Raw genomic sequence first — 72089 nt, forward strand, 5'->3', positions numbered from 1 at the left:
ATTAATATTGAATATTTTCTAGATCATGTGAGCCAGAAATTCATTCTGGCCAATTTTATATTTGAGTATACAAGTGCTTAATTTCCTTTAAGCCAACTGAAGACAGCTCTTTTACAAATTAATATTGGCAAAGCCACACATCTATAACACACACACAGAGGGATCTCAAAGTTTCCACCCCAAAATTTTACAAATCAGGTAGAACAATGTAAAACCTACCAGTTATAAACAAGGTTGGATTCAAATTGAGTTTCTAGCAGAAGGGACAAATTGAGGTCACCTGTCTAGACGGCTAAACCCCTTTTACTAATATTTATGGGAGAGACGCCTTCATTTCTATTTGTAGCATTTGGTGATTTTTGGCAATAAAGTTGAACCTTCCTCTTCTTCCTAGGGTTGTCCCACTCTTGGACAAGAACACACAGGTTTTGGGTTTTTTTTTTTTTTTTCCTGTCCTTTTCCTCCATTTGCTACCAGTAAAAGTTTTAAATATCACAAAACTGATTTGGCTGTAAATGGGGAAACACTACCAAATAAAACAAAATGAAAAACCCAAAGGACAAACAGAAAATCCTAAGAAACTCTCAAGTTTGGTCTTGGGGCTTTACATACACCAGCAACACAGGGCTGTAACAACAAGGTGTAAGGAACACAGCAAGGGTGCCCTACATGGGGCTCAGGGGCCCAGGTAACCCCGCCTACACCCCTTGTGCAGCTCTAATCAGGTACTGTGGCCACATGCTGTTAATCGAGCATCTTCCTCTCCCCACGGGCTCAGAGCTGAATCAGGTCACGTACCCAAAATGTGCCTCAGAGGACTTTAGGGACTGTTGAAACATCCCCCATTTGTAAAGACAGAAATTCAAGACAAACAAAACACAAACTTCACACACCAATGCTACCATCCAAAGAAACAAACGAACTGGTTCACAAATCCGGGAAAAGTCCAACAACTCTTTGCTCCCTCCAACAGGGAATCCCCATCAAGTTAGCTTATTACAGAGAAAAAGCCCCAAACCGCGAGGAAATAAACTTCCCGGCTGTACACACTCGGGGCTTACCCTGCTGTGTGCTGTCCCTCAGCTCCCAAATTTCACTCCTTGCTTGACTGCCAAGCACTGGGGCAGCCGGCTCCGCCTTGGGGGTTTGGAGGGAAAACCCTCAGGACAAGTGGTGCCTGCAGCTGCCAGGGCCTTACCTGAAAACGCCCCCACCGGGGCCTCCAGCGGCGCGTGGCAAGGCTCCTGGTTGGCTGGACCGCCGCAATTTGTTCCCAAGTCCAAACCGGCACTGCTCGCCCCCGACAGGCCAATAAATGGAGAGGCAGTTGCTGGGGAAGGAACGGCGACGTTATTAGGGAAGATGGGGGACCGAGAAGAACCATCTTGTCCGAGTTAGAACTCCAGCTCCTTTCACACTGAGAGGGAAAGGAGAAAAGTCAAACATTCCCTGGTTCCTCTCAGCCTCCGGAGGGGATGCGCTGACTCTGACCTCCCTACAGTCTTTCCCGGATGGGCCTGGTCAGGATGTTTTCCGTGAGCTAAACAAGGGTACTTAGCTTAATGCTCCCTACCTGGGAGGCAGGGCTCCCAGAGACAGGCCGTGATGTCTAAGGCAAGCTTCTAGGCAACACCCCTCTAGTGATTCACTCACATAGAACATAAAGGTTTTCCCTATTGCACGGGATGAGGATGTGGACCCTGCAACAACTGTGGATGAGGAAAGACAGTGTTAAAATGTGTGCCAAGGGACAGACAGACTTGTCAAGTTAGAGATTCTCATCCTTCACTCCTAAGGATTCCTAGCATCACCGGGACTCAGTATTTCCCAGATTTTCCAGGCAAAAGATTCAGATGCAGGGGTGTCTATGTGAAAAACTGGGGGAAACACTTCTTTAGAAACCCTAACGGGCTTGCTGCCCAGAGTGACAGGGTCAGATGAGAGATGGGAGTGGGGTGGAGAGCACAAGGGGATTTGATTGAAGGTCTGAGTAGTATATACATCACCTGGGGTACAAAACACCCTACCTCAAATCAACAACACTTATGTGGCGCAGGATCCCACTGGGCGATTCTTCAATCCTCCCTAGGCTCAGCCCACCTGTGGGGGATTTACCCCCGTGTTGGGGGTCGGGTGGCAGGTGGGCTGGATGATTCAAGACGCCTCTCTCTCAGCTGGGACTTTGGGGGCCCTAGTCAGGGTTTGCGCACATGGGAGCAGGTTCTGGCAGTAACCAGCGTTTTTCAAGTTTCCTCTTCTATCACTTTGCTTTTGTCTTGTTGGCCAAAACAAGTCACCTGTCCAAGGCCACCCTCAGAATGGGAAGGTCCCCAAGAGTGTGGATACAGGAAGGTATGAGCGAACAGAGGCCAAAGTCTACACTGTGGAGGAATGAGAAGAGACAAAAGGCAACTAATATAAAAAATAAATTAAACTAAAAATAAGTAGGAGGTTCCTGAGATTGGTCAGGAGATCCCAGCTCTGACTTCATGAGCAAGGAGTACTGACCAAGGAATCTGGGCTCCGCCTGCCCTGGGGTGAGTGTTTGGGCAAAGAGTTTTGGGAGCCTAAAGTCAGGGCAGTGCCATGCCCCAGTCCTCCACCACAGCTACAACTGGGGCCTGAGCTCGAACAGGTCTGGAAAGAGCCACAGAAAGACAGGGAACTGGGTCCAGGATCCTGTGTGGCTCCCAGGGGTGCAAGGCTGAGACTGCAAGGGTCTTCCAGCTCTCAGTATGCCGCAGGCTAGGACCTGGTGACCACCTGGGGCCGATTCTCCCCGGACAATCCAGGGGGCTTGACCTCCCCCCCCAGCACCAAACCTGCCGCTCACTGCAGGGAAGCCCTCACCCCGCTGACCCCAGCCAGCCAGGAAAATGGCCAAGGATGCCCTGGTTCTCCCTCATCCCGGGTCCTCAGCCCACCCCTCTGGGGCTGTGGGGCAGCCTCCTGGTTGGATTTCCCCTCAGTCCACACTGTAGCTGTGGGGAGACGGTGTCCTCAGGGCACCTACTCCTCCACATTCTCCTCCTGTTTACCTCTGTCTCCATGACCCACCATGGACACAGGTGAACTTCTTTAGCAACTATCTGAGGCCCCAACCTTCCAGGTCAATCCTCAAGGGCTCCAGCCAATAGCCAGTGGCTCCAGCCAATGCCCATGGGTTCCACCCAACCTGCAATGGCTCCAGCCAATTCTAAAATGGCCAGCCATCCCAAAGGCTTCAGCCAATCTCCAGTGGGTCCAGGCAATTCCTAGCACCTCCAGAGGTTCTAGCCAATCTCCAGCGGCTCCAGCAAATCTGTAAAGCCTCACGCCAATCACCATCAGCTCCAGCTATACTGAAAAGCTTCAGCCAATCCCCAGTGGCTCCAGCCAATCCCCACAGGCTCCAGCACATCCCCAGTGGCTCAAGTCTGTCCTCACAGGCTACAGCCCATTCTAAAAGGCTTTAGCCAATCCCCTGCAGCTCCGACCAATCTCCAGTGGCTCTAGCCAAACCTAAAAATCTCTGGCCAAATTCCCAGTGAATCTCCATGAGCTTCAGCCAATCCCCAAGGACTCCAGCCAATACCCTCTACCCTAGCTAATCCCTAAGGGCTCCCATCTGCCCCAGCCAATTCCCAAAAGTTCTAGCCAATGACAGTAGCTCAGCCAGTCCCCAATGGTCCTCAATGACCCTGAATTTGGTCCTTAACCTCCTCTCCTGATGGGGCGGTCACTGTGGCTGGGTCAGCTCCTTTGAGGAGGTAGTGTTTAGTAGGGCTAGAAGTTCACAAGTGAAGAGGGTCTTCAGGTTGTTGTGAGATGAAGAGAAGGAAGGCATGACATTTTGTAGAGGTCCCCAGAGAAATCTGTGTTTGGGAACCTTTCTTGTCATTTACTGTGCAGCTGGACCTTAGAAGCAGAGGAGAGAGTGGAAAGAGACACTGCTGGATGGGAAAGCAGAGGTGGGATCATGAGACCTCATGCCTGGAAGAAGAGTATTAAAGGGTGCCATCAGATATGTGATATTGAAGGAAGCTTTGGGGACAGTGGGAGCAATGGGCAAAGTTCCCAGGCAAGTCTGGGACAGGAAATTGGCCAGGAGATTGTGTGGGGGACCTAGGTATGAGGGAGCAGCCTAGGGATGGCCCTTCAGGTGGAGAATGGCAGACTTTTTTTTAAAGCTATAAACAAGAAATATTTGTCACAGCCTAGTCATGATGGAGGCGAGTCTGTGAAGACATCTCCCCAAGGGTGAAGATGGCTGAGTTTAGTACCTGGCCGACCCCCTGCCCTCAACTGAGATGAGGAAGCAGGGGAAAGGAAGTCAGGGGTATGGTGGGCAGAGGGGAGCACCTAGTTCAATCTGAGAGATGCTTTGTGTGTGAGTAGTGATATCCTGGGCCCCATTCAAGATCCACAGGGAGGGGTCTAGTGTGTGGACAGGGCATCAGAGATGGGCTGGATTCATCAACATACATGTGGAACCACAGAACTGGATGAGATCAGAGAGAGGTGAGCTCAGAAATTGGTGAACAGTCCCATTCCAGAGCCAGGTAGAGGGAGAGAAATTTTGTAGGAGTCCGAGGAGGTCAGGGGAGAGAAAATTAAGAAAATCAAAAGTAAAATTGTCAGGAGTTCCCATTGGGGTACAGCAGAAATGAATCTGAGTAGTATCCATGAGGATGCGGATTCCATCCCAGGCCTCACTCAGTGGGTTGGGGATCCTGTGCTGCTGAGGCTCTGGTGTAGCCTGGCAGTTGTAGCTCTGGTTCAGCCCCTAACATGGGAACTTCCATATGCCTCAGGTGTGGCCATAAAAAGAAAAAAAAAAAAAGTAGAATTGTCTTAAAGGTTGATTAAAAAAAAAAACAAGTTTGGAACAAACATTTGGCAATACTCATAGAAACAGAATGTGATTTCATTTTCTGGTATCTACCAGGAAGTAACAGCAGAGGAGGAGGGAAGGGGAGCAGAATCCTGCTGGCAATAGGAGTGCATGGTGCAGACTTTAAAAAGTCATCTCAGGAGTTCCCATTGTGGCCCAGCAGGTTAAGAACATGATGTTGTCTCCATGAGGATGCAGGTTCATCCCTGGCCTTGCTCAGTAGGTTAAGGATCCAGTGTTGCTGCAAGCTGCAGTATAGGTGACAGATGTGACTTAGATCCAGTGTTGCTATTGCTGTGGCTTAGGCCTGAAGATGCAGCTCCAATTGGACACCTAATCTGGGAACTTCTGTATGCTGCAGGTGCAGCCATAAAAAGAAAAAAACAGTCATCTCACTTAAAGCCTGTCAGCTAATTATCACTATGAGAAAGAAATTCTAAAAATCTTTTTTTTTTTTTTGTCTTTTTGCCTTTTCTAGGGCCACTCCCGTGGCACATGGAAATTCCCAGGTTAGGGGTCTAATCGGAGCTGTAGCTGATGGCCTACACCAGAGCCACAGCAAAGTGAGATCTGAGCCGCATCTGCAACCTACACCACAGCTCAAGGCAACACCACTGGATCCTCAACCCAATGAGCAAGGCCAGGGATTGGACCTGCAACCTCATGGCTCCTAGTCGGATTCGTTAACCACTGCGCCACGACGGGAACTCCCTAAAAATCTTGATAAACTACTTTTCCCACTGTGTAGCAGACTGCTGCCTACACCCCTCCAGCTTGGCCTGGCATTGGGTACCAGCATTACTGCAGCATTGTGTATAACAGAGGAAACTTGGGGAAAACCTTTATGTCCATCCATAGGGGAGAGATTTGATCCCTGGCCTTGGAATTTCCATGTGCCACAAGTGTGGCCAAAAAATAAAAAGGAATTCACATACCTGTATACTTGAATAGATCCTAAAAACGACTGCTGAAAAAGCCAAAAGTGCATGAATATATTCATGCTGACATCTCTTAAAAGGCAATACCTCACATGTATTAAGGAATAAATACACAAATCTAAAACTGGAGTGAAAATATCAGAGATAAGCCCCAGTAATAGTTACTGCTGAGGACTTGAGGGTCCTGCAGTTGGCAGTGGTATTAAAAAGGACTTGAACTTGGAGTTTAAAAAAAGAAAAATGGTGAATGAAAAGTTACTTGTACAATTAAAATGATACAAATGAAAGTAAACAAAAATTTTAAAAGTACTTACGATGAATAAATGCTGAATATTTTTTACTCCTTGTTTGGAAAGTACACTATTCGGTCCTCTCTTGTTTTTTCCTTTGCCTTTAACTTGACAAATCCATACCAATCAGCTTGTGAATAGCAAGCAGAAATGCTAAGTTCTGAAATATTTGAAAGCTGGGAGTCATTGCATCAAAAAAAATTCATGAAAGTATTTTTTTATGCCTATTAAATGTGGGTGGATGTATTTTAGATAGTCCATGAATTTCTGGACTTTAGATTTTGTAATTATCCATTTTGATTAAAATAATAAAGACTTTGGGGAGTTCCCTGGTGGCTCAGCAGGTTGGGCACCCAGCATCGTCACTGCTCTGGCTTGGGTACCTGCTTTTGCAGGGGTCCAATCCCTGGCCTGAAAACTTCCAAATGCTGCGGGTATGGCCAAAAATATAAATGAGTAAAATAAAGAGTCTGATTTGGGCATTACCAAAAGCGCTAGTTAGGATTTTGCTCTGATTTTGCATGCTGGAACCTGGATTGTATAATCAAAGACAGGTTTTTCATCTGAAAGCACATTGAAATGCATTGGCTAATAAAGATATCCCTCAATAGGATGGGTTCCGTTTTCTTTATCCTTTAACTCAGTATTTTTTACAAGCTTCTCAAGCAAAGTAGCCCCTCCCCTTGGGTGGGGGAGGAAAAGGTGAGCCTGAACTCAAATCTAACAGGGTCTCAGAAAGCAGCCCAAATGAAGAATGGCATTTCTTTGAAAGCTCTTGTTTTTGTTTAAAAATATGAGCTTTAACTTCATAATATGTTTCTTTCTTTCTTCTTTTTTTCTTCTTTTAGCCATCCTGTGGCATAAGGAGTTCCCAGGCTAGGGATCAGATCCAAGCTGCAGTTGTGACCTGTGCTACAGCGGCAGCAACACCAGATCCTTAACCCACAGCACTTCAGCGAGGAACCTACATTCCAGCACACCCAAGGCACCACCAATTCCGTTGTGCCACAGTGGGAACTCCATAATACATCTGAGTAAAACTGACACTGCATGAAACTGGATTATATTATTCCTGAAGCCTCATATATGGCTGGGATCCTCTTAAGCTCCACTTCAATAAACAAAGCATGAACATTCCGGAAACTGTGTACAGAATTTTAATATTGTTTGGGAATTTACAAAACAGAGCATAAACATTTAATTTTAAAATAAGGGGTAGTAGAAACTTTCTTTATGTACCTTCACTTTAAACAGTTCTAAATAGAGGAGCAGTTCTGTTTTTTCCCACATTAACTGAATTCGCAGAAAAGCTTAGCAGGTGAATTTGAAATGGAAGCAAAATCCTGTGATAATTTGTATTTTTGAAATAATAAACTCCCAGTTGAGTTCTTTTCTACACTGCCAATTTGAACTATTGAATATCAACAACAATCACTAATGAATTATGTTAGCTATGGAATTATTGATAAATTGTTAGGCATGATAATAGCATTGTGGCTAATTTAAAAAGTTAGAATTTGTTAGCATTATATACAGTACAGAGTGCAATTTGAGGGTGAAGTAATGTGGTTGAGATTTGATGTTAAAACTTCTGACCCACCCCCAGCAAAAAAAATTGTATGTGAGTGGGGGAGAGGGTAAGTGAGGATTAGGTATAAATGAAACAAGAAAAGGAAAATGTTGATAGTTACTGAAACTAGGTTAAATAAAAGAGAGAACTTTCCCTTCTAATTTTGTGTATATTTAAAATTCTTCATAATAAAGATAACAGTCGCAATGTAATTCACTAAAATTTACTACCAAAAACCCCCAGAATTAACTCATATCAAGTATTTAACTAAAACACTGACCATAAAATGCAGCCTCCACAGTGGGTTTCCTGAAATATTCTGTTTTCAATGAAAGTATTTGTTGGATCTTGGCTTTCACCCTTGGGTGTTTTTTTAAAAAATCAACCATGTCAATTAAACAATATTCAAAATGTTAATAATTGGTGAAGAGATTAGAATCCCATGTCATAAAATGACTACGATTGTGGCTGCCTCGGCTCACATCCGTGCAAAGACTGATGGCATTTGTAATTAGAATGCAAAAGCACACTTTGTGTGATTAACAAAGACACTGCAGATGCAGAGAGATGCAACGAGTTCCTTATTCACAAGCCTGGATGCTTTGCCTTTCAGTGTTCAATTCTTTCAATCACAGGTTCCATGAGCCCGAGTCTACAACCTCAGTGTGAGGACTTAACTGCTTTACTTGTCCTTGTATCACTGGAATTGGATGTGCACTGATTGATAATCTCCAAATGGTCACACATAAAGTTGTTTTCCTTTAACAATGGAAGAGAACGTGGAGAGCCTGTGGTGGGGCCATGGGTTAACGATCTGGCCTATCTCTGTGGCAATGAGAGAACTTCCATATGCTGTGGGTGCGGCCAAAAAAGAAAAAAAAAAAAATCAAAGGCAATGTTATGCATTTACACAATGTAGTATATACCATATGTATATAACCGGTTCATATTATTTTTAAAAAGAATATTTCTTGAAGCTAACAATAAACTAAAACTGTGTGGCCAGGAGATACTTGGAAATGTGCTGAACTTCAGCAACTGTTAAAGGACTTGCTGGAGCGGAAGTTGCTGGTAGGAACAAGGTGCACTGTGCGGGCATCTGATTTAGCAGCAAACAAGCAAACACTTAGCTGAAGTTCCAGATGTGGAACTTGACTTCCCATAAAAAGTAGATGCAGACCCCAAATTCGATGAGCCTCCCTTCCACCATATGAAGGAAAAAAGGCCAAGGCTCATAGGAAGACTGTCCTGTGGTCTAGTCTTAGATTGGGCTCCCCCAGGAGCCAACCCAGGGACCAGGGCTCTAGTATAAGGAAGCCCCCACATGTAGGGAAGCAGGGAAGGGAGATGGGGTTGGGAGCCTCACTGACCAGACCACTGGGGCTGCATCTGCTGGGGACTCTGGGAAGCCACGCATAACACAGAGCATCTCAATGGAAGGGGGATGTGGCAAGGTGGGGGTGGGTATTGATTAACAAGTTTCTGGAGTTTAATGATAATTGTGACTTGCTGAAACTTCAAAAACTGAAGTTTTTCATGCTCCATTCTTTGAATTCCACCCCCCGCCACCCACCCCAACCAGGCCCGTAGCATGTAGAAATTCCCAGGCCAGGGATCAAACTTGTGCCACAGCCATGACCCAAACTACAGCAGTGAAAATGCATGATCATTTAACCACTAGGCCACCAGGGAACACCTGAATATTTTAAAGAGTTTAATGCATTTTTTGTTTTCTTTTTTTTTGTTTTTGTTTTTTTGCTTTTAAGGTTGCACCCATGGCATATGGAGATTCCCAGGCTAGGGGTCGAATAGGAGCTACAGCTGCCAGCCTATGCCACAGCCACAGCAGTGTGGGATCCAAGCTGAGTCTACAACCTACACCACAGCTCATGGCAACACCAGATCCGTAACCCACTGAGCAAGGCCAGGGATCGAACCTGTGTCCTCATGGTTACTAGTCAAATTCATTTCTGCTGGCCTCAACAGGAACCCCTTAGCAGATTTCTTTCTTTGTTGGGGAAGGGAGTGGGAGGACCACTGACATCACCTCAGAGCTACAGTGGAATGTAAATGCTTATACACATTTTGTGCAAATTACACACTCATCACCAACTTTCTGGAGAAACTAAGATTCAACACTTACATTTCTATTAAATCTTGGCTTTCATTTATTTGAGCTCTTTGTCATCAAAAACCTCATTGTGAAATGCAAAAACCATTGCCAAATACATAAATAGTTGTAGATTTATATGGTACAAAGAAACTTAAAAAAACCACTGTAGCAAAAGCCATCAGACTACTCTTTGTCACTGTGCATCTGGCTGGTACTCAAGTCTCCAGCAGAGGCAGCAGCTTGGAGCACTTCTCTAACCATCTGAGACAAGGAGGAATTGACTGCCTCTGGGTCCTCGTGTCCTAGCTCACTATAATTTTAGCAAGTGCCCTGAATGCTGTTCTTGAAAGGGAGGCATTAGTTAAGCTGCTGCTTCTAGAAAGAATAGAGAAAAGAGAGATGGTTCCTGGGGTCATCTTTCAGATATAAGCCCATCCAAGTGAGAGTGCCTTTCACCACACCCATGTTTACAAACCAGCAGAAGAGATCATGACAGAAGCAGATGTACACCATGGAGGCCTACCCAACTTGGCCTGGCTTAGTCCCATGTAGCCACTAAAAATAATATTTTGGGAGTTCCCATCGTGGCTCAGTGGCTAACGAATCTGACTAGGAACCATGAGGTTGCAGGTTCGATCCCTGGCCTTGCTCAGTGGGTTAAGGATCCGGCGTTGCCGTGAGCTGTGGTATAGGTTGCAGATGCGGCTCGGATCCCATGTTGCTGTGACTGTGGTGTAGACCGGCAGCTACAGCTCTGATTGGACCACTAGCCTGGGAACCTCCATATGCTGGGAGAGTGGCCCAAGAAATGGCAAAAAGACAAAAAAAAAATATATATATATATATTTTGGTGGCTCAGCAAGTTAAGGATCTGGCATTATCACTGCAGGAGCTTGAGTTACTGCTGTGGTATGGGTTCCATCCTGACCTGGGAACTTCTGGAGCCTGTGGGTGTGGCCAAAATATATTAAGTTACAAAATAAAAATCTTGGGAGTTCCTGTTGTGGGCCAGATATTAGAAGCCGACTAATATCTGTGTGGATGGGGGTTCAATCCCTGGGCTTGCTCGGGGGGGGGGGGGGGGGTCAAGGATCTGGTGTTGCCATGAGCTGTGGTGTAGGTCGCAGATGTGGCTCAGGTTTGGTGTTGCGTTGCTTTGGCTTAGGCCAGTGTCTACAGCAGCTCCGACTGGACCCCTAGCCTGGAAACGTCCATATGCTGCAGGTGCAGCCCTAAAAAGACCCCCCCAAAAAAAACCTCAGGCAAATGATAAACCAGAAAGGATAGAGGGAAAAGTGACATAAACTAGGCCACTCTAGGCCTGAGGGATGTTTGCTTATCTGTCAGGGATGTCACCCAGTCACAGCTACGTGTGAGCCTCGGTGTAACGAGGAAGCTGCTTTGGTAACATCTCACCACTTCAGCGAGGCTGAAATCTAGGAAAGTCCCATTCTCCAGCTGGTGATAATAATTACCTCTTATTGCATACATTATGTCACCATGCTCCTAGCAGTGACGGCTTTCTGCTGTTTCTGCTGACTTGGCCTGGCCATATCTGGTGTACACGGCCGGGCAAATAAAACCTAATACAGATACATCCCCACAATAAATGATAACTGTCCTCAAGTAAGAGAGTTTGACGACACCTTATTATTTATTTAATTTTTTTTGGTTACACCGTTGGCATGTGGAAGTTCTTGGGTCTGGGGTTGAACCCACACTACGGCAGCAACCCGAGCCACTGCACTGACAATGCCAGATCCTAAACCCGCTGAGCCATGAGGGAACTCCTTGATAGCACCTGTTAAGACAGACATTTGATAAAAAGGACATTTGATTCTTTTCAGGGGTGAAATCTTTTAGAAGAAAGAAAATGACGCTGTCCCACAACTTTCAAATCTATCACAAATGCATTTGGTTTTTGGACTTTGTCACACACAGTTCATCCTAAATTCAACTGGTATTGGAGGGACCATCTGAATTAGCTAATTGGATTTATCCAAAGGAAAAATAAAATCTCCTGTATCTTTATGAGAAAGATAAAGATAAAGATCTTTATGAGAAAAATAAAACCTCCTGTATCTTTTGCTGCTTGGAGTTAGGCTCCTACCCTCCCATGGGAGCTGGAAGATGGGGCATCTTCCTTGGGGATGATATTTCAGAGCTGACTCCTGGATCCCTGAGGAAGACATTCCTGGGATGGAAAGCTGGCAGGAGGCTTAGTGAGTTTTTAAAAGGATTTATATACATTTTCAAGAGACAGAGAGAAAACATATAATTACAGGTTTTCTAAAGTAAATGGTCCAAGAAGGAGTAGGGACTCTTATTCTCAACAGGTGGAATTGTCTTTAAAAGGCTTCCTTGTTTTTTCATTTGTATTTATCCTTTCAGCTGTCTTATGCTGCACCGTAATTGCCACCTTACCTGAGCCACAGCAGCAATCAATGCCAGATCCTTAACCCACTGTGCCACCAGGAACTCCATAGGTGAGATACATTTGATTTAAGAATTGATGTTGGGAGATCCCGTCGTAGCTCAGTGGCTAACGAACCTGACTAGGAACCATGAGGTTGCGGGTTTGATCCCTGGCCTTGCTCAGCCGGTTGAGGATCCAGCGTTGCCATGAGCTGTGGTATAGGTTGCAGACGCGGCTCGGATCTCTTGTTGCTGTGGCTCTGGCATAGGCTGGCGGCTACAGCTCCGATTCGACCCCTAGCCTGGGAACCTCCATATGCCGTGGGAGTGGCCTTAGAAAAGACAAAAAAAAAAAAAAGAAAAAAGAATTGATATACTGAGGTTACATGATGTGAAAAAAATTTTTAAGTTTTATAACATGAATATTTATTATACATAGGGGTCATTTCCAACCATGTTTGCCTCTCTTCCATTCCTTAAGGAGACCAGTTGTATCACCTAGAAAGTGTTTGGCTGCTGGTTACGAGGCCTAAAAGAACAGTGCCTTAATTATGATGGGGACATAATTTTCACTTTTTTTTTCTTTTCCTTTTTTTTTTTTGCTTTGTAGTGCCACACTTGTGGCATATGGAGGTTCCCATGCTAGGGGTCAAATCACAGCTACAGCTGCCAGCCTATGCCACAGCCACAGCCATGCCATATCCGAGCTGCATCTGCAACCTATACCACAGCTCATGGCAACACCGGATCCTTAACCCACTGATAGAGGCCAGGGATCGAACCCGCAACCTCATGGTTCCCAGTCAGATTCGTTTCTGCTGTGCCCAGTTTTCACTCTTATAAAGTGACTTCCATTCTCTAGGCCACCCAGAGAGTGTTTGGATGCTCTGGCTGCTTTCAGTGTTCTAGGGTGTCACGAGACATGTTTCTACAATATTTTCTTAGCCTCTTTGCTGAAAACTCTATCTTGTCCTGCTTTACTTTACCCCATCTTCCTGCTTAAAAAACAGTCACAGTGACGGTGAATGACTTAAGCTTAAGAACAAAGACCTATAGGCATAAGTTATTCATAGGGTCAGCTGAATGAGGACTTATTGTGTTGGTCTAGGCACACTGGACCTGTGCAGATTGGCACAGCACAGCATGATACGTCCTCTTAAGAATAAAAGAGGAGCCCCATAGCCCTAAGGAGTTTATGAGGGGTCATTAGCTGGATACACATTAGCAAAGAAGAATGGAGGTGCAAACCGGTTTGCTGCAGATAGGCATGTCTGCAGAAGCACAATGGTGATTCTCTAGATGCTATGCATAGATAGCTGATGCCAAGCTTCCTCAAATGCTAATGATTGTTAAATGCCTAAAGGTCAGAGTAAAAGCTTAATCAGCACCCAGCTATGAGACTTCTAAAATAACTTAAAAAAACCTATATCCTGCACCTACAACCCCCTTCTCACTTGACATAATCCTAAAAAACACAATAAAAGCAGTGTGGTTTCTTAAGGCGGTGCTCTTGAGACCTTGAGTGCCCCGGTTCCCACCTTTACTTAAGATAAATGTCTCTGTGTCTTGTTTTATGTTAACTTTTTTCCTTAAGTTTCCTTAAGTTTCATAGCACCCGTTCTTCAGCCCCATCCTGCTGAGCTGGTCTCGGCACCAGGGCCTCCTATTTGTGCTCTGCCACCTAGGTTTTTATTCCCATGGTTGTACAGTGGCCACTGTGGATCCATTTGAAATATCTCATGTTACAGGTAGAAGGCAGGGAAAAGGGAAGGGGGAAGGGTGCCTGCCACTGAGCAAGTCCACTCAAAGAGCCTCCTGAAGGGCCCCCAAGGTATCTGCCTCCACATCATCCGGCCATCCTGGGCAGCAAGGCTGGGGTGGGAAAGTTCTTTCCACAGCTGAGCTGCTCTGGTATTACAGGGCTTCTGGGACAAAGAAGGACAGATGGAGGAGGTACTGGGGACAATTAGTGGTTTGTGGTCCATGGTTCTTCCAGGTAGTCCAGGATATTTCAGATACTCTTCCCTGTCCTCCAGCCATCACCTTGGTGAAACTAATGTGTCTGGATCAAAGGTTTCAATAAATTCACTTTGGTTAGTTTTTGTGCTGTTCTTTACGTTTTTCATAGTGTTGCTCTAGGAGGAAACCTAGGGCTCATCAGAGTCGCTTCAGGGATTCCACAGATAAACATTTTTCTAGTAAAAGTCAAGACAACATTCTTGTGGAATACCTCTGTCATTTTTATATCAGAAATTCTTGAGCATCTTGGTTCAAGGAGCTTTTAGGGGTTTCTGTAATTTTTTCACCATAGCCATAGACTGAAAGAAATACCTGCCAGTTCTTTTTATGAAGTAGTTAGGCCCAAATAATGTAATAAGCATTTATATTCTAACAACTAAGCAATAATTTGAAAAATACACGTTAAATTGAAAAGAACAGTAACATGTTATTCTATTCTTAGGTAACCACAGCCTGCTAATGGGCTATGTGCAGGAAGTCAAAGTTTGACAACACTATTCTCATTTCCTGTTTCACATGATTTTTCCACAATGCTTGCTTTTTTACCAAGCAAAAACCTAAAAATCCACCTTTATAAAGAATATGACATTACCTGAAAATACCACAGTATAATGTACTGTTGAGATGATTGAAATATCTCAAGCCACTGGTCCACAGGGTGTCAGAGAGAGGTCTAGCGTGGTTGGGTTTTTCCTGACATTTTAAATATTCCATGGCATCCTGTGAGCCTGCTCTGCACCCCAGGGAATCTTGCAGTGTTCAGGAACCATAGGTTTTATACATAGAAGTGCTGTGTGACATATTATCTGGGATGCTGCAGTGGCCCAAACAGCTTGTTGGCCTAAGAGGAGCAAACCCTGAAAGGGGAACATAGAAGAGAAATGAACAGGATGTGGCCTTGAACACACTTGTGTGAAAATTCTATCTTTTATTTACTTTCCCGACACACATGATACTTTCTAATACAACCTTTTCTCAAGGTACTTTTATAGGAAGGGGAGTAGAATATAATACCCTAAAATGGGCCACTTCGGCATGTGTTATTTTGATAACAAAATGATAGGTGGTTGGCAGCTTGTTAAGCACAGAATGAAAACAAAGATAGTTCACTTTTTTCAAAGATTATTCCCATTAATAATAATTCATATTGGTAAAATTAATTTAACAGCTGAGTCCTTCACTTCACTCTCAGCTCTGGATAACTGATATTAATAATTATAATCAAGGATCTGTCACTGCCACATATTGACATATGACAAAGATCCTCCTGGACCAACTTTACTCAGGTCAACTCTGAACCCTCTTCCCAACCAGCTCTTGAACTTGGGACCTCAATGTCCATCTTTGCATCCCTTACTTTTTTCTTTTTTTTTAATTTTTAAATTTTTTTTTGGCTGCGCCTGTGGCATGTGGAAGTTCTCAGGCCAGAGATTGAACACACAGGTCACACCAGTGACCTGGGCCATGCAGTGACAATGCCAGATATTTAACTCTCTGAGCTACCAGGGAACTTAGGGTGTTTTTTTTTTTTCTTTTTAGGGCCACACCTGCGGCTTATGGAAGTTCCCGGGCTAGGAGTAGAGTTGGAGATGCAGCTGCCAGCCTATGCCACAGCCACAGAAGTGCCAGTTCTGAGCCATGCCTGTGACCTGTGCTGCAGTTCACAGTAACATTAGATTCTTAACCCACTGAGCAAGGCCAGGGGTCAAACCTGAAACCTCATGGTTCCTAGTTGGATTCGTTAACCACTGAGCCACGACGGGAACTCTAGTACATTCTTTTTCTGAAGCTCTCCTTTTGCTAGAATCCTTGCTACACTGTGTCCACCCTGTCCTTTTCTAATGGTAATATTACAAGGGGTAAAATCCAGGGGTTGGGTCTAGAAGGTTGAACTGCAGAACCATGTCTTCTACAGAGTGAGTTTTAACACACCAAGTTGGATAAAACTCAGTCCCTTAAGTGGGGAACATAATGTACATTTATACAGGTCACCATTGACCAGAACACAATTGTGACTTAGCTCGAGCAGAGCAGAGAGAGAAAGGGAGAGAGAAATTGGGTGTGGAGCTTGGAAACACAGGGTCTTTGTCTGATTTCCTGGCAGCTTAGTGGGTGTCGAATTCCTCTGATTACCATCTCAAGTTGGGAAGTGCACAGCTCAAAATCTGTAAAATAAGGTCAAAGTCTTGGAGGAGATAGGTTTTCTTTGAAAGTGAGGATTAAAGAGAAAATGAAGAAACATTTCTCTGTTTCTCTCCGATTTGATAAATTCATTATTTACCTTGCAATAATTTTTTTTTTTTTTTGGCCATACCCATGGCAGGTGGATGTTCCCACGCCAGGGACTGAACTTCTGCCACAGCAGCAACCCAAGCCACTGTTGTGACAGTGCTGGATCCTTAACCTGCTGAGCCACACAGGAACTCCTACCTTGCAATAATCAAAATGGTCTTACAGCTATTTATAAAACTATTTTTTTTTCATATTTCCACAGGAAAAATAGTACTGTTATGGATCTGAACATCTCTAGCCTTTTTTAAATCAAAAAACAACTTTTATAACACGTATTTTGGTACATAATTTTTTTAGGTAAACAACCACTGTCCAATTGTGGATGGCAGCTGTGCTCACCACTATACCACCAACACTACTCCATTGTCTAAATGTGGATATGAATTTATGTCCATCTAACTTTCTAGGTAGAATATGGAGATGTCCTGTTCTCACCAGTGTCATTCCTAATGTAACTTTTTCTATAGGTGATTCACTCACTTGGTACTAACTTTCAGTGACCCCTTTAAGACAATGCTTGCCATACCCTCTAACCCCCTTGATGCTCGATTCTCTCTATGAACTGATATAAAATAGTACTATGTTTCACTGCCAATCCATATGGATTTATTTTTAGAGTGATGAAAATATTATAGAATTAGATAGCGGCAATGCCTCCACAATGCTATGAATACATTAATCTAAATTTTACACTTTACCATATAGAGAAAATGAGTGTTTATGTAAGCTTCATTCAGACATAATATGTTGGCTGTGAATTCAATGTTAATGAACCAGCAATGTATATTAAATACAGTGTTTTTGAAAAGAAACATTAAAAAAGTTTTTACACTTTGAATTTGTGACTATTATGATGTGCAAATTCTATCTCAATAAAATCAATTACTGTGTTTTGGTCAAAAGTGGTAGGTTAGCGACACATGCTTATTTTATCTACTCTTATCCAAAAAATTACTAAAATTATAGCAGCAAAACATTTTTAAAAGGGAAAGAATTTTAACAATTTTTACTCCCACATGGGCAGTACAGAATTTTAAAAAAGGTTTTAACCCATCCAAGAAAAGGAGACACCAAAAGATGAGTGATTATAACACAATTTTTGTCTGTTTGTTTTGGCTGTGCCTGCGGCATGTGGAAGTTCCTGGGCCAGGGATTGAACTAACACCACAGCAGTGACTGGAACCACAGCAGTGACAATGCTGGATCCTTAACCGCAGAACCACGTACAATTTGGGGAGATAGAAATGAGTGGAGGGCAGTAAATGACTTGGTTGACTGGAGGAAGTTCCATTTTAAGAGCTGGCAGGGTCATGCCAGAGAAAAGCATGTCAAAAGTATGTGTTGTCTCTACACTTGGGGCACCAGGCCTAGAAGAAAGCAGGGTAAGCCATGGAGGAAGATGCACATTCTGCTGGGATTTTCAAGTTCACTGAACCAACATGCCCTAGTTCCTGGAGGTTTATTATGGTGAAATTTCCAGACTCAGAAACTGTAGAGAGCAGGGTGACAGGCAGGGCTTAGAAAAGGAAACATCCACATACTCATATGAGCCCCTTGAGCACTCTGATTACAGCATGTCAACAGAAGATATTCAAACTCCCCTACCTTCCCTACCCTGCATGGCTGGAAAATAAATTGCCCTTTCCTGAAGAAACTGAGGGGAAAATCCTCCAGCTACTTGGATTTTGAGGTCTGCCCAGGTGAAGGCCAGCCTGGCTGCCCTTTCCACCACACATCAACGAGCCCTGGCTTCTCTTTGGAGCCACAGTCCTGTGACTCCCCCAGTGACCAGGACTTCCAGAGCCCCTGCTCTGAACCACCTTACCTGACCCAGACCTCAAGAGTCTCAAGTTCATCCACTGCAGCACAAGCCAAGCCCTGGCCTCATGGTAGGAGTGAATCAGCCAGCATACATTCATAACTCCTTACTCAGAGGAAGAATATTTCGTTAGCCATGAAGTCAGAATACGGTGAGATTTATATTGGATACTTGTAGTCTCATTAGTTTGCCTTTTCAAGGTTCCCTGAGTGATTCTCTTTTGCATGCAATGTGACATAAGCCTAAAAGGAAACTTAATGGCCATGGTGACATTTATACCTTACCATCATGCAGGGAGCTTTGGGAATTCAAGTGGCAATGCTGCTGTTGGTTGGATTAGTTTCAGGAGTGTCCTTATATCTTGCACATCATTAGTGTGTAGTTCTAAGTATACAAAATGAAGTTTTCCAGGGGCACTGGGTTATAGGATCCATGAAATGTAACAGAGGCACAGAGCTAGATGACTCAATGGTGTGACCTCAGATTTTAGGACAATGATAAGAAAACGCAAATGTCTACTATGTCTGCTACTGAAGCCAATATTATCACGTTAATTAAGTGAGATTCATTTACAGACATCATGTACAAAAAGAGATGTTTTTTAAAAGTTTTCATGGATTTGAATGCAGAGGGTAATTGTCACAGCATCTTCCCAATCCAATCTCTTGTTAAATTAAGTGTATGAGGACACGTGAATGTGAATGTTAGTCTTGGGTGTGTGTTTGTGTGTGTGTGTGTAGGTATGTTAGGGAGGGAAGTGTGGAAGGATGTTTAATCTGCATAGAGTACAGAAACAGAAGCCTAAAAATAGAGATTTGTCAGTGTGACTCCAACTCTGTTCACAGCTTGTGGTTTTGGCTTGTGGTGCATGGCATGGCACATGGCATGGTGAGATGAGACGGTTGCTGTAGTTGGGTGGTACATTGGTGGAAGCATGTGTGGTTTGGTGGGGTGAGCTGGTATGTGGTTTAAGGGGGTACACTTGGTGTGGAATGAGCCTTAGTGAGGGGTTTGGCACAGAGCATTGATTATGTGGGATGTGGGAGGCCTGAGACCAGAATATGGGAGTGTGTGTATATGTATGTGGGTGTGTGTGAGACACAGTTGTAGCCTAGCTTAGCTTTTGTTTAGATTTTCTTTGCCCTTTGTTTTTGTCTTTGTTTTTGTCTTTGTTTGGCCTTTGTTTTGTCTTTGTTTCATTCTTTGTTTAAACTTTCTTTGGCTTTTGTTTGGTCTTTCTTTGGCCTTTTGTTTAAACTTTGTGTGGGCTTTTTGTAGTCTTTGTGTAGCTTTTGTTTTTAAGTGGATCTTGGCTGAGAACGCATCAAAAACACCTTGTGTAATGAAAAATGTGAATATATAATCTGTCCCTATATATTCTGTACGCACTGAGGTAGCCTCAACCCCCCCAGGGACCTAGTGCAGACGTGGAACCTGTTTCACACAACTGCGACCTGAAGGTAAGGGGATTCCATTGCATCTTACTTCACGTGGTGCTTCATCTCCAGGGGGCAAGTGTCTATTTTTGTTTGGGCTGTTTTGTTACATCCCAGGGAAAGGAGGTAATAGCAGTCAGGATTGGGAGGAGGTAGACAGATGGAGGAAGAAAGCACAGAGGACACCAAGGTTATTCTGATGTGGGCAGAGGGCCCTCCTGGGAGGTTCTGGCTGGTATTTGGGATGGTCTGAGGCTGATGAGAATCGCCAAACCTTAACCCAGATTCTCTTGGGTTTAAATTCCTGTGTTACAGGAGCTAGATCAATAGCACTTGTTGGCTTCTTTTTTTTTTTTTTTCCTATTTCTTTTTTTATTGCTTGTCATAATTTGAAAATGAGTTTTTCCTCTTATCTAGGAAGAGCTGCTTCCTCCTACAGCTGGGTTGGGTGAGGTGTACTAGAGGGACAGCAAGGCCCAAGTCTGGTTAGAATTTTGCTCCCTGTAGACTAGCAAGCTTCAATGGAAAAATGTAAATGCTACATCTTGCACAGAATCTCCTAAAAATCAGTTTTTCAATGTTGTGGTTGATAGAAAAAGGAATGAAAAAATTATGTGTCAGGGGAATAAAGTAGCGACTTTGGCTAGAACATTAGGAGGAAAATCAGGGAAAGAATTTTGAAAGCTTTGTGAATAAAACAGGGAGGTGGAGAATAGACTGCTGTCAGATATGCAGCTATGCTAGTTTATGTTTATTTAGAATAACAGGATAATGCCTTAGTGAGTGGATTTAAAAAACTGTTTCAGATTTGTGAAAAAGTCACACATAGCATAAAAATTTCAGATGTACCTTTACCACATTTCCTTTATCACGCTCTCTCTGTGTACACACTTACATGTTATTTTTTTATTGAGCCATTTGAAGTTAAACTACAGGCACAATCCAAACCAGAAAATTAACATTGAGAAAATGCTATTATTCAATCCATTTATTTACAAATAAGGTGGTTGGTAAGTTTAGGTTCCAAATTGGTTGGTTTGCAAACCAAAGTCACTCTCACAGGGAAGTCATTTGCTATCTCTAAGAATTAGCTAGCTTAATCCTGGCAGTCTCTCCAAGATTAGCAAGGCTCTAGATGCCAGAGCATCAGGAATAGAGAAAATAAGAATATAATTAACACACAAGCAGAGACCACATTTGGAGTGAATGGGTATGACAAAGGAAAACAACATATACACTTGAGAGAGATGGCACTTGAGAGCCAGAATATCTGATATAGGTACGTTCAAAGAATGTGTCTATTTCTTATGCAAGTAAAAAAATTCATTACAAGGATAGAAAATCCATAAGTGGATTTTCAGTGATACACAGCAGTGAGTATAGTAGTTTTATAGTACTGTGTAAAAAATGACAACAAACTTAGTGTCTTAAAACAATACTTATGTATTATCTCACAGTTCTGTAAATGAGACATCCAGTAGGGTCTCACAGGTTGAAATCAAGGTGTTGGCTAACTAAGGTCCTATCTTGAGGCTCTGGTGGAGGATCTACACTCAAGCCTCCTCTGGGTGTTGGTTATTTCCTCATGGTTGTAGGACTCAGGTCTCTGGCTCCCTCTGTCTTCAAGCTAGCAATGGTGGGTTGTGAGCTCTTTGCATGCTTCAAATCTCTTTGACTTCTTCCCTTGCCTTTCTCTTAATACAGCTGGAGAAAGTTTTTGATTTGTATGGCTCATGAGATTAGATTTGGCCCACCCAAATAATCCAGGATACTCTCCCTATTTTAAGGTCTTCGACCTTAATTATACATGCAAAGTTCCTTTTGCTGTGTGATAGTACATATTCACAGGTGTCAGGAACTAGGATTTGGAAATTGGTTGAGAGGGCCACTTTGCCTCTCACAGGAGGTTTAGGATTAATAAATGTTGAGCACATTGGTTAAGGTGGTATTTGCCACATTTCTTCATTATAAAATGACTATTTTTCTTTTTAATTGATAACTATTTATTGGGGGAATATATTTTGAGACTATACCCCCTTTTTCTTTAAACTTTCATCTGCTAATTTTAGCACACATTAGTGAACGTTGCTTGCAGAAATTATTACTGTGCTGTTTGAATGGTGATTTTCTATTTCCTTCATTGCTTCTACATTTGTTAGTTGTAATTATTCTTTAAGGAAGACTGTCTCTGATACCTCATCTCTTTATTTACTCAGTTATTTATTTATATCAGTCTGAATCCAATGATATTTATTTTATTCTTTTGATTATAATCCAATACCAGTGTCATTTATTTTCTTGCTCAGATGGCTCTGGTCTTTGGGAACTCTTTAAGTTGGCTCCTGTGCCCTTTTAACATGTCCTTACCTTTTATTAACACTTTCCTTATTTTTTCTATCACTAAATTTGCTCCAAGACCAACCTGTATTTTCTCTGCTTTAGCCTGAAGTCTACCACTATTCCAAGGTGCCAGGGTTTCTTTTATTGGACAGTGTTATTTAGAAACCAAGATCTGGGTACTAAATGTATTCTTTGCTTTTGGGATGTCACTTCTAAGCCTTGTAAGTGAACAGAGATAAGAAACACACATATATATACTAATCTATATACACTCACATCTTTATTTATCTCTGTATCTCTGACTCCAAAACAGTACCAAAGGTTCATCCTAGTGTTCCTCTTTTCCTTGTTTGTAACTTCATTCCCTGACAGAAAGAAACTTGATTCTCATAGTCTACATATATTTACTTATTTGCTCAGTCCTAGTACACATATGAAGTAGTTTTAGAGCTGCTAATCTATAAACTTCTGTGAGTACTAGCAAATGGTATATGTAACATTTGAGTATAGTTATTTTTGTCTTTAGCCTTATAGTGTCCAGTTAAAAATACTATTTTCCAAAGTTATTCAGGTCACATCTTTTCCCCCCATTCCTTCAGTGGGGTTATGTAACTAATTTGTAATCCCGTTAGATTCATTTGCCACAGTCTGCATCCCATCTTCACTGCATCTTGACTGATTTTCTCCTTCCCCACATCCTGACTGATTTTCTCTTTGATTTTTAAGGACATTTTCTTATTCTTTTTGAAATGCCTCATCTTGTCATGCATTCTGTTCATCTTTCCTTTAATTTAACATATCAATAATGGTCATCTCTGAGTCTGCTCCTATTGACCACTTTTTCTCTTGATTTCAGTGTCCTTTTGCTAAATCTTCATGTGTCTTGTTATTTTATTGTATGCTGAACATTGTAGATAATAGATTTTAGAGGTTCTGGGTTAACTAAATTACTGGAGGATCACCATGGTCCTGTCTAGGCTTGGTTTTAGGCAGACCTATTTCACCTTTGCCCTTACTTCTAGGCATGGTTCCACCCTAGGGTGAGGTCTTTATGGGGTTTCAACTGAAAGCCCAAGGTGTTCACCAACATCTCACAGTTTCCCCCAGTAATGTGTAAGCTCTGATATTTCCAACTAGTTATCAACATCTTAGCAAATGTTTTTTCTTGGCCTCCCACAGTCTCGTCCTGCAATTGCCCAACTTTGGAGTTAGCTAAGGATCTGAGAAAAATTGTGTATCTTCTTAGTAGATCCCTATTATTTGTTGCACACCCCTCCAATACCTTCTGGATCTCTGTGGTCTTAGAAACCCCTAACTTTGATCTCTGTTTCTTCTCTCTGCTTGAACTCTTTTCCCCCGTACAACAGTTTGAAAAATATCTTTAGGGAGAAAACCAGGGTAAATGTGGGGTTCACTTTATCTTTCTCTCAGGGATCATAGCCCTGCAATATTTGCTATCCAATGCCTGTAAACAATTCTTTTGTATATTTTGTTCAGCCTTTGTAGTTGTTTTCAGTGGAAATGTAAGTTCAATACTTGCTACTACAGCATGACTAAACAATTTTTTAAATAAGAAAGCTTGTAGAATCATATGATGTCAATCATTCTGTCAAGCAGATGGGAGAAGAGGAGTGTGCCAGTGATGTTCATCTGATTTATTAGAGAAATCTTACAGAGATTTACACAGTTAGAGTGGCCAATTACAACATTATTACTAGAAAAAGCATCAACTAAAACAACCAATCAGAATGACAGGTTTCTTTTGGAAGTTGTTTTTGTGTCTAGAATCTTCATAATTGCATAAGAACCCTTTGTTTAAGCGGCACTTCCAATATATGATATATGTTAAGAAAGAATGGAACAAATGGTATGAATAGTCACATAAATCTTTGGAGTGCATGAGAAAACAATATTGATGTTTTCTAGCAGTTCTCAGTTCTTTGATGCCTTATCAAAGTGGATTCCTTCACCAAGAGCAAAACACTGGAATTTCAGTCATTAGTATTATAAGCAAGAAACAAGTCTGTAGAGCTCATGTTTACTAGGAGAAAGGGCTAAATACTTTTTACTTAATGATGGTGAATTAATTAGACTATACTGTTTTTCCTTTATAATTATAAGGTGGACTTTTAAAAGTTTGCATGGGATTTTGTGATTATATCCTCCTCCTACCCTCCAACTGACAGACAGTACCTAGATCAAACATTGTGATCTTTTCTAGGGCTGTGAGTGTGAAGCTCTGTGTATAAGACATTTGAGTTAACTACAACCTCAGTAATCAAAACACTAAATTAACCAGAATACATTCTACTGCTTCATTTTTAGGGAAAAAAGAAGCAAATGATACCAAGAAAAGCTCATAACAGAGATCTATTCGACAGAAGTGTTCGGATGAAAATACAGGTACAAGTGAATCTCATACTGTTTTGGATCAGCATCTAAATTATGGTATAATGATTGCTAGTATTCAGAATGTCAAAGTAGAATGAGGAATCAGCAAAAGACTGAACAACGAAACTTCCGATAAGAGTTAAACGCTTTAAAACAACTATTCCAGGTGTCTTATAATATTCTAGGTTTTGGGAGTAGAAATATGGAAAAAACACTTCGGCATCGATCAGAGGAGTTCTGACCCAAGTCACCATCTGCTCACCTTTGACAAACCCGCATACCATAGTGCAGAGTGAAGTGTAAAATGTGACCTTTACTCCCTGTATCCTCAGACTCTATGCAGGAGATTCTTTCTATCTTGTTGTCTTAACTGAATCCATCTGGTCTTCTGAGAACAAGGATTCATCTGTCTGCCTGTTAAATGGGGGCCGTTTTACACTCCAAGGAGTTCAGTTTGAGAGTGGGGTCAGTGTCCTCCCCACAGCCACTTTCAGGCCATTACTCCTTCACTCTCTAGTTATTCCTCCAAAATTGAAAGCTTGTGCTCCATTCCTTGTGTCAGTCTTCATCTGACTTCCCAGTCACTTCTCCTTCTTCACTGATAATTGTGTTACTAGACTCCCCACTCCCTCTCCACTTCAACTCCATCCATCAACTTGGATGACTGTAGCTTCCATGAGAATAACCTATTCATAACTCCAGTGTATTATTCACTCTGCCTCATCCATCCACTGTCATGCTGTGGAACTTAGCAATGCTTGAAATTACTCTATCTCTGAATGAAATAGTACAAACATCTAGCATCTCATTTATAACCTTCCTTTTTTTTCAACTTTAATTGTTGGGTTTTTTTGTTTGTTTGTTTTTGTTTTGCTTTTTAGGGCTGCCCCAGTGGCATATGGAGGTTCCCAGGCTAGGGGCCTAATCAGAGCTATAGCTGCTGGCCTATGCCAGAGCCACAGCAATGCCAGATCCAAACTGTGTCTGCGACCTACACCACAGCTCATGGCAATGCTGGATCCTTAACCCACTGAGAGAGGCCAGGGATTGAACCCACAACCTCATGGTTCCTAGTCGGATTTGTTTCTGCTGTGCCACGATGGGAACTCCTCAACTTTAATTGTTAAGTGCCCTGCTACAACTGTTCTTTCACTAGGTACTTCTTTTTTTTTTTTTTTTTTGACAGGATTATACTCAGCATGATTTAATGTATTTAAATTTCAAAAACATACAAAACTAACTGTAAGGAATATATACTTAATTAAAAACTACAGAGAAAATCAGGATGTGGTTACTGGAGTGTGGACTATTTCTGAAGTGCTCAAGGAACTGGAACAAATTTTAGTGAATGACAGCAGTGAGGTTACCTGCACTATTCAGGAATCAGAGGAGTTACCACTGCTTTTAGATGTTAATTTCTTTGGACTTTATTTTTTTATTTTTTGTCTTCTTTTTTTAATTATTTATTATTATTTTTTTCCCACTGTACAGCAAGGGGGTCAGGTTATCCTTACATGTATACATTACAATTACATTTTTCCCCCAGCCTTTCTTCTGTTGCAACATGAGTATCTAGACAAAGTTCTCAATGCTATTCAGCAGGATCTCCTTGTAAATCTATTCTAAGTTGTGTCTGATAAGCCCAAACTCCCGATCCCTCCCACTCCCTCCCCCTCCCATCAGGCAGCCACAAGTCTCTTCTCCAAGCCCATGATTTTCTTTTCTGAGGAGATGTTCATTTGTGCTGGATATTAGATTCCAGTTATAAGTGATATCATATGGTATTTGTCTTTGTCTTTCTGGCTCATTTCACTCAGTATGAGGTTCTCTAGCTCCATCCATGTTGCTGCAAATGGCATTATGTCATTCTTTTTTATGGCTGAGTAGGATTCCATTGTGTATATATACCACTTCTTCCGAATCCAATCCTCTGTCGATGGACATTTGGGTTGTTTCCATGTCTTGGCTATTGTGAATAGTGCTGCAATGAACATGCGGGTGCACGTGTCTCTTTTAAGTAGAGTTTTGTCCGGATAGATGCCCAAGAGTGGGATTGTGGGGTCATATGGAAGTTCTATGTATAGATTTCTAAGGTATCTCCAAACTGTTCTCCATAGTGGCTGTACCAGTTGACATTCCCACCAACAGTGTAGGAGGGTTCCCTTTTCTCCACAGCCCCTCCAGCACTTGTTATTTGTGGATTTATTAATGATGGCCATTCTGACTGGTGTGAGGTGGTATCTCATGGTAGTTTTGATTTGCATTTCTCTTACAACCAGCGATGTTGAGCATTTTTTCATGTGCTTGTTGGCCATCTGTATATCTTCTTTGGAGAAATGTCTATTCAGGTCTTTTGCCCATTTTTCCATGGATTGATGGCTTTTTTGCTGTTGGGTTGTATAAGTTGTTTATATATTCTAGAGATTAAGCCCTTGTCGGTTGCATCATTTGAAACTATTTTCTCCCATTCTGTAAGTTGTCTTTTTGTTTTCTTTTGGGTTTCCTTTGCTGTGCAAAAGCTTTTCAGTTTGATGAGGTCCCATGGGTTTATTTTTGCTCTAATTTCTATTGCTTTGGGAGACTGACCTGAGAAAATATTCATGATGTTGATGTCAGAGAGTGTTTTGCCTATGTTTTCTTCTAGGAGTTTGATGGTGTCCTGTCGTATATTTAAGTCTTTCAGCCATTTTGAGTTTACTTTTGTGCCTGGTGTGAGGGTGTGTTCTAGTTTCATTGCTTTGCATGCAGCTGTCCAGGTTTCCCAGCAATGCTTGCTGATCACTAGGTACTTCTGATTGACTTGCCCCTTCATCTCCCTATCCATTTATGAATACATTCACCCATGCATTCATCAATCACTCATTTCTACATTTGTCTTCCTGTTATGGATAGATCCTAGGATTTATCACTTCAACTGTTCTCCTGCAAATTCTCTGGCAAATCCCAACCCTAGATGAACATATCTGTCTTCATGTCTCCACCCAGGCTTCTGAGAACAGTTGGAGCAAAACACAATGAAGCAGATTGGTGCCACTACAAATTAATGGTCGGTGACCTCAACTAGGCTATCAAAAATACCTGATAGCTTGGTCTTCAGATTTCTGCAAAATCTTTCAAACTCATTCTGTTCTTCTCAAGTCTCCAACTCTCTCTTTCTCAGCTGATAACCTTGCCCCCATTTAACTGGAAAATTGATATTATTAGATGGGAACTTCATACAGCCGGTGTTTTCCCTCTTCCAACAAAAGACAACCCTTCTACATGTGTTCTGAACTCAATCTCCTCAGGTTTCCCTCAAGAACACTAACTGTTTTCTTTTGTATTTTATTTCAATCTCTTCCTTTCTATTAGACCCTTTCCACCAGCACTTAATGCATGGTCTCATCTGTCTCATTATAACAAAGACATCAACAAGTGAACCAATCACCACTTCCCCCCTCCAAAAAAAAGAAAGAAAGAAAAAAGAAAGAAAGAAAGAGAGAAAGGACCCCTGGAAGTAACATTCTTCTCTAGCTACCACTAATTTCTTCCCATTTATTCTCAAATTTCTGGCCCAAGATGCCTATAGTTTTTATTTCCAAATCTTCAGCCCCCTTTCCCTCCATGAACCCTCTGATCAACTGGTTTCAACCCCTTGGTGGAAACATTCTTGTTAAATTCACTGATTACTTCCATATCCCTTCAGCTAATGTACTCTTTATAGTCTGCATATCACACTGCCTCTCAAAATCATCCTACAAAGTTGACTACTCCCTCTGTTGAAACACTCCTTCCTGTGATTTCCATGATACCACATGCTCAGGTTTCCCTCTTTCCTCTCTGATTCTCTTCTTTACCCTTTGTCAATCACTGCTTCTCTACCCAATCTGCCAAAGTGGGAGTGCCCCAGACACTGTCATACTCTCTCCTCACTCCACGTTCTGTCATCTGGGCAATCCCATCCATACCCATGGCTTTGATCACCACCTATACTCCAACAACTTTCAAATTCTATCTCCTCCCCAGACTTCTCTGACTCTTTACTTCATGTCTTCATCTAGCTGCCCTCAAACACTTCAACCCAAATGCATCTAAAACTGAACTCATTATGTGACCTCTTCCCTCAAAGTTTCTCCTCTAGTAGATGCTTCCAACCACTTACCTACTTGCTCAACCTCTATACCCTGGAGTCACCTTTGACAACTCTTGCTTCTGTGAAGAGGTGAATGATTTCAATAAAATTTGGTAAATACAAATTGCAAAATGGAACAAAGATAAGTGGCATTTCATCAAACTGAGGAAGTTTACCAGGGTCACTGCTATTGGCTGACTCAGATGGTGGCCTTGGACACAAAATGTGGGAAAAAGTGTGGTTGACAATGCTTATTTCAGCTTGTCTCTAGCCTGGTCTCTTTGTCTCCCTGAGATGGATGCCCTTGGAGAACCCAAGGCAGAACCCAACCCAGGTTAGAAGCTCTAACCATCCGCTAGCTGTCAGTGGAGCAATAAACCAGCCCATCAGGTAATTTCTCTTCTTTAGCCACCACCATCCCCATCGCTATGACCTTGGGCCAAATTAGCATTTAAGTTGTTGTATTAGACAATGCAAATCTGGAAGGTTAATTTCCTTCTCCATCATTTGAAGGAATTAGAAAGGAGTGTGGAGTTCCTGCTGTGGGGCAGTGGGTTATGATCCGGCTTGTTTCTCATTCACTGAGTGGAAGGATCAGCAGAATCCTGAGGATTCAGACAGAAATCCTCTCTCAAAGAATTCAGCCTGAGATCACAGACATACAGCCGCATTATTATAACATTACAGAGTGTGATGTGTTCACCAAAAGAAATATGTACAAATTATAGCCCAGGAGGGGTGGATCCTTTGGCAAAGTGAGACCTTGGCTGAGTTGTTGAGAATGAATAGGGGCTTACCACCCAAACATGATGGGGAAAAGGCATTCCAGGAGAAGGAGACAGTATGTTCAAAGGCACATCTTTTGATCATAGGATGATGTTTCTGTCCTCTAGCAGTGTGTGAGGGGGTAGGAGATAAAGGGGAAAGGTGGACAGGTACCAGATCATGGGGAGTCTTATGTGCCAAATTAACTAAGAAGAAAGGACTTTGCTCTGTCATGGGGGAGAGCCTCTGAAGTTTTGAGTAAGGGAATGGATAAATGAGGAGACAGAGTCATGCTTTTGGTTCCTTCTCCTGGACCCTCTTGCCCCCTGCCTGTAGAAAAGTATGGACTTATGAATTATTCATTTAAATACAGTTCTAGTGTAAGTCCACAGGATAAGCTAAAACGATGTATTATATAATTTTAGATGTAAAAAAATCCAGAACATTGTGCTTTTTAAATTGCATTCAGAAAATTACCGTACTTCTTACAAGTTTATTTACCTCCACTATAATAAGAAAGGTTTTTACCTCTAAAACATTTTCTAAATACATTATCTTTGTGCTAAGGATACCAACTTTAGGTCACACTTGTTCCCTTCCCTCAAATAGCCAGGATTAGGTAGATTTTGTTCAACTAGAAAGAGTTTTTGCATGAGATTGTGAAATAGTTGTTTCTGGCAGTGTAGTCCTTGGGCCACTTTCATTTGTCTTTGTCATCTGGAAACAAAGTAAAGGATCAAGGACTTAGTTTTGTCTTCCCAAATGAGTTGCCAACTTCAAGACCTCAGTATTCTCTTATGCTGTTAATTTTCATAGTCTCAGCAGTTCCCCAAATCAGTGCTGGATTTTGGCAACATGTTGCTCTTTGTGGAAAAGCACTCTGATTCAAAACAAATATCTGTATGAAATTTTCCATTACCAGGGGAACTGGTTTCCTAACAAGAATCTACTGTTCAACATTTGTAAACATTTTGGTTGCCAAGGAGACAAATGAATAAATGAGGACAAATGGATAAAACCATCCTGAGAGACAGCACGTAGTAGTTATTGCATTTAATTGAAGCAAAGTTCACTTCCGACATTGTATTTTTTGCTGCTGTCATTATCAACACGGAAGTCATTATCTTTAACTGTGTAAATTCACTCCCAGAGGAAAGCTTTAGCCTCTGGCCTGAGAGGAATTAGAAAGGTTTTAGAAACTGTTCAAGATGTCTAAGGGAGATGGTGAATGTGGAGTGGATTTTCTACTCAGTGATAATGGTTTTCATAGCAAGATTTGTCATGCTGGGCAGCCTTGGGAAAGCTGTGGTAGGGGTAGATGAAAGAAGTGGGAGCCTGCAGTGGAAACTTCGCAGCCAGGTTTTATTCAAGAGACAGCTTCTCAACAAAGCACTCAAGTGCATTCAGCAGCTTGGGCACTGACAGCCCGGGAAGGTGCTTTGAACCCTGAATGCACCAGTCCCTGTGCCCCTCCCCGCGCTCTGATTGGCTGCATTTTCCCCTCCTTCATGAACGTCATACCCCCACCCATTTTGGGGGGGGGCTCAGAAGGAGTGTGAAATCGACAATCTCTTATTACAGTTATTTTCTCTTTCCTTGAGTCCTAGAGTTAAATAATTTCTGGCTTTTAAAGATTCCTCTCTATTGTTTACTTATTTAAAAAATTTGTAGTTTGTTTTTTTTCCCAAACATTCTTATTATGAAACCTATAGTTTTATGTGTTTGTATGTTTTCTTCTCATGGCATAGGTCTTGTAACTTCTTGGTATCTTTTATTCTATAAAATCATAGTCTTTGATTTCCTTCCCTCATCCCCACATTTGCTGTGTTAGAAGCAAATGCTAAGATTAGGAATACAGACTAGTTTAGCTTGGCTGGAATCCTGGGGCTCCCATTTTCTCATTCTAACTTCTCTGTGTCTTGGTTTTAATTAGTATAGTTTATGATGAGTGTTGATGCTGTTGGGGTCTTCTGTCTACTTTCATTTTTATCTCCCTTTTGAGTGGTTTAACTATTTTCTATTTTTTAAAAATGCCCCCTGTGTTATAAACTTTGCTTCTATACACAAATGTGTCTGTTTCCAGATTCCAATTTGTTCCATTGATCTATTGGTCTATTCCCAAGCCAATATTCTACCTCCCCCCCCTTTTTTGGCCATCCCATGGCAAATGGAATTCCTGGGCCAGGGATCAGATCCCAGCCACAGTTGTGATCTAAGCCACAACTTCAGCAACCCCAGAACCTTTAACCAACCTTGCTGGGTGGGGATCGAACTTTTGTCCTGGTGCTGCAGAGATGTCACAGGGGGAACTCCTCTACTGTCTTAATTAGTATAGTTTATGATGAGTGTTGATACTTGGTTGAGCAAAACCCTACTCTAAATCAAAATTGTCTCAACTTATCTTGGTCTTTTATAAAAACCATGAAATCATCATGAAAATCTGATGTTAATTGGAATTGAGTTAAATTTAGGGATTTGTTAGGAGATAGACCTTAAAGAAAGTCTAAAAAAAAAAAAAGGAAGTTCCCATGTGGCACAGCAGGTTAAGGATCTGACATTGCCAAAGCTTGGCACAGGTCGCAACTGCAGTGCAATTTTGATCCCTGGCCTAGGAACTTCCACATGCCAGGGGTACAGGAAAAAAAAGAAAGAAAGAAAAGAAAAACGTAAAGAAAGTTCAATAAGATTTCTGGACCCAAGATCAGTATATCAAAATCATTTCAATTGGTCAGGAAGATCCAATTCAAAAATGGAAAATAGTTAAACAAAAGAAACCATTCACGGTAGTTCCCATTGTGGCTCAGTAGTAACAAATCTGACTAGTATCCATGAGGATGCAGGTTTGATCCCTGGCCTTGCTCACTGGGTTAAGAACTCTGCATTGCTATGAGTCCACCTTGAGAAGGAACAGAGTAGGGTAAAGAATAGTCCTGACAGGGAGCTGAATTAGAATTGCCTTTTTTTTTTTTTTTTGCCTGCACCTGTAGCACGTGGAAGTTCCCAGGCCAGGTATAGAACAACAGCCACAGCAGTGACAACACCAAGCCCTTAACCATGGATCCACCAGGGAACCCCCTATAGCTGACTACTTATTAGCAAGAGAGTTTGTGCCAGAAGTGATGAGGTAGTACAAATTCAGAAGTTCTCCTGCCCTCTCCATTCTCCCTTCTTGTAGTATTGCATTAGTTACACAATTATAGAGTAATGAAGAGTTGTAATGGTGAATTCCCTGGTGGCTCAGCAGGTTAAGCATCTAGCATTGTCACTGCTGTGATGCAGGTTCCCCAGCCTCGGAGCTTTGCATGCTGTGAAGGTGGCCAAGAAAAAAACTGTGTTTTTTTGTTTGTTTTTTATTTTTGATACATCTTAGCTGTTTCAATAAATCTGCAATTTCATGCGTTATTAACTGAAGAAATTTTCCCAAGTATATTTTAAATATCCCCTTCCTTTATCCATGTAACATATTAAGGGATCTTGGGACTGATCATTGTCCTGTGGAATTTTGATATCTGAAGCTAGAACCTTGTTCTCACAGAGGGTTCAGGCCCTGGGTAGTTAGGGTAAAGTCTTGCTTCTTGTCCTTCCCATGTGGAGCTCTTTAGTCACAAGACAGGGCAGGCCCTTTCTCACGGTTCCAAGGGATCTCGTTAACAAGAATTGGAGACATGCTCTGTTTTCCAAATTCTGACCTGCATCCATCCCTCTCCTGGCAGGGCCTGTACGCATTTCCACATCTGACTTCCTGTGATCCCATGCAGATGTCTCATGTCACCTTACTACCTGTACTGTCTGTCTTTCCAGAGGGCCGCCCAGCACTAAGGGCTGTGGGCCGCTTCTGTTAAATGATTATTCCATGCCCCAGTCGCCTTTTTAAAAAGATGATAGAAAAGAAGGGCGGATGTATGGAAGGAAGAAGATCCATTTTATGTTCAGGGTTCTCATTTCCAGCTGCAGACTCCTTAGGGGAGAGTGAGAGTGTGCTTAAAGATACCCCGACACGGGTGGGTCTGCAGATGCTAGCGCCATCTCTAGACTGTGTAGGGATGTCTTGATTCAAGTTTTCTAATTAATTTGCCTGAATTAGGAAAAGAAGAATTGGATTCACAACGTCTTATTTTTTTTCCTAAGGAGCCCAGTTTTACAACTTTTGAGGTCAGTTAGAGAGGTCCTTTCCTGTGTTTCCTTTTTCACTGACGAGACTCTGTTGCCTGAGCTAGAGCAAGGGTCCCTGAGGGACATGGGACTGCTAAAGGCCCTCTGGGCACAGGCAGTAACAGGTCGAGGGCCCCTGCAGCCCATGTGAGAGGCACCCCTGGTTCATGCTCTCATTACTCAAGCGTCTATTGAACAGCTGTTCTGAATCAGGCATCGAACAAGGCTCAGAGGGCAGAACATTTAAGGAAACTATAGGATCCAGATGCTTCCCTAGAATTATGTACAGCACACATGGCCAGGCACATAAGAGGGAAGAATGATCATTTCCCCTTGGGGGAATGGAAGGCTCTAGAACGTCTCCCCAGGAAGTAAACTTGGCTTTGGGCTGAACCCCAGGGTGTTAGAAGCATTTCCTATGTGATTGTTGGGTGTAATTGAAGGAAGTAGGGGGGAAGGAGTCTTAAGGCTCAAGGTCCAAAGGCTTGAAATAATCCTGCCTCTTGGGGACCAGCAGAAGCTGGGATGGGCTGGATGTACTCACCAGGGGACAGTCCCCCCTTCTTCTTCTCCTTCCCCTCCCCCTCCCTCCTCCTCCTCTTCTCTTCTCCTTCTTCTTCTAAAATTGAAGTATAGCTGATGTAGGGGGGAGTCCCTTCTTGAATAAAAGCCTTTTTATTGAAAAAAGCCATCTTCCTTGTGGATTTTTGCCTTCATCTCCTTAGCCAGAATGTGATCACATGGGGAGTTGTAGATATTTAACTGGATATACCATGCTGCCAACCAAAATCAGGGCTTGTTATTGATGAAAGACAGAGTGGTTATTGAGTAGTCAGTGGCCATATTGGCCATTATGAGTTTTCTATTATTATTATTACTATTATTACTATTACTTTGCTTTTTAGGGCTGCACCTGTAGCATATGGAAGTTCCCAGGCTAGGGGTCAAATCAGAGCTGCAGCTGCCGGCCTACGCCAGAGCCACAGCAATGTAAAATCCGAGCCGCATCTGCAACCAACACCACAGCTCACGGCAATTCTGGATCTTTAACCCACTGAGTGAGGCCAGGGATCGAACCCGCAAACTCATGCTTCCTATTCAGATTCTTTTCTGCTGTGCCACAATGGGAACTTCTCTATTATTATTATTATCATCATCTTACTATTATTGCTGCTACTACTACTACAACTGTGTGATTTTAGAGAATTTACATAATTTCTTCAGGTGTCAGTTTCCTCATCCCTAAGATGGGGACTGTAGATACTAGCTGGAGCAGGGAATTAGACATGACAGGTATAAAGCATCTGGAGCATAATACATGCTCAATAAATTGCGATGAGGGTTTCTCGTTCTCCCTTTGGTTCCTCTTCTGCACTTCCCTTTTCTCCTTCTTCAAATATCTGCCTCACTTTCCCTTCCTCTTTATAGTATATGAAGATGTCTGGAAACTCTGGAAGAGACTATATTTTACAGTTTCAAATTCAGTCATTTTTCTCTTCATTGTGCCAACTTATAATTATATTTGCTCTGCAATTAGATAGTATAGTTTGTGAAAACATCATGTAGTTTTTGGGGTTTTTTTTTGTCTTTTGTCTTTTTGGGGCCACACCTGTAGCATATGGAGGTTCCCAGGCTACATGTCTAATCGGAGCTGTAGCCGCCGGCCTATGCCAGAGCCGCAGCAATGCCAGATCTGAGCCATGTCTGCGACCTACACCACAGTTTATGGCAACACCGGATCCTTAACCCACTGAGAGAGGCCAGGAATCGAACCCACAACCTCATGGTTCCTAGTCAGATTCGTTTCCACTGCGCCATGAGGGAACTCCCAACAACATGTAGTTTTACAATGATTTTCTTTTAGCCACAAAAGTATTACGATGTCTTTACTTGGTTAATCATTTAATTAATGCTTGAATTAAATGCCACGTGAGATACATAAAGAGTATGTCTGATGAATTTAGGAGAATTAGGTCACTTGAATGAATTCTTAGTGAAAGGGAAATGGAATTTATGAAGCAAGTTATTTGTATTAGGTAGTACTAGGTTCTGTATCTACTTTATTAATACTATCAAAGGCCCTTTGAGTTGAACATTGTTATTATTCGTTAGTCCCCTCTGCTATGAACTGAATGCTTGTATCCCCCAAAATTCATATGTTGAAATCGAATCCCCAGTGTGATAGTGTTTGGAGGTGGGGCCTTTGGGACGTGATCAGGTTATGAGGGTAGAGATCTCATGAATGGGATTAGTGCCCTTATTACAGAGACCCCAGAGAGCGCCTTCACTCATTCTGCCAGTCACATATGCACCAGGAAGAGGGCCCTCACCAGACCCAGAATCTGCCAGCACCTTCATCTCAGACTCCCCAGCCTTCAGACTGTGAGAAATCAATTACTGTTGTGCATAAGCTACCCAGTTTATGGTATTTTGTTGTAGCACCCAAACTGATGAAGACACCCTCTTTTAGATGATGAAACTGAGCATAATAATTCAGAATTGTATTTGACTGCTTGTGGCTGAAATAATAGTGGTTTAAACAAGGTGGAAGTTGGTTTATTTGTCCTGTAAAAGGTGTTCAGTGTTCAAGGGTCCAGGCCCAGAACCACTGTCATCAAGGAATCAGGCTCCTCTAGCTTTATGTTCCACCAAGTGGCTTTACGTACAAAATTGAGCCATGATCCAAAAATAAATTGCTAGATTGTAGTTTGTGCTCAAGCATAAATGGCTAGATTGTAGTTTGTGCCCAAGAATAAATTGCTAGCATGTAGTCTGTGCCCAAGAATAAATAATTGATAGATTGTAGTTTGTTCACATTTTTATCTTCCCCAGATAATTCCAACTTGTTTCTGGAAAAACACAATATTTCAAAGCACACATGGAACATTAAAAAATGCTGACCGTGAACCATGAAATTCAACCAATATCAAAGAGATATCATACAGATCACTCTCTGACTAGAATGCCTTAAAATCAAATGTGAAAAAAAAAATCAAACATAATAAAAATAACTTTGAACACTTGGAAAGTTTTCAACGACTTTTTACAAATAATTGATGAATCAAAGAAGAACTCATTCATATTTAAAGTGAAGAGAAAATGAAAAATTTATGGTAATATTGTGGTATGCAGCTAATGTTGTATGGGAAAGTTATAGTCATAAACACATATGTGAGAAGCGTTTGACTCAAGAATACAGAAAAAGCAAAGAACATAAACCTAAAGAAAGTTGCAAAAAAGAAATAATTAATGCATTCAGAAATTAATGGACTAGGAAAAAAAGAAGAGAAAAGATAAGAAAGAAAACCAAGAAGAGTTCCCATTGTGGCTCAGTGGTTAACAAACCCGACTAGCATCCATGAGGACCTGGGGTAGATCCCTGGTCTTGCTCAGTGGGTTAAGGATCTGGCGTTGCTGTGGCTGTGGTGCAGGCCAGTGGCAGTGGCCTCAGTTCAGAATTGACCCCTAGCCTGGGAACCTCCATTTGCTGCGGGTGTGGCCCTAAAAGACAAAAAAGAAAAAAAGAAAAGAAAGAAAGAAAGAAAATCAAGAGATTGTTTCTGAAAAGACTAATAAAATGGATACAATCTGCGATCTGGCAAGATTAATCAAGAAAATGAGAGAAGATGCAAATATATAATATCAACCATAAAGGGGGCTATGACTATAAATTAATCACAGATTTTAAAAGCCATAAGAAAATGCTATAAGCAATGTTATATCACTATCTATAAAAACTTAAAAGAATGAATGATTTTTCCAAGTATATAAACTTAGAAATTACATAAGTTATGGTCTGACTTTTTATTAACTACATATTTACATGTAAATATTCTCAAGGCAAAAAACATTCAACTATTTTACAAGTGGTTAACTATGGGACAAGAATGAGGAATTTTAATTATTTTCATTCATCCAAGTGTTCTAATTCTCAACAGTGAATACAGGTCTTAAAATTTTACGAAAATATGTTTAATTGAGTCACTTTGCTATACAGCAGAAATTAACACAACATTGTAAATCAACTATACTTCAATAAATTGTTTTTTTAAAAACCACGTAAAGACTGGTGGGGGAGAGATGGAGGAAGCACCTGTGGGTCCCTCCCCTCAGGACCCTGATTGAGTTTACATCTTCCTCCCACCCCCCTTGAATCTTCCTACTCTGGCAGGAGGTCCTGGGATTGTCCTGCTGTCTCTAAACTCCATCCTCTACCATTTTTTCTTCAGGGAGCTCTTTCCCCACCTTTCAGTCTTTTTCACCCTGGGACAGAGACCCATGCATTCCCTGCAGTCTTATCCCATCCCCTGGGCCCATCTCCAGTCCCCCGAAGTCCAGGCTGGACTAATCACCTGGATGCCTGCTCCTCAGAGAGGAGGGCAGAGCACAGGGACCTCAGACAGTATTGAGCCTGGTCAGACAGCACCAGAGGCTGGAGTCACACAGACCTGGGTTCACATTCCCATCAGCCTCTTATTGGCCTTTTGAACTTGCACATGTTCCTTAGCCTCTCTCATCTTTAGTGTGTTGATGATAATGCCATATTATAAAAATGAGATAAAGTCAATAAAATAACCATCATATAATAGGGTCTCAGTGAATGTGAATAATAGTTATTTGCCAGTAGTTTTGACTAATTTACTAGGTATTGTGGGAAAGGATGGCTCGTGTGTATATTGCTGTGGCTTAGCATGTGGACCTTAGCATTCCTAAACTGGGGCATGGTGTGGGATAGATTTGTTGGGAAGTAGATATAGCCATTTAATCACATACCCCAACTAAAGATAATACTTCTGCTCCCAGGGGCCATAGTAACTAGTGCCTTTTCACAGACTATAAACATTTTGCCAAAGGAAAGGGGGAAATGCTATTTTAAAGCTGGGTGACTTTTCATCTGGTTGTCTGAGAAGAATGTTCCAGGGTTCCAGGGAAGACAACTGCTTTCCCATTAGAAACACCCAAGTGGTGAGGTTGCCCCCTGCTGGACATAATGGGTGAAGGCAGACAGTGAGGGGAGCTGTCAATAATTTGAGAACATTCCCCCCTGGGGAAAGGATGGTGAGTGGGAGTCAAGAGAGGTGCAGAGTGACCCACGCATCATGTCAGGAAGGTGGGAATTGAGAATTCAGTCAGAGCAGGAGTTCAGAGTCACAGGAGACAAAATCTCCCTTTTTATTCCATCTCAGTTATTCTTTTTTTTCCTCCGCCCTGCTTTCCTCCCTCCCTCTCTTTCTTTCTCTCGCTCTTTTTCTTCTTTCTTTCTTTCTTTCTTTCTTTCTTTCTTTCTTTCTTTCTTTCTTTCTTTCTTTCTTTCTTTCTTTCTTTCTTTCTTTCTTTCTTTCCTTTCTCTCTCTCTCTATCTCTCTCTCTCTCTTTTCTTTCTTTCTTTCCTTTTTTAGGGCCGCACCTGTGGCATATGGAAGGAAGTTCCCTGGCTAGGAGTCAAATCAGAACTACAGCTGCCGGCCTACGCCACAGCCACAGCAACAGCAGATCTGAGCCTCACCTGCAAGCTACACCACAGCTCACGGTGATGCAAGATCCTTAACCTACTGAGTGAAGCCAGGGATCGAACACACATCCTCATGGATACTAGTTGGATTCATTTCCGCTGCGCCACAGTGGAAACTCCCCATGTCAGTTATTCTTAAAAATTTGGGGCAAGTTCTAGATTTTCTTTTATGTGTGATGAGTGTCAGAGCCATTTGTGGGAAGATGACCCCCAAAAGGCTGGAGGAATTGGGGATGTCCGAGTTGTCTGTGAAAAGCTGAGTAACATCATCTCTGTGCTAGGAGCCTAAAGAGTGTGTCATTTCATTATATCCCAGGGAGAAGAAACTTAATCTGAACTTTACTACATGTGTAGGGTTTGGTAGGGATTTGGCAGGTCTTTAAGTTCATAATTACAGTGACTCAGACCCTAGAAACCGACTTTAGGTTTTCACTGGTTTATAAAATGCTTATTTGCACAAATTTTTTTTTTTTTTTTTTTTGGATACGGCTGACCATCTTCTGCTCATACAAATTTGGAAATTTCTCTTCTAAGAGGCTGCTTACTCCTCTCACCTCCCTGGCTGCCCCTGTTGCTCCTTCCTCCCTGGTCCCTCTTCTTGGGGCTGGAAGGTAGGCCCCTACTCCTCCTGGGAGCCTTCCTAGGCCTGGCTCCTCACTCCAATCACACTCATCACATCCACTCCCAAGGCTGTGCTCGTCCATGAAGTGAAGGACTCTGGCATGTGGAGGCTGTGAGTGCCGTGAACTCATGATATCCCAGAGGGATGAGATGATCACCCTCCCCCTCATCTACTTAGACTTCTGCTCGGCAGATGGCATGACTGGGTTCCCACTCCCAAGGGCTTGTTCCTTCACAGTGATGATGGGTAACTCCCGTACTGCCTCATCACCTGTGTCCTGGCACCATCACTTCTTTCACACCACACCCACCAGGTGGGCTCTCGGTGGGGACTGCAGTTCACCCTTCTGTATCTTTGTTTAGGAATCAAACATTCCCATCGCTCCACAAACCCTTATGTCTGATTGTCCAAATCTCAGGTCCAGATGAAATGCTTCTACCCATGATGTTTTACCTGCTTCCCTAGCTCAATGTCTTGCCCTGCCTTTGGAGACTCTCCATGCCACTGTATCAGCACCTTCTCATTCCAGAGCATGCCTTCCTTGCATTACACTTACTGACATCTATGCAACATTCTTCATCTATACTGTAAGCTCACTCTCAGCAGGATATTTATCTGATCCACCCCCTTAACCTCCCCAGAGACTTGTACTGTTGGGCTCAATAGATGTCTTTTGTGGCCAATAGCACACTATGAGCATCCTTGCCTGTCATTCCAGCTGGTGGATACATTTCTTGAGGACTAGACTAAGCATGGTTCAGCTTTGCATCCACTATAGAGGCTAGCACTGTGCCTGGCACAACCTAAGAATATGATAATTCCTGAATCGAATGGTTGAAGGTGACCCCATTCTTCATTTAGTATTTACTGTACCTTGAAGAACTGTAACATGAAAAGTTAGATGGAAAAAGCAGATGAGCCTGTAAGAGGAACTGAGAAGGAAGGGCCAGAGATGGAGGAGAGAATCTAGGGGAATGTGGAGTGACAGGACAGGGAAGAGTTGACAAGGAGAGAGAGAGAGATCGAATAAGAAGACAGCTGCTTTAACAGCATGGCATCTCTGGGGAGGTGTGAGAACCACTTTGGGAGGACAGGAACACAAGCCAGATTGGAGTGCACTGGGGGAGGAGATGTAGAGATGGAAAAAAGGACTTTTGCTAACTTCTCAAGAATATTGCCTATAAACATCAGGAGTTATAGGGAGGAAAAGACACATGGAGGTAAGATCCAGAGAGGATTCTCCCTCTTTTTTTTCTTTTTAGGGCCACACAAGTGGCGTATGAAAGTTCCCAGGCTAGGGGTTGAATCAGAGCTACAGCTACTAGCCTACACCACAGCCATAGGAATGCCAGATGGGAGTTGTGTCTGCGACCTACACCACAGCTCACGGCAATGCTGGATCTTTAACCCACTGAGCGAAGCCAGGGATTGAACCCACATCCTCATGGATACTGGTTGGGGTCGTTTCTGCTGCGCCACAACGGAAACTCCCAGGATTCTCTTTTAAAATGGGATATTCGTGAGTATGATTTAGGGGCTTCTGAAATGGGGAAGACTTTTCTAAGCAAAATTTAAAACTCTAAGTAAGAACTAGGAAATGAAATTACATAAAAATTATTTTTTGCCTAATAAAAGCAGATGAAGTACTGGGCAAGAACATTTGCAACATGTTTAACAAGTGTAACACATAATTTGAACTGTACACACTGAGGTGCCAAAGAATGTATTTTCTTTTTATAACTACACTCAGCTGGCTCCTCAGTCCTCACATCTCTCTGTAGCAGAAGACGAGTCCATCAGAAAATAAAAAAAATTATACAACATTGTAAGTCAACTATACTTCAATTAAAAAAAACCCAACCAAACGAAAATCAAAGATCTCCTCAGAGTAACTTAGTTGTTTTTAATGTATTCATCCTTAAAACCCAGATCACCTACTCTATCTTCAAAGACTCTATTCCTTTTCCCTGCTTTCCTTGGACTTTGTACAGACTTCTATGGTGTCTTGTAATTACACACTGCACAGTCTATGTGTTGAACTTGACCTTGAGTTTGTTGAAAGCAGGAATATTCTCAGTGCCTAGTATATGTGATCACCTGTGTATATTTGTAGACTTTTGCTTATTAATAATCCTTTAAGTCCCCTGTGTGCTTCAGTGTTTTGGAGTGTTAGGTGAGACTATATCAGCACATGGCACATTCCTACAAAGGATGTTGTAGTAATTAATCCCTCTTTGGAATTTTTTTCAAGACTCAAAATTCCCTTTAGTCTCTCCTCCTCCTTTAACTCCTCCTTTTTAACTGAGGTAAACAGTCAAATGCATGAAAATTAAGTGTACAGCTCACTAAATTTGTACATACAGATACATGTGGGTAGTCAGCTATCAGATCAGGATGCAGAACATTTCCTGCCCCCAGTAGGCTCCCTCCTGCCTCTTCTTAGTTAGACTGCATCTTCTCCAAATATAACTATGTTCTGATTTCTAGCACCATAAACTACACTAGTTTTGCCTGGTTTTGAACCACATATAGATTGAATCATATAGCCTGTATCCTTTTGTCTGGCTTCTTTTGTTCAGCTTTATCTTTGTGAGAGTCAAACCTGCTGTCGTATGTGCATAGTCTGTTCTGGTGTTGTATTTCATTGTGTGGAGAGTAGTGATTATGCTTTTAAGAACAAATGCTTCTTCTTCTTCTTCTTCTTTTTTTTTTTTTTTTTTTTTTTAAGAGAAATGGCCTACCCTAAACCTAGAATGTCATTTTGCCATGGATGTGTCTGGCTTTGTAATATTTTTCCTGTCCTAAATGAGTGGTTAAAACATGAAGGGAAAAAAGAGTACATTTTCATAAAACATGACTTAAAAATACACAAATGAAAATTAATAGACACTTCCCCTGTATTGCCTAGGTACAAACTTTAGGCTACAGGGAGTTCCCTGGTGGACTAGTGGTTAAAGATCTGGCTTTGTCATGGTTGTGGCCCAGATCTCTGCTGTGGTGCAGGTTCAATCCCTGGCCTGAGAACTTCTGCAAGTCATGGGTGTGGCCAAAAAATAAAAATTAAAAATAAATAAATAAGTACATAAAGGTAGGCTACAGAAATGTATTTTACGACATGGGGAATAGAGCCAATATTTTGTCATAACTATAAATGGAGTGCAACCTTGAAAAAGTATAAACAAAAAATTTTTTTTAAAGAAAAAATAAACAAATGCTTAAGTTAGTTCCTTTCCATAGTGTTGGACAGCAAATTGATCTAGATTAAGGGTGGAAGATAGCCCTGGATTTTTTTTTTTTTAATGGTTTTTATTTTTTCCATTATAGTTGGTTTACAGTGTTCTCAGTTTTCTACTGTACAGCAAAGTGACCCAGTCACACACATACGCATTCTTTTTCTCACATTATTCTCCATCATGTTCCATTCCCTGGATGTTAATTTGGAATATGGGAGTAGCAGGGAGCGGGTTCCTGGAGTAGAAAGCTCCCTCACCTGATGTGTTGGGTTTTTTTTTGTCGCCCCACCGATTTTCAGTGAGATGAGTCAGAAAGTAGCTAAGGAGGGCCCCAGACTCTCCAAGAACCAGAAGTTCTCCGAGCACTTCAGCATACATTGCTGCCCGCCATTCACCTTCCTCAACTCCAAACGCGAGATTGTGGATCGCAAATACAGCATTTGTAAAAGTGGCTGCTTCTACCAGAAGAAAGAGGAGGACTGGATCTGCTGTGCCTGCCAGAAGACCAGGTGAGTGGTCTACACTGTCCACCAGCGCCTGGGCTGGACGCTGGTCTTTGTCTCTCAGCTCGAATCCCCCTTCCTGCTCTACTTTGTGATGCTGGGGCTGGGGACCTGCCAATCGCGCTTCCCCCAATCGCGGCCGTCGGCTCCCTGCTAGGCTCCGCCATTGGAAGATGCAGGAGGGAGATTGGAAGGTGGGAGGGGGAGCAGGGCCTGCCTACCGGTTTCCAGCTCCTGTCAGCATCCCTTAAGCAGCAGAGGAGAGCCGCTGCTCCAGCCTCCAGCTTCTTTTGGCCCTCTCAGAACCAGCCGCCGTGCAACGTCCCCTCAGAGGCCCAAGCGCCAGCCAGCTGCACCCCCCGCGGTGGTCAGAGCACCAGCCAAGCCACGGTCCCCTCCAAGGTCTGAACGTCAGCCACGCCCCCGCCCAGAAGCCCGACCTCCACCAGCCAAGCAGCGCCCCGCTCAGAAGCCCAAGCAGCCGCCGCGCAGCAGCCCAAACAGAGGGCCAGGCACCAGTCGTGGGGGGTCCCCCATCAAAGCTACTAGGTTCTGGTAACACCATCTCTTCCCTTTTGTTCCCTAGCCCTAAGGTTAGTAGCTGCTTCCTGTGTTAACTAACAACCGGTTGTCTCAATGGCCCTCCTTCAGCCTTACCAAACCTATGTACCCAATTCCCTGCATTAAATCCCCTCATTTGAAACACCTAGTGTGGCTTCTGTTTCCTCATAGACACTGTTGGTACAGTACTTCAGATGGCAGTGCTGGTTGCTTCCTTTGCCTAGAAGGACTGGAAGTGATTAATCTATCAATTCAAAGTATGGACTGGGTAACAGATTGAATAAATGAGGCCCTCAATGCCCATGTCTCAGAGAGAGAAGGAATGGTGATGCTAAAGAGTATCAGTGTATATGCAAAAGGAAAGGTTCAGCCAATTCATCCATCCCTCCTCCCAATACCCTTCATCTGATGTTAACCTCAGTGGCAAGATCATTCACTAATTCAGTCATTCAACAGACTTGATCGCATCCTACAGAGTTCCACATACCATGCTGGGGGATGGGAACATGATCAGAACAAGTCAGGTTGTTTGCTATTCACCAGGACCAATCAAGAGTATAGTTGCTCACAGTGTAGGGTTAAGTACTCCAATACTCTCACAATCAGTATGTCCATTAGGCTATGGGCTCTGCCTGTCTGGGGCTTCACAAAGGTTAGGTTAGAATAAGTAGAGGATAAAAGGGGGTGATACATGTAGAGAGAATAGGCAAGCCAGAGAACCCATGTTCATCTGCTCCATCTTAGGTAGGTCAGATTTTTTAAAAAATTATATTTATTTATTTTTATGGCTGCACCTGCACCATGTGGAAGTTCCCGGCCTAGAAGCTGAACTGGAGCTGCAGCTGAGGCCTATTCCAAAGCCACGGCAATGCTGAATCCTTAATCCACCGAGGCCAGGGATCTAACTCACATCTTTACAGAGACAATGTTGGGTCCTCAATCCGCTGAGTCACAATAGGAACTACACTTTTCAAAATGACTTAATTTTTCAGAGCAGTTTTAGGTCCATAGCAAAGTTGAGCATGAGATACAGAGGTTTCCCATATACTCCCTGTCCACACACATAGCAGGCCAACTCTTTAGTCCTTTTAGTATTTGGAAATGAACCCATTTTATAAGTTAATAATGAGTGTTAATTGTGTTTGAGGTTCTCATATCTATTCTGATGCCCAGAACCTGCATAGCACCTATGTGTATGTTCATGTCCCACGATGTTTACAGGTTTAGTCTGCAGAAGAATCAACTAGGGAGCATGTTGGAATGCTCCCAGAAAATAAAATTCCTTGGGCCAATGATGAGGTCTGGGGATCTGCATTTTCAACAAGCAACCACCTCACCTCCAGTGTAATTATGTGAGGTTAATTTGTGAAGTTATGGTCTACCAGTCACTAAAACTGTAATAGGGGAGTTCCCATTGTGGCTCAGTGGAAACAAATCTGACTAGTATCCATGAGGATGCAGGTTTGATCCCTGGCTTTGTTCAGTGATTTAAGGATCCGGTATTGCTGTGGCTGTGGGGCCGGCTATAGCTCCAATTTGGTCCATAGCATGGGAACCTCCATATGCCACAGGTGCAGCCCTAAAAAAGACAAAAAAAAAGTAATAGGAAATTGTATACCAGGTTGCCTAATCATTCATTTATGCCTAAGGGGCCTGAGTAATAATGGCCTAGGACAGGTAAGTTTTGACATATGGAGGTAGTTAGGAAATGTGCAGAGCAGAGGAAATGAATTGCATACGAGGCATGTCATCTATGGTGGTGCCTTCAAGCCCATTGTCTCATGTGAGTTGTGTATTGGCAGTTTGGTTGGCTGAGAGTTGAACCAGGACACAGAAAGGAGATGGAAGACAGTGAAAGCCAATTTCATCTGAGCCATAGATTTGTTGGAACTCAACCTTGCTGGTTTTATTCATCTAAACTGGAGAGATATTTTAGTGTTGGTGTATTTTGACTTCCTCTGTTAACTGTTCTTGGTGGGAGTCGTGGGGAGGTGCCTCCAGAGGCTGCTAATGCCTCTTCAGCCCTCATGCCTCTTCAGCCGTTATCTCTTCCTTAGGACCAGGGAGCCTGACAGACTCCCTTCTTAATAACCCACAACATCACAGATGCACCATCTGAGCCTGTCCTGTGATATCCATTTTTTTCTTTCTCAGATTTCCAAAGGTCCTAAGGTAATGCATTAGAGCCATCACTTCACTGTGCCGTTTGCTGTATGCATACATACTCTATTGACACTGACCGACTATCCCAAATCAAAGGGGTGGGAGAAATGTTAATGGGAAAAAATTCACTCCTAAGCAGAGTTACTAAATTATACAGGAAGAAAGAGTCAAAAAAGTTTTCCTGAAACAGGCTTGTTTTCTGAAATGGTGCCATTTTTGAGGTCTGATCTTTAGAGGAGATGAGTTTGACAAAGCCCTTTTGGGACTTTACTAGTTCTCTTGGATAGATCTTTAAAAAAACAGAATATTTAAATCTTAGGATCCAATAGGCATGAATCCTTGCATCCTGATTGAACATGGCAGCATTCTCTTATTTGAATGGAGGAAACCCTGGCATCTTCCTCTTAGTTTGTTTTACTCTCAGTTCTTCAAGATTTTAGGATTTCACAGATTTTCCTTGCCTTTAGGGTTAATACATGTTTTATGAGATAAGACTCTTCTGGTTTCTCGGTGCTCCACCTCTGGGAGCTGGGATCTGTGGTTTTCTGAAAACGGCTGTCATTGTGGCTGTGAGTGACTGATTTGAGACCAGTCACATATATGTGGGAAGTGCTGTGTGTGTCTTTGACACGTTCCTCCACAGCATGTCTTGTACAAACCAAGTCCTGCGCACTAGAAGCCTGGAGGACCAACCTATTTCTACATACATTTTCAAGCCTAGTCCTCAAGACCATGTGCATAGCACCACACCAAGCTCTGGACAATCAGGAGAGATGATGTACACCCCTGGTTCAGCTGCTCAGATGGTATTTGTGAGTGGCCCATCTTTTGGTGATGCTGCTATTCTCCTCAGTAATAACACTGAGCTAGCCCACATTCAGTGGTCCCACCTGCTTGACCTTCTTCTTCTCCTTCAGCCATGTCTTTATTCTCTTATCTCACTTCAGCAGATGAAAAAATCAAAGCCCAGGAAAGACAGCTGACTGTTGGAAGGTAAAGTTTCCACATGGCTCTTGGTTCTCTATAGAATCTGATCTTTTGGAGACAGAGGAGGATCTGGCTTTGAGTCTCTAATTGAAGCCAGCCAGGTTTGGTGTTTTCTATCTGCCCACGATCCTGGGCTAAGCATGGCTATGAATTGCTCCTAAAGTTGAGCAAAAGAAACCCAACTGAAGGACTGCATGCCGGTTTCGTTGGTAACAGAGTGTAAAGCACTCTCCTTTCCTCTTGCAATTGTAGAAGATTCATATTTGTATGAAGTTTTGGGTTTATTTGGAATGATCAAAACTGCCAAAGAACAAAGCAATTATAAACACTTACATGCTTGACACGCTAGGATTTACTTCAGAAAGACGGCCAGCCTGTGAGCAGTTCTTGTGAGGGGTCCAAAAGAGTGTCCTGACAGAACCAGGCATTGGGGCCAGCTTTTAAGGTTTGGGCTGTTGGGTAGGGGTAGCCTGCCTGCTTTTCAGGTCTGCAGGCCCCCACTTGTTCCAGATACCATGATATGACTTGTTATGCTTTAGTCTTTCCTGGTGCCAAGGCATACATTATACATTTTCTCCTTCCAGAAAACCAGGGAGCATTCTCTCTTTCTTTGTGCAGAATTGGGTCAACTAACCCTTTTAGTCCCCTTGAACTTTCCCTCTTAATCTTTATGAGTCATTCCTTTTCTGCCAACATTTTACCTTGGCATCTGATAGGTTCTATTCTGAGCCCTCAGCTTGAGTGACTTTGCCTTCTTTCACGGGTTTAACCATGAGTGGCATGGTGATGACTTTCAAATCTTACAATAGCCCTGGTGTTAAACTCATATATGTTTAACGCAGATCAACACAGATGTTGTCAAACTCAACTCATCTCCTTTTGACTTCTTTCCCATGAACACCAACTCTTTTTCTTATTAACAGTTTCAGTAAGGAGTTTCTGCAGTGGAACAGTGTGTTAAGGATCCAGCTTGTCTCTGTGGAGGTGCTGGTTCAATCCTTGGCCTGGTGCACTGGGTTAAGAAACCTGTATTGCTGCAGCTGTGGGGTAGGTGGATTGGATCAGGGAGCTTCCATATGCTGTGGTGTGGCCAAAAAAGAAAAAAACAATCTCAGCCAAGAGCACCTCAGCCCCTCTAATCACCCCCATGAAGCACAACCCTGACCTCCAACCTCCTACCACATGGCTGCCGATTTTACTTTTTAGAATTTTTTTTTTTTTACTATAACTTAAAGTATGTTAAGAGCTGATGGAAAGGGGTGTGGAAGTAAGGGTGAGACTGGAAAGAAAGCAGAGGGTATGGAGAGCATTGCAGAGAAAGTAGAGTAAGGCTCTTTCATGGTATGTGAGGAGAGACTGGCCACTGATGCAAAGCCATTTGGTTTTGCAAAGTAGAGAGAGATCCATTAGTGGGTGTTAAGATGAAGGCAATTCATACCCTGAGGATGAGAGAGCTGGAGGTTTGAGAAAGTTAGGGTAGGCTTGGAATACTGGACAAGCTGTGAGCACTGCTGAGGGCTTGCTGAGCTCTGCTTAATGGAGCTGCATAGAAACCATCTGTTCTGAGAAGTTTGTTCTCCAGTGAGGGAAATAAATTGCCATCTCTGAGATCGCCAGTGGAAGCATCCAACTCCACACCGACAGGCTGCTTTTCTTCTAGCTTGCTTGTTAAGAGTCCCCACAGCAACTGTTCTTAAACCTTACCAGGTGCCTCTGGTACTCTGACCCCCATTTTTTTCCTTCTCCATCCATTATACTCCTTTTTTTCCCCTGGAAGTTTGATTTTAAAATATTTAAATTATTATTTTTATTATAAATTACTCCATTTATTTAAATTTAAAAAATCAAAACAGTTTACTCATTTCTCCCACTTCCCACTCCTGCCTCTGCAACCACCAATATGTTCTCTATCTATGGGCTTGTTTTTCATTCGTGTGTCTGTTTTTTTAGATTCCAGATATAGAAGAGGTCCTATGATGTTTATCTTTCTCTGACTTATGTTACTTATCATAATGCCGTTAAGGTCCATCCATGTTGCTGCAAATCCAAGTTTCATTCTTTTTTATGAATGAATAACAGTCCATTGTATGTATCAGTTTATTTATTCACTTATCCACTGATGGACAATTGTTTCCATATCCTGGCTATTGTAAATAATGTTGCAATGAACATGAGGGTGAATCTTTTCAAGTTAGTGTTTTTGTTTTCTTTGGATAAATACCCAGGAGTGGAATTGCTGGATCATATGGAAGTTCTACTTTTAATTTTTTGAGGACCCTCCATACTGTTTACCATAGTGGTTGCACCAATTTACATTTCGGTCAACAGTGCACAAGGATTTTCTTTTCTCTGTATATTCACCAACACTTGTTATTTCTTGTCATTTTAATGATAGGCATTCTAACAAGTATAAAGTGATATCTCAGTGTGGTTTCGATTTGAATTTCCCTGATGATTAGTAATGTTGAGTATCTTTTCAGGTACCAGTTAACCATCTGTGTGTTTTCTCGGAAAAAATGTCTATTCAGACTCCTTTCTTCACTTCCCTCCCCTTCCAAATTAGAAGCCACAGCCCAACATTTTAAACTCTCTCAAAAATAACCTACACTTCCCTACCCTTTGAAAATATGTCTCAAATTCTTGGGAAAAACTCCAACTTTGTATGGATCCATTCATCTGCCTTCACAATGTCTGTTGAGTTTTACTGGGGAAGAAACACAGCAGGGCAGTAGTAGTTGGGTAAAAGCAGGATCGCGGTCATTATATCATTAAGCACTGTTTCTTTTGGGAAGTCGTATTTCAGTTACCTGCATTCAGATAAAGCCATGGACCATGATAGGAAAAGCACCATGTTATGTTTGTGTAATACACAACACACACACACACACACACACACACACACACACTCCATGTATATCAGGTTTATGTGCGTGCAATAGAATTCAACCTTTTCAGCAAACAGTTCTATGCACAGACTTGTGTAACAACCACCATAATCACAATATAGAATATTTTCATCACCTTTCAAATGTCCTTCATACTTCCTCTTCGAAGTCAATCCCCAAACCCCTGACAACTACTGATTTGTTTTCTGTACCTGTAGTTTGGTTTTATCTAGAATGTCCATAAACGGAATCATACAGTATGGACCCTTTGAGGCTTGGTTTCTTTCACTTACCATAATACAAGTGAGATTGATCCATGTTGGGGTTGCATGAATCAGTAGTTCTTTCATTTTTTATTGCTGAGTAGTATTCCTTTGTATGCATGAACCTATAACAATTTTCCATTCATGAGTTGAAGGATATATAGGTTGTTTCATTTTTGGTGATTATGAATAAAGCTGCTGTAAACATTCATGTTACTGTAAGTTTTCTTTTCTCTTTAGTAAATTACTAAAACTGACATTGCTGGGACATATGGTAGGTGTATGTGTGAATGTATAAGAAACTGCTAAATAGTTTTTGAAAGTGGTTGGATCATTTTGTATTCCCACTAGGAATGTGAGATGCTCTGTGTTCTTGTCAGCACTTAGTAGCATCAGCTTTTAAAATCTTATCCACTCTAACATGTGTATTGTGGTAATACACTATGGGTTGGTTTTTTTTGTTCTTTTTTGTTGTTGTCTTTTTTTTTTTTTTTCTTTTTAGGTCTGCACTCGTGGCATATGGAGTTTCCCAGGCTAGGGGTCGAACCGGAGCTACAGCTGCCAGCCACAGCCACAGCAACACTGGATCTGAGCCACATCTGTGACCTACACCACAGCTCATGGCAACGCTGGATCCTTAACCCACTGAGCAAGGCCAGGGATCGAACCTGCAACCTCATGGTTCCTAATCATATTTGTTTCCACTGTGCCACAGTGGGAACTCCCACACTGTAATGTAGTTTTAATTTTACATTTTCTGTTGACTAATGATGTTCTTTTAATGAGCTTATATAACATCCTCCAAAAGACATTTATTGGTGAAATGTGTGCTTAATATTTTGCCCACTTTAAAAAGTGGGTTATGTCCTTCAAATTGTGTTTTGAGAGTTTAAAAATATATATCTGGATACAAATCCCTTATCAAGTATATAATTTAAAAATACTTTCTCCCAGTCTGTGATATGCTTTCTTATTTTCTTAACAGAGTCTTGTGAAAACCAAAGTTTTAAACTTTACCATTTTTTTTCCTTTATAGATCACGCTTTTTGTATTAAAAGAATTCTTTGCTTAACCCAAAATTATATGGATTTTCCCCTATGTTTCCCCAAATAAATTTAAAAATTTAAGTTTCACATTTATGTTATAATCTGTTTTGAGTTAATTTTTTTCGTAAATTGTGGGAGATATGGATTGAGGTTCATTTTTTTTTTTTTTTGGCCTATGGATATTCAATAGTTCCAACACAATTTGTTGAAGATATTCTCCACTGAATTAATTTTGCAATTTTGTCAAAAGTCAGTTGACCATAATGTGCATGTTCATTTCTGGACTTTCTATTATGTTCCATTAATTTCTGTATCTTTTTTTTTTTTTTTGCCATTTCTAGGGCCACTCCCACGGCATATGGAGGCTCCAAGGCTAGGGGTCGAATCGGAGCTGTAGCTGCCAGCCTACCCCACAGCCACAGCAACATGGGATCCGAACCGCATCTGCAACCTATACCACAGCGCACAGGCAACGCCGGATCCTTAACCCACTGAGCAAGGCCAGGGATCGAACCCACAACCCACAACCTTAGTCAGATTTGTTAACCACTGAGCCATGATGGGAACTCCATCTGTATCTTTTCTTTCACCAACTTGATTACTATAGCCTTATAGTAAGTGTTAAAATCAGTTTAGTGTAAATTCTCCAACACTTTTTTATTTTTGAAATTGTTTTTTGGCTATTTTAGTTCCTTCACTTTTCCATAGAAATTTTAGTGTCAGTGTGTGAATTTCTACAACACATCCTGGTAAGACTGAATGGGATTGTATTAAGTTTATAAGTCAACTTGGGGAGAACTATACATGGCATATCTCCCCATTCATTTAGGTCCTCTTTGTTTTGTCATTTTCAGCATATAGATCTTGTGCATATTTTGTTTGCTTTACACTTAAGCACTTCATGCTTTTAGGTATGATTAAAAATAGTACTTTTTTTCAATTTCGGTTGTTCATTGCCAATATATAAAAAAATATATATAATTGATTTTTATATACTAATCGTGTATCCCATGCTCTTGCCAAACTCACCTATTCTAGCTTTTGTTTGGGGGGTAGACTCTGGGATTTTCTACATTGACAATCATGTTTTCTGTAAGTAGAGACAGTTTTATTTTTTTCCTTTTTGATCTGTATGCCTAGATTTTGTATACGATTTAAACTACTATTTCACTTAGAACATTTTTTCTTTCTTTCTTTCTTTCTTTTTTTTTCTTTTTTTTTCTTTTTGCCATTTCTTGGGCTGCTCCCGAGGCATATGGAAGTTCCCAGGCTAGGGGTCCAATTGGAGCTGTAGCTGCTGGCCTATGCCAGAGCCATAGCAACGCGGGATGTGAGCCATGTCTGCAACCTACACCAGGGTTCACGGCAACGCTGGATCCTTAACCCACCTAGTAAGGCCAGGGATCAAACCCGCAACGTCATGGTTCCTAGTCAGATTCTAACCACTGAGCCATGATGGGAACTCCTAGAACATTTTCTTCTTCTTTTTTTTTTTTTTCCCCCGGAGCTGTAGCCACCGGCCTACGCCAGAGCCACAGCAGTGCAGGATCCGAGCCGCATCTGCAACCTACACCACAGCTAACGGCAACGCCGGATCGTTAACCCACTGAGCAAGGGCAGGGACGGAAACCGCAATCTCATGGTTCCTAGTCAGATTCGTTAACCACTGCGCCACGACGGGAACACCCTAGAACATTTTCTTTTGAGAAAAATATTTTCACAAGATTAAGTCCTTGCCAAATTGGCTTTCTGAATCATTAAAAGGATTTGGATCCCAAAGGCCTGAGCCCAACCAGATAATGTACTTAGGTTGAGTCGTAGGTTCCTATCTGTTTTTCCTCAAATCCTTATTTCAGGACATGGGTCATCTTTCTGCATTGATTGACATACTCTATCATCAAACCAGAGAATGGGCATGAATGAGCTTTGGACTTAAAGAATCAAAGAGGTTCCCATTACCTCTATGATTTTTTTTAAACATTTTATATAATGATTTAAAAAATTTTTTTCATTATAGCTAGTTTACAGTGATCACTACAATTCTTAATTTGGGTAATTGCCAAGATCACCAGGTACTGAGGTCCCCTTAATGCTTATGAGAGATGAAACTTTTGGGGTTGGATTTATATGATGGACTTAATTCTAGTCTACATTTAGGGCCAACCTCTTCTTGAAGAGGACACATACCCTGAAGAACAGTCATGTGATGGTTGTCCATGTGTGGATCGAAACTCATGCCTCCTCCTTCCCCAACCCGACATGGGCCTGAGCTGTTTCTTTTGCTCTATGTAGACCGTCTATAGTTTTCACCCTTCAAAGCTGTGCTACCAGAAGATGATTTTATATAGGTTTGAGTTTTGCATAATAGCACCTTGTTATTTTCCTATTTTGAGTTGGTCTGTGAGGATGACGTGCAGGGTAATTCATGTAGTCAGGGGACCCCTGCCATTATTGTCAGTGGTAAGCAGCCTTGAAATAGCCCTTAGACTTAAGAGCCTTCACGCTGAGCAGAGACCACCTCCTCCATGGGCTCAGCTGGTACCCTCACTGCTACATTTGACACCCCGAGGTCCAGCTACCTTGCTGGAGTGTGTGTGAATCAGGAGCAGGGTCTCTATCTTACTCTTATATTCTCAAGGTCCAACTCAGGGCTTGGCTGCTCTTACTGACTGAATGAGGCCTATAAATATACCTAGAAGTCAGTTGGGCCCAGTGTGGAGGGCAAGTGATCTAGCATCAGGTTTGAGGCTGAGCACTGCTGCCTGTCCAAGTCACTTATTCTCTTAAAGCTGTGTTTTCCCATCTGTGAAATGTCGCTATAATCTACTTCATTTGTTATCATTGTGGAGTGCTTAGTTCATCATCTTCTACTCAGAGTAAATGGATGTTAGTAGAATTGTTATTTAATAGATACACTGTGTCATTTGATCCTAACTACCAGCAGATCCTCCCTCCCCAATTCAGTTGCTTCCCCTGGTTGAATAGGAGTTCAGAGGTATTGCTGCACAATTTGGCCATCCCCAGTGGCATCAATGTGGCCACCGGGGGAAGGGGTGTGCCACCGAATATTTAGGTGCTCATATTATCTAAGATGTCAAATGACCTATTTACAGTGGTAACTGCACAGAGTGATAGCCAGGCTACATGAGCTTCCATGCTAGTGTCAGCATCCAGGGTTTTATATTTAGCAGGATTTACAGGAAGTGCTAATATGAACAGGCTGGCCCAAGTCTGGAGGTCATGGAAGCAATCCAGAAAACAGAAAGATACTCTCTCCCCAAATTCTAAGGGATATGTTCCAACCTTCCAGGCAACAATTCACCCTGCAAGTTTCGATAGAGTATCTCTTCATTTATTCTTCCTGGTATCCTCAATCCTTTCTGAAGGACACCAGCATTGTTAGCTTGACATAAAAGTTGGGGTTTGGAGTATGCTCTCGTTAGCACTTGAATATGAATTTTATTTCTAAATTTTTAAACTCCCCAAATTACAGGAAAAGCTGTGATTCCCATAAATTCAGTCTCTAGTGTAAAAGTGTACATTCCTGATGCATGTATTTTGGTGTTCTTTTCTTTTTTTCTTTATTTTTTAAACTAAGAACTTGGGTGATGTTCTGAAAGCATTTGACGATGGCCTCATTTTGAAGATGGACATGTAAATTTTTTGCTGTCTAAATAATTTAATCCTTCAGTTAGAGAATAAGCTCTTGAGCAATATTATTTTGGGGCCACATATGTAAAATGTTTTTTTTTTTTTTTTTTTTTTTTACTGGGTGTTGTGAATATTCTTTTTGAAAAACAGATTCCCCATCAAAATAAGAACATGTCAATATGGCCACAGTTTTATAATGTGAAAGAACATCCCTACATGTATATGTATGTATGTTCTTGTGTTCATGCCTATGGGCAGTAAAACTAGTTTTTTCTAGGTGTGTGGGTATTTTGATTTCCTGTGTGTTTTCCTGTATTTCAAAATGTCTGTAATGATTAAATAGAAAAGCAATAATTACTGTATCTAAAAAGAGAAGCTCTTCTATTTTTTGAATTTTTATTTTATTTTTATGTTTTGCTTTTTAGGGCTACACCTGCAGCATATGGAGGTTCCCAGGCTAGGAGTTGAATCAGAGCTATGGCTGCCAGTCTATACCACAGCCACAGCAATGCAGGATTCAAGCCGCGTCTGTGACCTACACCACAGCTCATGGCAACGCTGGATTCTTAACCCACTGAGCAAGGCCAGGGATTGAACCTGCAACCTCATGGTTACTAGTCGAATTCGCTTCCGCTGCACCACAATAGGAACTCCAAAGAGAAGCTCTTTTAAAGAAGCTCTGGCCAGGAAAAAAATATGATTATATTATTTGGCCAGATACTTCCAGAATTAAGAAATTAAAGAGAGATTTTTAAGGCTGAATTTACCAGAAATGTAATAACCTCAAATGTAGTCTATACATTTACAGTTCTATTGACGGAGGGTGGAGAAAGAGTACATCATTAGCAACACTATGGATTTTTATGTTTTTCTTTGTAAATCAGATTGAAAAGGAAGAGCAAGCCCACCCCTCGGAAGAAGTGATGGAGGAGTTTCAGGTGAATGGACGGCCTCAGCTCTCAGTCTCTCTGCTTCTGGACCCACATGCCCTTGGACAGGTTATCTGGCTTTGAATATGATGCAGGGGCAGACACCTGCTGATGCAGCAACTGCCAATGCCCACAGTCTCCATGTCGTGGGGGCTGCTGGGCAGCCAGCCTGGAGGTGAGAGGGGGTACTTCTGTGTGTTATGCTCCAGGTGGGGGTGAGGGGGGGGGGTCCTCCTAGAAGCATCACTCAGTCTCCAGAGCTCTGTGCATGGCTCCTTTGGTCTCAGCTACAGTCCCTTCTCCCCCTAGTGCGCACTGTCCAGGATCTTTGGCTCAGGATGGCCCCAGTGTCAGTCCATGCATTGTCCTCCAACCTCTAGCCCCTTCTGCCACTGGCATCCTGTTGCCTAGTCAGACTTTTGACCTCAACCTCCTTCTTTGTAATTAATCCTCTACATGGGTTCCCCTCTCCCCCTGTGTCCTTTGATTTCCATTTCACCAATCAGTTCCCGGTACCAACTCACAGTCAGAGACACCACTGGCTTTGGGGAAAATTCAAGTTCTTTAATAAGCTATTAGGCTACCAAATGGTCTGGAGATGCAAGGAGATTCCCAGGGAGGGTAGGAGTTGTCTAAATTCACAGGTCAGATGCAGCCCATGTGCTGTGTCAGAAGCTGAGAGAAAAGTCATGAGAAAGGTGCTCCCTCCCACTCCCCAGGTCCCCATCTCCAACCTCATCCTGGAATCTATGAATGTTTCTTCCTGATCTGCCTAGGTGACAGCAAAACACTCAAGGCACTGCCTTTGAGCCTTGTCTAAACCATCTGGACAGTCTCAACTCCAGAACTAATTGCTTTGCAAAATGTGTTGACTCCGGGCAAGCAACCTGGGCTCATGCACAATGCCCTCCCCACTTTCCCTCTCCTGAGGGCTCCTGGAGACAAGTACGGCTCCCTGTAGGACAGAGCCACTGCCCTCCCACCCTCTCCACCTCAGGACGCAGGTGGGCACATTCACAGGACCAGAAGGGGTGCTCAGAGAGTTGCTGTTTTGGGGTTATAGCCCCTCAAATTCCTGGGAAGGGCTGAAGGCTAGTCCCCTGACCCCCACCCCATTGGCCCTGGCTAGGACCCTCTACATACTGTGCAGGAATCAGGAAAACTAGCAGACGAACTTGGCCTTGGGGAGAGGAGAATTAAGTGTGGGAAGAGGTGAGTTAGGGGAGGTAGGTAGTCTTAAGACTTCTCTCCCTGTGTCTGAGGCTGTTCCGAGGCATGTGGCAGTCTGACTCCAATTACAATGCAGTGAGATTGAAGGAGACTTCTTACCTCTTTCTTTCTGATTTTCTCCCACTATCTGTAGCCCTAGACTCTTGAAAAGGACTTTGACCTCAAGCATGGGCTCTCTATCAGGGCCATGGGAACTAACCCCCTCCTAACTCCACTGTGGTTGTACCACAGCCCCTACACACATACACATGCTGGGGGCGGGGCAGGGTTGTCCCCAGGTTAAATGGAGGACCCTTAGATCACTTTTCAGTCCTGTGAAATGTAGTCTGCACATGCATGTGTGAGAGTGCAATGTGTGTGTGTGTGTGTGTGTGTGTATGTGTGTGTGTGTTGAGAAACTTGGCTTTGGGAGAATACCGCTGGGCTCATTTTCTCTCCCAGGCGCAATTGCTGAAGAGCCCCTCCAAGTCCATGCCCCCCGAGGACCCTGGCCACTGAAGCTGATCATGAGAGAAGACTGAATTCCAACATGTTCCCTTCAGGGGCTGACCTTGATTTAGGGTTCCATTGTGTGCCCAGCAGTGGCGGTGCAGGAGCCCCTCCTGGGCTATTTTCCCTACTCAGCTCAGAGCTGAGGGAGAGGGTGGAGGGGATCCATCTTTCTTCAGGCTCCACTATGGTCCATTTCAGAAGCCATTCAAACTTGTTTTAAGCTGGCTGATTTTCTTATTGGCTTCAAAAGTTGGAATTGAAGGGTGAAGGATGCAGGCAACAGATCCTTCCCCCACTCCTCCTCCACCCCTCCGATCCTTCTACTCAGGAGGCCCCGGGGGGTGGGGGGAAGTGGAGCCAAACCCTAACCCAAAAGGTATTGAGGCTCACTGTTCTTCCAGACTTAGTCTACTTTACTTGTGACTCAGAAGCCCTTTCCCTACCCAGCAAGACCACACTCTCTTGCTTCCTTCTCTTTTCTCTTTTTGTACCTGTAAACAATATATTGTCGTATCTATTCAATGCTTGTGCCCACCTCAGGGCTCTGTTCTTGCTGTTCATTCTGCCTTGATGTTCTGGCCCAAGATCTTTGCTCTAATGCCTTAAGCTCCATTATCATCTCAGAGAGGCTTTCCTTGGAAATTCAGTGTGGTTTCCATAGTTACTTTCTATCCCATCACTCTAGCACTTATCACCCTCTGGAATTACCTTGTTCATTTATTTACTTATTTATTGCTTGGGTCCCCTCCTCTTCCTCATGTAAACTTCATGACTGCCAACACCTGTTTACTGCTACACTTTAAGTTCCCAGCACTAGTAAGAACTCAATAAATGCTTGTTGACCGCATGGATGTTTGCTTGTTATTTTAAAAATGAGGATAATTTTCCAAAAGTTTAGATACTTTTGAGAAGTCAAAGGTATCTATTTAGCAACAAGGAACTTTGTAGGGTGACCTTGCAGGGCATCCTCTGTGGGAATAAATGGGAGGTGAGGACAGGAATTCATGAAGGTAGTTGCAACTCCCTCAACTAAGCTGGATCATGAAGGGAAGCAGAGGATGGGGCAATAGCTGGAGTTTTCCATGAACTCAGCTGACACTTAGGCATGTCAGATGTTGCTGGGAAGGAGGCAGCAGAAGGTGTAAGAAGAAGGAGGAGGAGTTAACTGATGGAATCAGGAACTGAGGGCGATTTTGGGAGGAATCCAGGGCAAAGGTGAGGAGATCAGGCACAGAGCAGGGATCCCTTCTCACTGGAACAAAGGAAGGAGGGAAGGAGAGCATAGATTCTGGTGGGTTTGCAGGGTCAGTGGCAGGAGCTTGAAGCAATTCCTATTTGTGGCTTTGATTTTCTTTTGAAGAGGGAGGCAAAGTGGCCATTCATAAATGGGGGGTGGAGGGGGTGATGCTTGGGGTTGGAGATATGAGGACAGTGGAGAAGATTATAAAGAAATCAGTTTATCTAAGGTCTTTGAAATCTTCCTAGATAAACCTTTCTTCCAGATGAAAGTCATTAATTAATTAATTTACAGTGCAAGGTCTATTTTTCTCCTAAAACATTACCTACAATTTCACATTTAGATGTAAATCTAAGATCTAAAGCTGAGACCCATGCGATCTCAAGAGGGAAGGTATGAGTTGGAGGGAAAAAGGCAGAGTCTAGTCTCCTCAAGGAATACAGAATCACAAGGAAGCTTTCACTATGGGAAGCTGCAAAAATGCTGACAGATCACAGTGGGATGGGACTGTGCTGTGAGACAGTAATTTGCTTAGTGTCCACCTGGGCTGCTGTTCTAACACCAGAGAAATGTGAAAACTCAGGACTGGAGGGCTGCTTGCCTGACCCCATAGCACATGTCTCAGCTCTATTAATAGCATCACTAAAAGGTACTTACTATTTCTGCTTAAATAGAATGAAGTATTATTATTGACAAACATGATGTTGTTGATCCAAGAGTGGGGTGTACATTTGTAACTTGGAGAGATTTTTCATACTTACTCTTCTTATTGGTAACACAGGTACACACTTGCAAGAAGGCTGTTAAGGATAGTGATAGAACTTTCTTTTTATTGAATATCAACTATTTATGTTTATAAATGGGAAAAGTTGGTTATGATCTCCATGACCACTGAAACCATGATTTTGACTTTACGGCTATTATGTTATGACCTAGAAGTTGCCAAACTGAGCTTGGTGTAGCCCTGGTATAGAGAGGTCCCCTTAAATGATGAGAGGGAGGTGGAGCCAACAGGGGACCAGGCCATCTCCATGTCAGCTAATGCAGCCTTTAGGGTTTATGGTGACTTCTAATTTTTAGATAAAGGGCCCCATTGTGCTGAACAAGTTGGCAATCCCTACTTTCATGCCTGAGAGCAAATATTGATAGAATACATATGTTAGTAATTTTCTAAATGGTTTCTTGAATTGAAGAATATATTTAGAGTGTTTCTTTAACTGAAGAGTGCAGCAACAGAATGACAATGGAAGAGTGCCTCGCATCATAGGTCTGGGTTAGTCGACGGGTATTTCAGTGACTACTAAATCTGCTTAAGTAACAGTTCACCTACCACCAAGTTGAGTGTTTTGACTTTTGAACAAGGTCTATCCAAACTATGGATGAGCAGAAGAACATAGATGAGCAAATAGTCCTCATGATTATTCATACACTTTTCCTTTTAAGCAAACAGATGTAAAAGCATTATATTCAACGTGGATTTTGTTCAAACACATCTCTGTTGCACATGCAACATTAATTATATAAACTGTGTTAATAGTACATAAAATTGAGGAGAGTGGAGAAAACGAAAGACAACAGCTCAAGTTATTTATATATATAATATAGTTATTACATTATACATTATATATGTTTATATATTATATATTGTGTATGTATATATATATTAGCAAATCAAATATCTATCAGACTTGGGTCATTTGGTTCAAAAACATCTCTTAACAATGAAACTAAGTTCTAAAATAGAACTTAATCTAATTACTAAAGTAACAGTCACATTGGATTTTGGAGCAGTTGAACCATCCTAAAGGTCATAGCTTGAGGTTGGAAGCCTTGGGGAGCCAGCAGTGATATCTGGAGAAGCTCCTCTCTGGAACCCAAAGGCTATATGTATTTTGTAGAGACAGAAAGATGGACAATCTCATGTAATTAGGGTCAAGAAAGAAGATGGTTTCTTGGGAATGTCTGGGTCCATGTTTGAGAAGGTGGCTGATGGCAGTTGAAGAATTTTATGTGTTGAGTTAATGACAGATGTTCCTGATAAAGATAGGAAGTTAATGACTTTAGCATTAGCCAAGGCAGCCCTCCCTGAAGAAAGTAAGAGCTCCTGGGGCCATTACTTTGTTAATGAAGCCACATCAGGGCCAATATAAGAGGCAGATGTTTTATCACATACTGAAAATATTCCCTTGGCCCAGGTGGTGGTCCTTGCGCAGCCCCATGCTGACCTCTAGGCAAATCTATTTGATTAATGATGAAGTGGAGATATCCCTATGGTGTCTACCATCAATGAGGGTGGGGCAGTCTGTCATTCAGAGGGTGTGGGATTCAATAGACATTTTGGCAATTTTTTATAGTTAAGTCATGTTTGCATGCAGAACAGAGGTAGTTTTTCCTGACCTGTCATAGGTCCCTCCACCCAGGTGGCAGCCCAGGCACAAGGAATTCACTTGTAGGCATGCCTCTTCCATAGCAAGGAAGGGGGGATGGGCACAGTGAAGCAGAGTACCCTCGTCTTCATGAGGAATGTGCCAAGGCAGCCAGCTTGGCTCCCAGGGCCTCTCTGTGATGGGAGTTAACTTAGTGATCTTGCTGGATTTGGCTTATTTCTGAGCTCTCTGAAGTACACTCATCTTTGGGTTTGCCATCTGCAATTTCTGTCTCCGGAAGGGAACATCTCTCTTCTCTCCAGGAAGAAACCTTGATGCATCAAAAAGAAAAAGCTTGGTGTCTTGGGCATTTTTTTCCCCTGCATATGGTGAGCCAACAGATTTTACATAATCTATTTTCCCTATAATTCATCCTCCATTTCTTGAATTCTCTGTGAACATTCCCTTCTGCAGCTGACAGCTTCTGTTCTTTCTCTTCTGGTTTATAAACTTTCTGAGTCAGACCCTTTAACAGAATCTTAGTTTTTTGCTGATGGAGATCATTAAGGATCTTTACTGCCAGCTGCAAGATTTTGCATTTATTTTCAACTAGAGCTTTTGCTGCAAGCAGTGAAAAAAAAGGGGGAATCATTTTCCAACTTTTTTCTTCCAGCTGATGCCTTGCTGACACCTCATTATTTGGCTTGGAATGTAAATAGTTTCTGTTTTCTTCAACTCTTGTTAATGTGGATTTTGGTACCCAACTTTTCTGACTTTTCATCTTCATACTGTGGTAATCTTCCAACCTAATCTTTACTTTTAAAATGATCCTGCTCATTTCCTTCCCTGTGATTTTTCTCCTCTGATGCAAAGATCATGATTAAGTTGTTTCAGCTGCAGAGCATATTTATGGAGAACTTCAACTCCATTATTTTTCTATGTCACAGTTCTTCCTGAGACTTGAGATCTTATCTGGTTTGCTCACTGATCCCAGTGGGCAGGGCTGGGAGGGCAGAAGGGGACCATAGCCTTCTCTATACTCTGCCCCCCCCTCCAACTCTCACCTCTTACTCTTGTCCTAGCTCCTGTCTTCCTCCTATCTCTTTCCCTCACTCGTCTGTTTTCCTACAGCTTAAATTCACAGAAGATCTTGGTATTTAGATCTCTAGCAGAGCTGCTAACACTTTATGCACTTTTATTGCTCTGGGTTTCACACTGTCTTCACTATCTTCTCCAGATCTTGTTCCCAGCTGCCAACTCAGATTATGCCCAAACCAGAATCACTTTGATTCATACAGGTCTCCACTGTCATGTGACCAAGAATGACCCTAAGAGGGGTGCTGACCAACATCCAGGTGCATTCTGGCTCCGGGTCTCTCCAATCCCAATTTTTTTCACTTCCCCAAATGGCCTGGTGCAGATCTGCTGTGCAGATCTGCTCTCTGGACTGTGCATGGCTATATAATTGTAGAATCTACTTCATTAACTTGCTTTCACCTACAGTTTTAATTTGCTACTACTTGCATTACCTTAAGTCTCCAAAAGTGCTCAAATACTAGTTCTTAGGTGATACCTTCCCTTTTCTTCTAGTGTATGTGAGCTCTTGAGATCCTAATAGGAGAATCTCTGGAGTCCAAAGGAAGAGACTTAGGAGCATTTAGCACCAGACATGTGATTGTGTGGGTGGGTGGGGGGTTCTTCCCTTTATGTGGCTTCTTTCCTTCTGCTGCATCATGTGCTCTGGGAGAGGTTGTTCCTTCTTCCATCCCCTGATTCCCTGTCTTCCTTGTGAGCAAAATCATATGCAGATGAGAGGTACAGGGCTCCTGGCAGGGGTAAACCCTGCGGTACTCCTTGCCCAAACAGAATAAGGTTTGGTTGGCATGACATTCCAATTTTTTCTCTCTTTCAACTTGTGAAACTCAAGTGGCTGTGAACATGAAAATGCTTTAGTGTACATATATCACCCAACAAGACTTCATAAATCTACTTCTTAAGGCAGCTCTGTTTTCTGAACACTTCTAACCCCTCCCAGGATATAACTGAATTAAAACAATGTTATATAGTGGCTTTCTCATACAAGGAATGCATTATGCCAATGAACTTGTTTAACCCAGGGTAAAAATCAGGCGTGTGTGTGTGTGTGTGTGTGTGTGTATGCACACACAGGTGTGTTTTCTTTCTTAATAGATAAATCATTTGGTCTCAAAATCTGAGCCCCCATTTAAAATTTTTAGGAGATTACCTTTGCTCTCCACCAATTATTTTTTTAGGAGCATTCCTTCCCCATGGAACCCTGGCGCACTAAACACTTTTATAGTGATATCTAAAAGATCAAAACAAAAGAGTCTGTCCTCAAGTTCATGGACAAGTCTGCTCATCACTAGAGTCACTGGCTAAGAAAGTCAATATTTTCTGAATGAATAAATAATCAAGTTATATTAAAGAAAAATTATTTAGAGATATACTGAGTATTATGTAATTAAAGACTCAGAAATGAAAATCCCAGCCATCAGGCAGAGAGCCCAAACAAGAGCATAAGATGCTCAAGGTCACACAACTACTCCAGAGGCTAGCTGAGCACACCTAAGAGGATGCAACCATCTCCTCCGTCCATATGGGGCTGGATGCCTAGACACACAGCTGTATTTAGTGTAGCCTAAACTAAATGTTGGCGAGTGCTCCCTTTATTGCAGGTGGGAGGGTGTGGGCATGGGTCTGGGCCAAGGGCATGGGATCAGGGCAGCTCTCACACTCTCAGCAGAAGTGGAAGTGTCCATGGCAGCTATCACTTTACCATTGTTAGGAGAGCTGGTTCTGAATGAGGGATATGAAAATCCCTGTGGTCAGACCCCTGTTTGAGTGTTACTGGTTATGGGAACTTGAATAAAATGAAGCTCTTTAGGCTTCATTTTTATAGGTGAGGACAATTAAATAGATAATGAGCATAGGGCTGGCACATAGAAAGCACTCAGTAAAATGGAAATATGATGCTCATTCTCATATGCATAGTTCTCGTCACCATTTGTATTTACCTCTTGCACTTATTTGTATACTTTCCATTTGTTTCCACCACTAGAATGCAAGATTAAGGACCATGGTTTCACATCCCTGTGTTGTCTCTTGTCCCCCTTGATTATTTGATCTGGACAAATGTCATTTTCTAGGGTTTATGGGAACAGCTTTGAAAACATGGTCTTGAATCCCCTTCTGACCCCTTTTTAAACATCCATATCCACCATGCTATTGACTTCACAGAGTATGGATTTGGTATACTTGCCACTCTGCTACGATGAACAGTCTTTACCTAGAGATGTGCCATCTTTGCAATTCCTTTTTGAAAGATGATAATAATAGAGTTCCCTCAGTGGTTAATGAACCCAATTAGCAACCATGAGGACGTGGGTTCAATCCCTGGCCTCTCTAAGTGGGTTAAGGATCCGGCATTGCTGTGAGCTGTGGTGTAGGTCGCAGACGCGGCTCAGATTCCTCATTGCTGTGGCTGTGCTGTAAGCTGGCAGCTACAGCTCTGATTGGACCCCTAGCCTGGGAACCGCTATGTGATGCAGGTGCAGCCCTAAAAAGACAAAAGACAAAAAAAAAATAAAAAGAAAGAAAAAAGATAATAATAATGATGAAAAGCATCATCATGAAAAATAAGTATACCATTTCTTAAGATGCATGCAGTAACAGCTTTTACCCAAAAGGTTCTATCTGCTGTAAGACTCTTCCTCCTAAAAACTTTCAGGTTGCTCTCATCCTCCAGCTCATTTACTCAGGGGTTACATCTGTGACTTAGACAAAAATGTGATTATTTTACATGCCCTACCCTAGTCAGTAATAAAGCATTTCATTTGAGGGGCTGCGGCCAGAGACGCTATGGCAGAGTAAGACTAATGTGAGCTATTGTCATCTGCTCAGAGCAAAAGATGAAGGTAGAGTCCTTCCTCTGTTGCAGGCCCTCTGCTTTCATTAGTCAGAGTAGATGATATGATGTCAGATACCCACATGGATCTTTTGCCGCTATTCCACAGAGTAACTCTTATGACCAAGGTGCTTGATTTTACTTAAACCAACCAAGAGCTGGCTTTCAGAAAATAATGATCTATTAAATGTAACTCTTTGATTTTTCAAATGATTTTTCCTCTGCTCTGAGAAATATTTATATGAGTATTCCTATTTAGGCTTTATATTTATAAAGTAAGATTTGTATTTATAAATTAATATTTATAAAGTAAGATTTCATTTGAATATGGTAACCTCTCAGTATATTATTTTTTTTATTTTTTTGTCTTTTTTTGCCATTTCTTGGGCCGCTCCCATGGCATATGGAAGTTCCCAGGCTAGGGGTCGAATTGGAGCTGTAGCTGCTGGCCTACAGCACAGCCACAGCAATGTGGGATCCAAGCCGCGTCTGCAACCTACACCACAGCTCACGGCAATGCTGGATCCTTAACCCACTGAGCAAGGCCAGGGATCAAACCCACAACCTCATGGTTCCTAGTTGGATTCATTAACCACTGAGCCACGATGGGAACTCCCAACTTCTCAGTATATTATACATGTGAATTTTTAAAAAAATTATCTGACCACTTTTTAGCCATCTAGAACTCCAGGAACGTGGTGATCAAATAGAGTACTGAACACAGTACTGCTTATTGACAGTATAAGCCAGTCTGCTTACTGACATAGAACAAGGCCTGGAGCCATACTGGGCTGAGAAAAGGATATGCTGGTCCCATCCTTTGGACCTAGAACCATGCATGCCCTATGGCTGAGCTAACTGAACAAAGCTCCCCAAGGTGGGGCGAGCTTGAGGAATATGAACGATCTGGTTAACCAAAGCATGTTCCCTTGCCAAGTGGTGTATATAATCCTGGGGTAGAACCAAAGGGTTCTGGACAAGGGAAGGGACCCATCATGTGACCAGAAGGCATGAAGTTCTAGGATGTGCCCAGCTTCAGACACCTACCCAGCCCTTCAGTCATGGAGCTGTATCTGTTTCTGAAGAAGGTGGTAAAGGTCAGTTGAGGATGCAAGACACAACCACTGGGAGAATAATATAGAGTTCTAGCTTGATGGTCCCCCCCCCCCACAGCATTTTGAAGATAGTGTCCTGTCGTTTTCAGACTTCTATAATTGCCAATGGGAAATATGTTGTCAGTCTGCTTGTTCTTCCATTGTAAGTAAATTGTATTTTCCCTTTGGTTACTTTTAAAGTTTTTCTCTTTGTCTTCGGTGTTCTGAAGTTTCACTATGATGCCACTAAGTATGGATTTATTTTTATTTATTTTGCTCAGGACTCAAATTTCTTCAATCTGAAGATATGCATCTTTCTTCAAGGATGTGCAAAAAAAGATATTGTACAACCATCATAATGGCAAAAATTAAAACTTATCAAGTGTTGGCAAGGATATGGGAAAAATTCTCATATGCTACCAATGAGAATTTATAAATGATTACAACATTTCTGGGGTGCCGTCTGGGGGTACTAGCAAAACAGGATAACCTAAGATCAAGCAATTATAATTTTAGGCACCAATCCTGAGAAAACTTGCATTCATAGAAAAAGGAGATACATGCACATCTGTTCAGTGAAGCATTGTTTGCCATTGGGAAAAAAAGAGAAAGAAATTAATCAAAATGTTCAATAGGAGGATATATGAATCTATAACGTAATTTTCAAAAATAAAATCCTGAACAGCAGTTAAAACAAATGAATCAGATATACTCACACCAGGTAGGCAAATTTGGAAGACAAAATGAGAAATATAATAAAGTAAAAAGTAGATGATAAATGCAACACAATTCTCTATGGATAAGTTTTAACCACCCACAATACTATAATTGCCCAATATGTAGAAACCATGAGATTTCACATTTTCTACAATGCACTAAAATAAAAAAAAAGGAAACAGGATAAAAGGCAATCCAAAAAATATTTATCCTCTTGGAAATCAAAAAGAAGATCTAAAATAATTCCTGGCTTGAAGAAATAACAGAAATTAAAAGCTACATAGAAATGGTCAACAGTATTAGCCAGACACAGATGTGTTCGTGGAGCTAAGGGAGACTAATGATCAGTCCGGGGTCTCTCCAAGGTTACAAGTCTTAGAAAGCAAAGATACTTGTTCTGAGTCCATTTTTTTTCTGGGTTTTCCTGTGGCTTCTGCTGGTTTCTGACATGGGGAAAATGGGGGAAGAGTTAGAATGTACCCCTCTCTCCGTCTCTCCCAACCTTCCTTTAGTAACAAGTAGGAAAGCACAATAGAAGATAAAAGAACGTAGTAGAATGTAGAGGGATGTAACATGGGCAATGATAGGTGGACAGAAGTTCAGAGCAAAGGAGAAGGCATGGGGGCAGTGTCGTCTGAGGGCTGGGGTCGAAATGCACAGGCAGACACCTGATGCACCAACAAGGTGATGGATTTCTGTCCTTGAGTGAGGGCAGCCAGACCCAGCCAAGCTCAAAGGGAAAGTGAGGATACAAGAGCAACACCAGAGGAAGTCCTGCTCAAGGTGTGGGGCTGGGGTGAGAGGGAGTGCCAGGAGAAGTGGGGAAGCATGCTCGATTCAGCTGAGCTTTAGCTCAGAAAACCATGCTTCTGGAAAGAGGAAGCTGGCCAAGTACTGTTCCAAGGCAGTGGGAGGGCGAAGCCAGAGCATCCTGCTTCTTCACGTGGGGAGGCCAGTTCTCTGTGGAAGTGGCAATACAAAGGCAGGGGAATTGAACTACTCAGAGCCTTCAGGTAGAAATATTTCCTGCCCAAATTCAGGTGCTAAACAAACAACAAAATGAGAACCTCTACTATGAAGAGTTTCCAACCATGAGATATCTGAGGACATTACATTCCTGGGAATAAAGCCAGGGGTGCCATGACAGACAACTAGAAAGAACAACTTAGTGGGCCAGCCCCACTCCAGTAAGACCCAAGGAGGAAACTTCATATTCCTTTAGCCTGTTTTAGCTTTTGGCAAAGCCAGACCCCATGCTCCAAGCTTGCTGGGTTCTATCCTCCATATCATCCAGAAGATACACCGTTACTGCAGAAGGTGACACTGAGGAAAGAGCGTGGTGTGTATTTATTCATGTAAAAAAAAACCCTGGGTATAAGCACAGCAATGTTAATAACTAGAAATTACTGAATTTTCTATGTTGTCTGTTGTGGAAATAAAGCCCTCTGGGGATGGATCAAAAATATCTGGAAATTACTTGAAACTGGTGAATAACTAAATGGAATGATAACTAAAATGTACTGTAATCCAATTGTATTTTTTGTCCTTTAAGGGTTGTTTCCAGGGAGCACTATGCAGTGAATGTTAACAAAAATGACGTAAAACTCCAAAAGCTACTCTATGTAAATTTCTAGAGTGGGAATTCTCATGATGTTTGGCATATTACTCTGATAATTGTATATGTCAATTGGTTTTATGTTCTGACATTTTGACCGGTTTGGGGAAAAATGAGGTGTATACCCAGAGTTTTCCTGGCAAATGCTTAAAAACTGGCTCTCTGGGTGGAAAATCCTGATTGATGGTGTTTGCCAATTTCCATGGTGTAAATAGTACTTCCACTCTGGCTGACTGCAAGCTATGAATGTGCTATCATTGAGTGCAGAACTGGGAAAGGATGTGCAATGTGGACACTTGTGAGTCCATACAAGCCACTGTATATACCCAGGAGCCTGTGTGAAACTACAGTTTTTTACTAAAAATGTTGCCCCATAAATATACAAAGGTACCAGCGGAAGAAAAAATATAAAGGGAAAATAAATTCAAATTGGAAGCTCAAATGGAGAAGAGTAACAGGATTTTTTCAACTTTGTCTATATGCTACATTTTATTATTATATGTTTAAAAGAAAACAAAGTATCTATGTGTCATCTCCAGTGTTCTGAACTCTTGGTTTCTTTGGTGTTCCCTGAGATGGAGGCTAGGGTTTCTTTCCTTTCAGATATTGGTGCTAAGATGATGCTGTCCAAAGAATTGATGGGACCTGCTCACTGTGAAGCCACTTTCAGGATGGCTGAGCTGAGGGTGGTAACAGAAGAAAAGATGAGGAGCCTTCTGAATCTGGGGAGGCAACACTTATATTTATATGTGTGGTTTGGTATGATAATATATTGCTTTAAAAGTTAATGCTAATGGAAACAAGAAAAAAGCAGTTGTTCAAAAATTGAAAAAAATGGATTAATAAACTCTTCTATTAGAGCAAGGCAAGAGGAACTTATTAAAACTGAGGTGAATTAGAAATATCAATAAGAATCCACGGGCATGTTTTTAAAGGAGGTTTATTTGTTCCATCCCTACAGTGATTTATGCCGTTGGATATTTTTGCTGCCATCTGCCTAGTTCCAGTTGGAATGTGGAACAAGCTTATTTGTAGAATTAGTGCTTATGGTTTCTAAAACTATTCTCCACTTCAAGGAACAAATGTCCTTGGAAGATAGTTGATTCCATATTTCTGGGCAGGGGAGAAAAAAACAGGATTCATTTGTAAATTCTAGACATTGAAAGAAAGCAAGGTGGCATTAGGGTATCAGAGAGTCATAAATCCATAATGATGCAAAAGAGAAGATAAAACAGAATTGCCTGAAAAACAGCCTCTGAAATTGTTTACTGAAAAGGCAGTATTATTGATGAATAAAAATCATATGAGTTCTACTCCTAAGTTTTCATAAGCAACAGGGTGCAGATGAAGGATGCTGTCTTTTCCTATAAGGAGATGAACCTGTAGCAGGACAGTCACTGGACAATATCAAAGTTCCAAAGATCTCTGTGAAATGTGACTTATTTAATAGAAGAGGATGCAAGTGGATTGGAGGGAACTGGGATTTTGGGTGAGTTAGGGGTGACCTTTAGGAATTATTTCTCTTATCTTTCCAGCAATGAATTACAATCTTCCCTAAGTATTACCAGCAGTGGTTGCATAGCAGATAGAGGCATCCTCTGAAAACTAAGTTTTTGTTTTGTTTTGTTTTTTTTGGGCTGCACACGAGGCATGTGGAAGCTACCAGGCCAGGGATCGAACCTGTGCCACAGCAGTGACAATACCAGAACCTTAACCCTCTGCACCACCAGAGAATACCGAAAACTAAGTTTTATCAACTAGCCAGCACACATGCACTATTTATTGCAGGTTATGGTGTGTTGTTTATGGTTATTCATCCAGTAATGATTCATTAGATGCGCAAGGGCTCTATATCCTATTTCTATATTATTTTTATTAGCACATGGCTGTGCACCTCAGATGGCAAATCAGAAGCAGCTTTTCTACCCCCAGTAGACCTCACCATGCCTTACCACAAGAAGAAAAAAATCATGTAGATGTCTGAAAATGTTAAGTGGGCCTTACCAAACAGGAAGCTGAGAGGGCAGTATTAGACAAAAGGCATGTTAGTGAAGTATCAAAGTGAGTTAAAAAGTAGAAGCAAAAAAGATAAAGGGAAAATTGTTCCATAAAAATGGAAATTTTAACTGAACTTCTTATTCTAAGGAGATTTTAAAACTAAGAAAGTATAGAAAATAAGTGAAAAATAGAGAGTAGAATGATAAGGGGTAAGCTTGGTCATAAGTAGTTGAGGAAAAAACATGCTCACACTAAACACCAAAAGTACAAAAATCAAGTGGAAAAACAGGTCAGTATAAGGCCATTTGTTTTGTGATAAAACCAGTGAAGAAAAGGACACTTAGGATTTGGTGTTTGTGACAACATCTGGCTCTTTGCAAAATCCTTATCTTAGACACAAGATTTACACGAAATCAGAAGGAAACCAACTACCAACAGGTTTATCATCAACAAAGGAGAGCATGGTGTCAACCACAAAAAGAGGAGGTCAAACCCTTCCCCTAAAGGAGGTGTGGGGGGGCTGTTTTGGACAAGATGTCAGCACCCTGTAGAACTGCCCGGTGAGCAGCGTGAAGGGGTATTGTATGGAAATGGAGTGGGGTTAAACCGAAGAAGGAAGAAAGGAGAGGAGGGCTTTTGGTTTTGTTTAAATATGTAAGTCCAAGGATGGGTGTTGGTGAGACTCTGAGCACCGTCCACAGTCAGACTGTGTCAATCATGTGGGACTGGCAGATTTGCCTTCCTTAGTTTCCTCTTCTCTCCCATGGGTGTCACTGTGAGAACCCACCCAGGAGCTTGTGAATCAAATTGGATTCATCGTGATGGAGAAAGTCTAATGCTCTAAACAAACTGCCCTCGTTGCTAACATCCCTGCAGGAAAGATGAGCCCTCTGGAGAGAGGGTGAAAAAGGAAGCTGTGAACACGTGAGCATCAACCTTGTCCTGGCTCTTTAAATCACTTAACACAATTTGTGGCCATTGGGGTGATACTACTCTGGACCCCGCTGGACACCTCTTGCTTGGATATATGTAAAAATACAGAAGGCTCTATCTCCAGACCTTCGGTAAGGAGAAGCAACAGGGGCCTTGTCAGCTTGGAGAGAAGGGAAGGCAGACTTTACTGAGAATTTCTGAGGAAGCCTGGTGTGTCAACCCCTCCATAACCACTCAGAAAATTAGGGGTATTTTGTTGGGGATTGGAAGTTGTTTGGGAGTATTAATATTTGTTGTCCCATTTCGAAAGTCACAAGCTGGTGAGTCCATAGTCAAAATAATATTCCACATACAAATTCTCTCAAATTTACCCCTTACTCTCCCTACTCCCCTTGCTTTGCCTCCTTACTCAGACTGGATGGATTTTTATCCTGTAGTTTTGGGATGCTGTCCTGCTTCCATCTGAACTCTGTGTGGCCCAATCCAGATTTCCCTCCAGGTACTGGGCTTCTTTTTTTTTCCTCTTCTCTTTCTCTCTTTCTCTCTTTCTCTCTCTCTCTCTCTCTCTCTCTCTTTTTTTTTTTTTTTTTTGCTTTTTAGGGC

General features: G+C 42.1%; 1 protein-coding gene across 2 annotated transcripts; it reads left to right on the top strand.

Annotated features, from left to right (window-relative positions):
- Positions 1-19627: 19627 nt before the first annotated feature.
- MOBP (myelin associated oligodendrocyte basic protein) lies at positions 19628-58441 on the top strand. 2 transcript variants are annotated; one of them, XR_007133746.1, is made up of 6 exons: positions 19628-19789; positions 24431-24508; positions 43191-43400; positions 43698-43949; positions 55835-56054; positions 57551-58441. XR_007133746.1 is itself a non-coding variant. In XM_047770469.1 (4 exons), exons 3-4 carry the CDS (start codon positions 43195-43197, stop codon positions 43951-43953), a joined length of 462 nt encoding a protein of 153 aa, XP_047626425.1. In that variant the 5' UTR covers positions 19628-19789; positions 24431-24508; positions 43191-43194; the 3' UTR covers positions 43954-44099. The 2 variants fall into 2 exon arrangements, 1 of the variants encoding a protein (XP_047626425.1); XM_047770469.1 differs by lacking the exons at positions 55835-56054; positions 57551-58441 and having other exon boundaries at positions 43698-44099.
- The last annotated feature ends 13648 nt before the right edge of the window (positions 58442-72089 follow it).

The sequence above is a fragment of the Phacochoerus africanus genome, chromosome 1, assembly GCF_016906955.1.
Source record: "Phacochoerus africanus isolate WHEZ1 chromosome 1, ROS_Pafr_v1, whole genome shotgun sequence".
In the NCBI taxonomy this organism is placed as follows: domain Eukaryota; kingdom Metazoa; phylum Chordata; class Mammalia; order Artiodactyla; family Suidae; genus Phacochoerus; species Phacochoerus africanus.

Excerpts from the sequence above, each read along its gene's own strand:
- MOBP (XM_047770469.1), top strand. The coding sequence starts at position 43,195 with ATGAGTCAGAAAGTAGCTAAGGAGGGCCCCAGACTCTCCAAGAACCAG. Across the intron at positions 43,401-43,697 it reads TGTGCCTGCCAGAAGACCAG|AACCAGCCGCCGTGCAACGT; the intron begins GTGAGTGGTCTA and ends TGGCCCTCTCAG.